At 39.2% G+C, this 72,089-nt stretch overlaps 1 protein-coding gene and 2 long non-coding RNA genes across 18 annotated transcripts; 1 reads left to right on the forward strand and 2 right to left on the reverse strand.

The window, feature by feature from the left end:
• Positions 1-5,746: 5,746 nt before the first annotated feature.
• Positions 5,747-35,939, reverse strand: LOC109240171. 6 transcript variants are annotated; one of them, XR_002070015.1, is made up of 11 exons: positions 35,770-35,939; positions 35,583-35,654; positions 35,346-35,426; positions 33,922-33,967; positions 33,390-33,838; positions 33,063-33,301; positions 32,783-32,986; positions 7,691-7,784; positions 7,474-7,590; positions 6,938-7,372; positions 5,747-6,008 (listed from the first exon to the last, which is right to left on the reverse strand). It is a non-coding gene; the product is annotated as an uncharacterized LOC109240171 (long non-coding RNA). The 6 variants fall into 6 exon arrangements; XR_002070017.1 differs by having other exon boundaries at positions 35,394-35,426; positions 35,583-35,659; XR_002070014.1 differs by having other exon boundaries at positions 35,583-35,659.
• LOC109240172 lies at positions 11,109-18,076 on the reverse strand. Of its 2 annotated transcripts, none has more exons than XR_002070020.1 (3): positions 18,031-18,076; positions 12,304-12,371; positions 11,109-11,235 (listed from the first exon to the last, which is right to left on the reverse strand). It is a non-coding gene; the product is annotated as an uncharacterized LOC109240172 (long non-coding RNA). The 2 variants fall into 2 exon arrangements; XR_002070021.1 differs by having other exon boundaries at positions 18,007-18,046.
• An 8,573-nt stretch (positions 35,940-44,512) lies between the features above and the next one.
• Positions 44,513-52,567, forward strand: LOC109240173 (soluble starch synthase 3, chloroplastic/amyloplastic-like). 10 transcript variants are annotated; one of them, XM_019406805.1, is made up of 6 exons: positions 44,518-44,757; positions 45,208-45,324; positions 46,270-46,333; positions 51,235-51,316; positions 52,043-52,170; positions 52,395-52,567. In XM_019406805.1, exons 3-6 carry the CDS (start codon positions 46,286-46,288, stop codon positions 52,440-52,442), a joined length of 306 nt encoding a protein of 101 aa, XP_019262350.1. In that variant the 5' UTR covers positions 44,518-44,757; positions 45,208-45,324; positions 46,270-46,285; the 3' UTR covers positions 52,443-52,567. The 10 variants fall into 10 exon arrangements, 6 of the variants coding, with proteins under 6 accessions (XP_019262354.1, XP_019262355.1, XP_019262350.1 ...); XM_019406807.1 differs by having other exon boundaries at positions 46,270-46,330; XM_019406809.1 differs by lacking the exons at positions 51,235-51,316; positions 52,043-52,170; positions 52,395-52,567 and adding exons at positions 46,597-46,720; positions 46,948-47,120 and having other exon boundaries at positions 44,513-44,757.
• Positions 52,568-72,089: the final 19,522 nt, after the last annotated feature.

The raw sequence follows: 72,089 nt of genomic DNA on the forward strand, positions 1-72,089 counted from the left end.
TAAATTTTATAATTTTTCGAGAAGTGGGCCCGGGGCTCGGGTTTTGCCAACTTCGTAAATTTTTGGTGTTTTTCGAGTCTTTTCGATTGGGTTACATTCCCTTAGCCTATTGTAATGTATTCCTTGTGGTTTTGATCAGATTTGACGCGCGAGGAGGTCAATTCGAGAGGAAAAGGCATAGCGAGCTAGATTTTGGGCCGGCTGGAGGTGAGTAATGGGTGTAAATGATGTACTGAGGGTTTGAGACACCGGAATTTCACATCGTACCGCTATATTGAGGCGAGGCACGCGCTGTATGATGAGTGCGGGGCTGTTGGTTATTGGGGATTGTGACTTGGTCCGTCCCGGTGATGTTTTACTGTATTTTTCTACTAGAACTTGTTGGAAATCATCGTTACTTGGATTTGATTGTTGTATTTGGGCTTCGTGCCAGTTATTTGGATCCTTCAGGGATTGCACTGATTTGCATACTTTGCACATTGTTTAACCTCATTCCAAGGTTTTAAGTACTATTTTTGCAAACTCAGCCCCTTTTTCTAAACTTGAAAATTCAAATGATATTATAAATGATATTTTGGGCTGTGGATTACTGATTTAAAAGTGCCCGAGGGGCTTATTGTGATTTCTGGATTTATGGATGGCTCGGGCTGCACGCCGCAACAGTACTATGTGATATTGAGGCCGAGGGCCTGGTTGGTGCCACGAGATGGCTTATTTGCGCTTGGGCTGTAGGAGCCCCTCCGGAGTCTGTACACACCCCCAGTGAGCGTCGTCGACGTAAAATATATGGTTGGCTCGGACTGCACGCCGCAGTGGGTACCTGAGTGTACCGGTATTTGCATTGCATTGCATCATTCCTTACCTGTTACCTGTCATGGTTCTTTCTGTACTATTACTTTATTAATTTGCCGGTCTTACTGTTAAAGGTTTGGTACTGCCCGTTATAGTTGCCTTGTGTTTTTCAGTGATTTCTTATCTTCAGTTATTATTTATGCTTATTACTCACTGAGTCGGAGTACTCACTTTACTCCCTGCACCTTGTGTGCAGATTTAGGTGCATCACAGTCTGAGGGAGGACCTGTCTAGCTGAGTAGCATTTCACCGGGAGCATCGAGGTAGCTGCATGGCGTTCGCAGCCTTGATCCTTCCCTCCTATCCCTATCTTTCATTATTCTGTTTCTTAGACAGTCTTGTTATAGGATGACACTGTATTAGAGGCTCGTGATCGTGACACCGGATCCTGTTTTGGGTTATGTTCCAGTATTTTTTGTTGGTTTTCAGTATACTACTCCGTACTTATAGTAGTTTGATAAGATGGTTTAGTAATTTAGTATCTGTGTTCGAATTCCTAAATTATCATAAGTTGAGATTTGTTGTTGAATGGTCGGGCTTGCTTAACAATGTGTTGGGCGCCATCACGACCGGGGTTTGGGTCGTGACAGAGCCTCAACTTGTCAGAGGTAAATCTATGGCCTTTGTCGGTGACTCTCTTGCAAGAAATCATATGCAATCATTGATATGTCTCGTCCAAGGTATGTATACGCTTTCATCACGGCCATCTTTCTCATTCAACAATTCTTCTTATTTCTTCTTCTTTAATTATTAGATCTAAGTCATGCACTTTCTTTCTAGTTTCAAATTTACATTTTCATATTTCGTAATTAATGATTTAGTATTTCTGTTGACCAGCGCATGAGCATTTGCAATTTGGGATAGCAAAAAGAACAGGCAAAAGAGAACACCCAGTTATGGAAAGCAAAATAACAAACCATATCAATATTCCAGTTTCTTTAAAAAAATTGTTTTGAATAGGAACATTAAAATAAATATTTAATCTAGATTTGTAATCAAGTACGCTAACCTTGTGTCGCCGCAACATTTTTCGAGTATAGGAGCATCTGAGCATCTAGAAAGCAGGCGCAAAAGTGAACGTAACTGCATTCAAAAAGAGCAACCAATACAGGATGTTAGAGTAATTTGTATAGTAAATTTTATCCAAGAAAACAACAACACACATGTTAGAGCGATAAAAGGAACGGAGAAGAGAAATTTTATATTCAGAGGAAAAGGAGAAGATGCAATGCATGTAAAGCATAAAAGTCTAGTTAAAGGGGGAAGGAGCTTAAATATAGATACATCTGTGATTACCCTAACACATATATCTGTGAATTTCATTCATACGAAAGCGTCTATTATACCTAAAGACTGATTGTATGGCAGAAGAAATAGATTGAATAATTGCTTTTAGCCATGCCCATTGGAAACAATTGACACTGTTGAAAGGAAAATAGTAGTGATGCTTATTTTGCAACCTAGGAATTGGTTTTCTTGAATATCCAAAGTTGTAAGAGTGAAGTCAATAATTTATTGCTCCTTAATCTGCGCTCTCTCTCTCTCCCCCCTTCCTCCGCCTCCCTCCTCCCTCCCTCCCTCCCCCCTCTCCCTCTCTTTGTTCTGTTCTGTTCTCACGTTTATCTCGCTATTTTTTCACTGGATTCATGAGTTGTGCTCACATGACATATAATTCAAAACACAAGCAACATTGTAAAACTTGGAAAAGTGTCAGCATCATGTACTATGTCTTTTTTTTCTTTCTTTTTGGTTTCTCATTCCTACATTTTTCCCAAATCAGTGTCATATCCAACAGGTTGACGTACCTATAAGTAGCGAATAAAGGGGCTAATGAAGATTAAGATACTTTTTACCTTAGTCCAATTTAATTTAATATATGTTTCTTAGTCCAAATTTCTTCTCCTATCTCCTTCTGTTTTACAGTTTTGTCCTATCTTCCTCCAAATTCCCTTCTTTGCTCGCTCTTGAATACGTACAGTATAGGTAAGAATTTTTTATTATTTTAAATAATTTATTGCTGGATTTGTTTTACATGCATGTCATTTGTTCTATCTGATCTTTTTCTTTGGGCTATCAAACTTAAACTCCCTCCCCCCCCCCCCCCCCCTTCATTTACTATAATTGCAACTGAATTTTCGTGAAGCTATCTAGCTCGATTATTTTTTGTATTTTTCTTTTATTAGTAGGTCCATCTGAAAGCAGTATAACTCTTCTCTTTTTGGATATTAATAAAAAAAACGCGAATTTTTCTTACACTATCTGTATACTGTGATTTTAGATGAGTTGCATCTATAACAGTTAGTGATTTATATATTTAAAATATAAAGTTGTTTAAGAGTAGGCAAAATTATTGTGCTCTTTTGTGTTTTTCAGTATGATCTCTGCATAGAAGTTGTATTGATGTAGAAATTTCTCTATTGTTGCATTTTTTTTTTGTTAACTTATTGATGTAAACGTATTTTATAATAGTATTGTCTCCCTTTCATGTCACTGTTCGAATTTAACTTTTAATATATCATCTTTATTTTCCGTATTGTTGTTATTACAAAACGGCATGAGAAACTAACCTTACATCATGAAATAACCACTGAGAAAAAATACTTGCAATAAAAAAGCAAAAACAAAGCGTGCTAAAATATGAAGAGTATGATGTGTAGACAGTATCACAATTTGGCATACTTTGAAGAAAAATGTTCCCGCTTTGGTTGGAACATTTTAAGTGAAAGTTACATAAACACAAAATTACGTCAAAACAGTTTGAGTTTCTGAATAAATTTTGTCATATTTGGCCAATGCTAGCATTCTCGTATACTCTTATTACTTCAACTCATTTGATTGAAATGTTTATCATAAGGCCGACTTCATACTTTTACAATCAACTGATTGCAAATTTTATTTTTTTAGCGTTTTGTTAATTGCAGCAAGATAAATAGTGACATATGAAACAAGGGCGTATTTCTTTTCAGGCAAGTTTCTGTTGTTATATACAATCCATATTTTCAAGATTTAAATTTTTTAAATATCTTTTGCCGTTACTATGATTACCGTCTTTCCACAGTTTCACCAATTGAGAAAGGACAAAAGAGAAAGAAATGAAAAAAAGAGAACAATACACGTTGAAATCCCTTCCTCTAGCAGGATGCAGAAACTTAAGTTACATTTCCATTTGCCATTGTTCTCTGCCATTCATTCACATATGAAATAAACTTTAACACACTCTTATCAAACAGAAGTTCTAACACCATCTCCTTTTCTTTAACCCACGAATGTTGCTTCTTACTTGTATTCACAAGATAATACTTAACCTTTATGTTCCTATTAATTACAGTATTAAATTTAATATTAATTGAATATTTATGAAGCACCCAAATATTGTATACAAGACTAGATGGCGATTCAGAGAAACATCACACAACTTCTCCCTGGCAGTTACTTTCTTGCACCAAATCAATAACGGCTATATCCTGTTTTATATACTTCGGACTTAATTTTATCTTTTTACCAATTCCCCAACGGTTATCTCCTATTATACTCTTCACATTTCCTTTACGAGACGAACTCGATACCTCCTTCTACTTTGGTTCAAACTCATGATAGCCATCTCTTCCTAATTCGCTAACCATTCAAACATCAATTCATTTTTTCCTACTAAAAATTGAAGAGGGACCACAACAACGAAGGAAAAGTTGAATTAGTATTTCAGAAAACATAAAGAAAAATCAAATAGCATCATTACTAACACTTCACTTTTGTTAACATCATACGCTTAGTGTGTTTTACTTTACTTTGGCTTCCGAAATTTTCATTTTTGTTCTATTTGAAATACATTTAGGTGTTAATATCATATTTTACGGCCTGTTAATAATAGCAGTTACAAATTGTTCAAGATTAAACGCTACACAATCCGTATTGTCAATATTCCATTGTGTTTTTTTGAATGAACAGTTTGATTTGCACTCCACATAACCATCTTTGCAACCTATTTGTTTTTAGTATCTGACTTCACCAAACATTTCAAATTTTAATATATTCAATTTTTTCAATACTTTATAACAGGTTTAATGGAACTGCTATCTGCTATTGTTAAACAATTTAATGTGTCAACGAATGTTCAGCCGGAAATTACACTGCTGCTGCAGCTTCTACCAGTTTTAGCTAGGCAAGAGAGGATGCTTAAAATTAAACTGAAGAGATATGCAACAACAGTGCAATGTAACCAGAAGAATGATGAATTGGTTGATATAAAAAAATGCAGATATCATTTTGCCAGATTGAAGTGAAAGGTCGTATTAATTCAAAAGAAATACGCCAATCAGCCGCAAAAGAAAATACTCCTGCTACTACAATTTGTGAAACGATTCACAAAATTGATGAAGTTACGACACTGCATAAGGAGACATGTGTTCACACAACAAAATGGTATGTTGTTACTCATCAAGCTATCTCTCACTACTAGAAATTGAACCTATGGCAACCCTTCGAAAATCGTTACAATAAATAAGCTAACCGTTCCTATAGGGCTAATGGGACGGATTTGGACCCGTTCCGGAATTCAGTGTTACAATAGGTCTATTGGAACGGTTATTTACGACGGTTTACAAACCGTCTCCACAGATAGGGTACTGGAACGGTTTGAACTGCTACCACTATTCTGTCTACAGGAACGGTTTCCTTTTCATTTGGGACAGTTATAAACCGTCCTGGTAAAATAATGCAGCTGATTTTTTTAAGTCTATTGCAGCGGTTTTCATGATATATTGCAACGGTTTGTGTGATATATTGGAACAATTATCAGTACCCCTATTGCAACGGATATTATAACATATTGGAACGGTTATTAGGGGCTGCTCTTATTATTTGCTAGGTCTATTGGAACGGTTATATTCTCTATTGCAACAAATTGTAATTTCTGATATTTATGGAAGCAAAATGAGAAGTAGTTTCCTATTCTATGAAATTGTTTACACCATATCCAACTAGCATTATCCATGTACAAAAAAAAAAAATATGGATGCATTGTTTGGTCAAACAATTCAAAAGTCCAAATAGATGAGTTTGCATACAAAAAGTTCTAAACTAAAATATCCTTAAACATAATAATAGAAAGTCTAACAACGATCAACAACACTCACTGCTTTCATCCGCAATCACTGCACCTACAAAACACAATGAGAAATAATTAAATAAAATTTTTAGGATAATTATATTGAATCACAAAGTAATTGAATGACCAATTTGATAACTTGAAAATTTTCAAACTATTTAAATTCTTAAATTTTCGGCAGAGTTTCCTTTGTAAATATGACTATCCCAAAATTTTCAACCTGCTCAAAACATCATTTGTAAATACAACTCTGTGACAGAACACTTAATGTGCACATAACAATGAAGAACTCCCACTGTCAGTCATGGAAATTGGAAACAGAACTACTGCTCAATGGTAATTTGCTTAGTTCAAACATCCCTGCAGAAACTAATATGGATGTTTCTCACTTCTCAATTTTTGAAGCAATGCAGAAACCATAGAAAATTAGAACAAATACTATATGCCGAACCATATGCAGAAACATGTAGAGGTAAATCCTATTATCCTAGAAAACATATAAAACATAGAACTGTTATATTTACTTATGTAGAAACTATAGAAAACAGAAAGTATAAACACTTAAGTTGACGGAAGAGAGTATTCTAATATAAATGATTCAGGTGCTTTCGAGTTTTCAACAAATATGCTGCAAGTAAGCTTTCTTTACGAATGTAACTTGCTCATCTCGCTTTCACATCCCAAACTGAATATCTTGATTTACTTTTAAGGATCAAGCTTCAACATCTTTGTCTATAACTTCTAAAGTTTTTTTTCTTTGTCTTTTCCATAACTTCTAAAGTATTTCTAAATTATGAAAAGTGAAAAATATCAACAGAAAAAAGAATTATAGTTCTTGGCATCAACAAGTATAATTCTAAATCGAATAACCTAAAAAAAACAGAAAGATAGTTGTTTATTTCTTAGCAAAAGAACAACCCCGCTTTATTTCATGCAATATTAAATCAGTACTTTTTCATTTTAAATAAGCAATATTAATACCTGGAATGAGTTGGCCTTCTTTGTTGCTATTAGTAGATGGACGACGGATTGGTTGCAAAGTTGCTTGTTGTGCAGAAGAAGCTTCTCATAGAGAATTATCACCCAATGCCGCTAGAATAATGTTAGCATCAATATCAATTCCTGAACGCTGAAGTCGTGCAAGGACATCTGCAACAACTTCTTGACGGATAGTTCCTTTTGTTCCTCAATTTTTTCCTCCATTGTTTGTATCTTCTCCTCCATTTTTTGTAGATAATTTGTAGTATTTGAAGAGGATTCAAAACATCCTACTTTCCCTCTCAAAGAAGTTATTGTAACCCCTCGTCCATACAATCTCAGACGTCCCAGATGTTCAGGCCCCATGACAGATGCAAATGCATCTACGGACTCATTGCCATTTTCATTTTGTTGTGCTTCAATTTCCTCCATTTCAGCCTTCAAAGAATATTCAAACAAATAGAACAAGTAAATAAAAAGTAAACTAATAAAAATAAATAATTCATCTCGATATAACATCAGCTAAATATAATTCGCACAATTTTACTAGTTGTATTTTCATCCGAGCACTTGTATGATCGCCCATCTTTCCTTTTTCTTGTAGCTACAAAGAGTTCCTTTGCTGATAAAGTATCCGAAGTTTCCTTATCGTTTTCCTAGTCGCATGAAAGTGAATTAGCATTCCTGGTGATCCACCATGTACTAAACAAGAGCAAAAATTGAGAAATTTTTTGCCATAATTTGCTAGTTACACACCAACTTAGAGCGAACTAAAGCAAAACTTCTCTTTCCAGCAGTGTGAGGATTCTTTAACTTTTTTCGGTTCTCAATATTAATTTTGGGACATTCTCTGCAAGAAGAAAGAAACATCAAATAACAACTTACAAAATCACTAAGCAGATTCATGCAGTAGCCAAAAGAGGGCAGGAATTAGCTATTAGAAACAGTTTGCAACTGCCCCGAAGAGCCTTCTAGAGTTCAAAAGTTAGGCTTGTAGCCAGCAGATTTGCTAGTTAAACAGTTTGCAACTGCCCGGCAGATTCATGCAGTAACCAAAAGAGGGTAGGAATTAGCCGTTAGAAACAGTTTGCTCTCCACCTTTTGCAACTGCCCAGCGGATTCTATACAGACTGTTGGAATCAAGAGTTTATGAATAAATTGTGTAAAAATTGAAGACTTTAAGTCTGTAGCACTAGTTTAAGTATATGACCATCTGTAGCACTAGTTTCTTCCATTTCATTTTGAGTGTGATAAAATCAATAGTCAATGAGGGGAGCAGTGACATCAGAGAACGTAGCATCCGACCGAAACCACATATTTTGGATCTGGCTTTTAAAAGGAATTGCTTGGACTTTGGATTTAAGGACTTACTGGATAAAAGGAATCAATCTGCTTTTTCTGCATCATTAGGTTTCATACTGCACCATTTGGAAACTAGGGAGAGCCAGTTTCATTACATTCAAATGCATTAAATGGATTACTATGATGCTTTAATTTTATAAAGTTTCAACAAAAGAGATTGTCACGACCCCAGTTCACCCACCGTGAACATGTCGTGATGGCGCATAGTCTCTACAACTAGGTAAGCCTAACAATGCGGAAACCATAACTAACTTGCGGAATAATAGTCAAAACTGAACAATTTAAAGGAGAAACAGTATATAAAATGTCGCTCGGCATATACAACTCCACATCACAGCATCCTACATTACTATCTCAAAACCCGGAAACTCACGGGAAGACAAGCTAAGAGGAATATAGTAAAGTGCTCTAATCCCCAGAAATGTCTACATCAATAGTACGATAGAAGGGCTAACACTACAGATAGAGTAAAGAAGGAGACTCTTCGGTCTGCAGACGTGGCAGATGTACCTCGAAGTCTCTGAAATGCTCCCTGCCTCCAGGGTGATACGCCTGGGTAGAAGTACCTGGATCTGCACATGAAAAAGATGCGCAGAAAGGGCATGAGTACACCACAGCGGTACTTAGTAAGTGTCAAGCCTAACCTCGGTTGGGTAGTGACGAGGAAGGTCAGGGCCCTACTGAGGTGAAAAGATACAGGTTTAACAGCGTGAAATGACAGTGTAATTAAATAACACATGATATAAAGGACAACAACAACTATTACAAAGGCAACCAAAACACAATAAAAGAATATAACTCAACTCCGAGATAACAACCGTGGATCTCCTAGGATACCGTCCTGTAGTCCCCAAATATAAATATCATGTCAAGTGGATCTCCCGGGTGCAGTCCCGTAGTCTAACTCATGAAGTGCAGGAGGATCTCCCGGAATGCCGTTCCGTAGTCCCAAAGTAAATACACAGCAACAACAAAATTCAACCCAATCAATTTCATATCAAAGTGAAGCAGGTAATCCTAATCTAGCATGGTTCACGTAGTACAATTAAGGCAGTTAAGACAGATAAAGCAATTTAGTCAAGTAGACATGCTTCTCTAAGCTACAGCAGGTTTAATACCCAAACAGTGTAAGCAAGGAAATGAGGAACACAATTCAAGGCTATTTTTAAAGAAAAATCGGATTTCCAAAAATTAGCACAAGTGCGCGCTCGTCACCTCACGCACGAGGCATTTCAATTACCACAATATCAATCCTAAGGGGAAAAGTCCCCCACACAAGGTTAGACAAGTCACTTACCTCGAACCGGCTCCAAAATCAACTCGAAACCACACGTTTGCCACGAGTATCCAACTCCGAATGGCCCAAATCTATTCAATTCAAGTACACATCGTAAATAACATCTCAAGCAACTGATTCTACGATTTAATTCAAAGCTAAGACGCGAAATTAGGTAAATTGACCAAAATACCCCTCAAGCCAACGTCTCGGAATCGGGTGAAATTAACATTTTCAGAACCCTCGTACTCTCACGAGTCTAACCATATAAAAATCTCTCAAATCGGATGCCAAAAACCCACTCAAAACTCAATAATTCGGTCAATGAAGTTTTATCAATTTTTCATTCAAAATCCGAAATTAAAGGAGGAATTTACGCTTAGATTAGTGGGTTACAAGCAAAAAGGAGTTTAGAATTGTTACCCAATCAATGTCTCTGAAAAACCCTCGAAATTTCGCTCAAATCCGAGCTCTTAAGCTTGAGTTTTTGGTAAAAATGGCTAAACCCTCGTTTTGAAATGTTTATATCTGCCCAGGTACTTAATACATCGCGAACGCGTAGGAGGTCTCGCGTTCGCGAAGAAGAAAAATGAAGGCTGCTCGAATTGCACTACGCCAACGCGTGGAAAAGCACGCGAACGCGAAGGCTGGGACTGGCAAAGCTACGCGAACGCGAGCTAGTGCATGCGAACGCGATGAAGGAAATAGGCACAACCCTCAGTGCCAAATAACACTACGCGTACGCGAGGGCTTAGACGCGAACGCGAAGATAGAAAATGGTAAAGCTTCGCGAACGGGGCTTTCCGTTCCGAGGCCATCTTCACACTGTTCTAACTATGGTCAGTTTCCAACACTTAAGCTCTCATTTAGGGACTAAGTGTCCCAAAACTCTCCGAAACTCAAAACCGAACCTCCCGGGAAATCAAAATAGCAGAAATAAAGTTGGGGAAAGCAGTTAATAGGGGATCGGGACGTAAATTCCAAAAACGACCTGCCGGGTCGTTACATCCTGCCACACTTAAACATTCGTTCGTCCTCGAATGAGCACAAAGACATACCTGAGGTAGTGAAAAGATGAGGGTACTGGCTGCGCATATCCTACTCGGTCTCCCAGGTCGCCTCCTCAACCGACTGACCCCGCTACTGAACCTTCACGGGCGCAATGTTCTTTGACCTCAGCTTCCTGACCTGCCTGTCCAATATTGCCACTGGCTCCTCAACATAAGATAGATCCTTCTCCAACTGAACTGAGCTAAAATCCAACTCGTGCGACAGATCACCGTAATACCTCCGGAGCATCGAAACTGTCACGACCCAAACCCCGATTCGGTCGTGATGGCGCCTTCATGAAGACAAGGCCAACCAACCAAACTAAATTGCCTTTTTCAAAATTAGATAAACGTGAATAATCAATTTTAAAGGTGATTCAATAACATTACTTAGCGATAATACAACCCTAACACAGCCCAAACCGGGGTGTCACAAGTCACGAGCATCTATAAGAGTGTAATTACATCAACAAAGTCTAAAAATACACTGAACAGGAATAATGAACAACAGGGAGAGAAACCGTGCTGCGAACGCTGGCAGTCACCTCGCTAAACTCCTACAGCTCTGCCTTCACACAGCCAAGACCCGCTATCGGGTGAATAAATACCTGCATCTGCACACAAGGTGCAGGGAGTAAAGTGAGTACTCCAACTTAGTGAGTAATAACAATAAATAATGGTTGAAAGCATGAAAACACATAAATGCACAAGGCAATTCTATATCAGGCAGTAAATTACTTAAAACAGTAAAACCGTAAAGAATCAAATGAAATCTCCTTTTAAAAACAGTTAAATCAGGTAAAACAACAAGTAAATAGTGAGTAGTAATCTGCCCCTCGGGCCCAGTATCAATCGCTCAGAATAGTATCAGCCTCAGTATCAATCACTCAGCACAGTACCAGCCCCTCGGGCTCACTCTTAGTCACTCAGCATAGTATCAGCCCCTCGGGCTCACTCTCAGTCACTCAGCATAGTATCAGGCCCTCGGGCTCACTCTCAGATCATATGGGTACCCACGCTCACTGTGGGCGTGCAGACTCCGGGGGCCCCTTACGGCCCAAGCGCTATATCAACATAAGGCTTGAAAGCCTTCTCACATCACTCGTAAGGCCTGAAAGCCTCCTCACATCACTCACAAGGCCAGAAAGCTTCCTCACGTAACTCAAGCCACCTCGTGGCATATAAATGTATCTCAGGCCCTCGGCCTCATATCACTCAGCATATCCTCACATATGGCCCTCGGCCTCACTCAGTCCAGATATCATCACAAGCCTCTCAGGCATCAGTAAAATAGTAGTGCTCAGCCCAAACAACATTGGAAATATCATTTAAATCTCAAAATTCAATTAAAAGTGGCTGAGTTTGTAAAACAGTATTAATCAACAGGACTGAGTTCAAGTAATATATCAAAATAGTGAGGAAAAGGTGATAAAAGTCCACGAAGGATCCAAGTAGTCGGCATGAAGCCCAAAATATGGCAATAAGCCCGAGTCATGTTGATAACAAACACATTTTAGTCAAATACGCGGTAAAAATATGAATCGGGACGGACCAAGTCACAATCCCCAGTAGTAAACAACCCCGCGCTCGTCATTAAGCGCGTGTTTCACCTCAATATAACACTACGTTGTGCAAATCCGGGGTTTCAAACCCTCAGGACATCATTTACTATCATTACTCACCTCAAGCCGGCCAATTCTCTAGCTCGCTGTGCCCTTGACTCTCAAGTCAGCCTCCTCGCGTGTCGAATCTGGCCAAAACCACAACGAATACGTCACAATAGGCTAAGGGAACATAACCCAATCAAAAAGAATCGAAAAATAGCAAAAATCTCGAAATTAGCAAAACCCGAGCCCCGGGTCCACTTCACGAAACTCAGAAAATTTCACATCAACGGGTTCCTTGTCTCGCCACGAGTCTACACATATCAAGAACTCCCAAATCCGAATTCAAATGACCCATCAAAACCAAATTTGAACTATCAAAACTCAAGCCCTAGTTCTTCCCCCTTTTTGATAAATTTTCATGAATTTCTAGGTTGATTCTACAATTAAATCATGTTTTTAGATCATAGGACTCGCCTCCAATCAATCACAGTCGAAACCCTCTTCAATTCCCGTCCAAAAGCTCTCAAGGATGCTCAACAATGGTGAAAATTAACTTAGACTCGCGAAGGAAATGTTGTTAAAACCCCTCTGCCCAGCTGACATTTTACCCTATGCGAACGCGAGGGCTCTCTCGCGTTCGCGATGAACAAAACTTGCCTCTGACCAAATTACCCTTCGCGAATGTGGTGCCTTACCCGCGAACGCGAAGAACAATGCCAACGGGGCCCAGGCCCCTCCTACGCGACCGCGAACGGGTTGACGCGAATGCGAAGCTCAACCCCTTTGCCTTCCGCGAACGCGAGCCTCTGACGCGAACTTCCAAATCCTTCTTCGCGAACGCGAGGCCCTTTACGCGAACGCGAAGAGATAAATCTCTGCAACACCTGAAATGAAAAAAATCTGCAACTCCTCAAAGCCAAAAATGATCTGATTGACCATCCGAAACTCACCCGAGGCCCCCGGGACCTCAACCAAAAGCACCAACGCATCCTAAAACATCATTGAAACTTGTTCCAATCATCAAAACACCTCGAACAACACTAAAACCATCAGTTCTCATCGATTCAAGCCTAAGTTCTTCTAAAACTTCCGAAACACGGATTCGATCAAAAACCCAACCAAATCACCTCCGAATGACCTGAAATTTTACACACACATCCCAAATCACATAACGAAGCTACAGCAACTCTCAAAATTCCATTCCGACCCTCGAATCAAAATCTCACCTATCAACCGGAATTCGCCAAAATACTAACTTCGCCAATTCAAGCCTAATTCTACACCGGACCTCCAAAATCACTTCCGATCACGCTCCTAAGTCACAAATCATCCCCCGAAGCTAACCAAATCAAAAAAACACCGATTCGAGCTCATATACAAATAAGTCAACTCTTGGTCAAACCTTTCAAATTCAAAACTTTCAACTGAGACTCTTCTTTCCAATTCGTTCCGATTTTTCCTAAAAACCAAAACCAACATTCTACATCAGTCATAACACATCATACGGGGCAAGTCATGCCCGAGAACTGGCAATCAAAGTGCAAAAGCTCAAAACGACCGGTCGGGTCGTTACATCCTCCCCCAATTAAACACACGTTCGTCCTCGAACGTTCCCAGAGTTGTTGTAAAAGCCAAACACTCGCTGAATAACCTTACCATGTATATACCCGGGGGTGATCCCACGTCACCCTATCTCATATAGGTTCGATAACACGACGTAGCTGAAATTTTCACAATCCATCCTAATCCATAAAACCTAGAACCACACTTTCACTTCTGAAACCATCAATACGATCAGAACCTCACAACTATACTCTGAATAGTCCCAAACCAGCTGTAATAGCCCATGCCTGCAACCTCAGGTGCAATTATATGATATACCACATAACTCAAACACATGCAGCGATAACTTCCATTCACAACAGCTGCCTACAATAACCAAATACCGATAGAAAACCTCTTATTAGCCAAAGCCTCATTTCCAACACTTTCATATACTGCCAACGATAAATGAAACATGCAATAAACCATAACCATTTCTTAGATCAACCATTCATGAAGCCATTTCTCCTCTGGCAATTACCATAACAAATTTTCGAGCCGAACCTCGTCATTAACCTTCCAACATGCTGAAATCGAATCCGTTCGTATTCATTAATGATCCCCACGATCTCCTCTAATCCAACACACCACTCTGGTGACATGACATGTCAATAGAGGCCTAAGCCACAACTAGCATAATACGCGCACCAATATGCAACGGTCCGAACACACTCAAATCATGAAAATGGTTCAAATGAAAGAGTTGTACCACAAGCTCACCAGTACCACCACAACACAAGGTTGAGAACCCATCTCACATCATAGAATAGAACATACGAATCTAACCCGCAAGGTCATATCTCCACATAGCCTCGCTGCAATGCACGATCCTATCCAAACACTGCTCCACATGAGACACCTCAAGTCACTATGCCCGAAATTGACAACCACGCACAATTTGATGCCTGAAACCAAAGCAAATCATTACACCCTCGGTGAAACAAGTAGCCTATACCACGCAAGCCCGATAGGACATAACTGATACGCCATTCACTGAGCAACACCCAATTATTCTCCCCGCTCGACTTCCACTATGAACCCCAATAGAACCGCACCATATGTGCCCATAACCAACAAATCGTAGCGTCTAACAACACAGAAAAGCAACCCATAGATCTCCCCAGATCACTAACAAGCTCAATAACGGTCGAATCAACCTATCCCTCACAATACCATTCGGGGCCAACCAAGCCGACTCAAGCTAGAACACACATCCACATTAGCCTGCCAACGAACTCATTATCAAGGAAGCCTGAAGCTGCTCCTTCCACTACTACAACTCCTACCGGAGCCATACGATACGGTGCCCGGCACCAAATCAATACCGAAATCCACAACCTCGCCCAGCGACATGCCCGGCCACAAGAAACGCATCCGAAAAGTCCCTCAACACCGGAACTGAGTCGATGGTAGAAACCCCTACATTGACATCCATCACAAAGGCCCAATTAAGAAAAACAATCCTTCCCAGCCGTCCGCTGGGTCTTTGAAATATAAACCACTCTGCTAGAACATAATCCGACGCACCTCGCCACTCAACCAGTTGCGTTTCCAGCATAGCCCATAGCGCAATAGTCCAGAATAACCCAACACTGAGACAACCAGTTTGAACTCCAACATCACATCCAATATCTAACAAACCAGCAAAGAAAGATCCACTCGAGCCTCCAAATCCCGATAGCCGCTAAACGGTGCCGATACATACGGTCCATAACCATAACATAGCCTGCGTATGAGAACTCCCAGTCCCCAACTCCATATAGCACACGAATCATCCCGATCCCAATTTTCCGTCCGAAAGCATATGACACCTTAAATACCCCATCAAATCACTTCCAATTAGAAATATCATTCCTTTAACTATCTGAGGCTACCCGCTGCTTAAGAGTTTTATGGACTCCCCTTCCAGAACTGAACTGTTACTTATCTAGCCAAGAACTTCCATTGATCCCATCTAGAAGAAAAATCATTACACATCCCATGTCTCTCACATCCGTGGAAAATGCACCCTTCCAACTACGGTAGAAATCAACCAGAACTCTCCCAATTCCATTTGCACAAACTAAACTGCCACAACTGAATCCTTCTAACTAGACCAAGCTAAGCAAGCCATCGGAACCCCAAAGCATTGCTACGAAAATACTTGTACGAACTCATTACCCCGACAAAGAATTAATCATATCCTTACCATGCCGATCCGATCTACTATCAAGCTACTCCATCTATCCAAATTTCTTCTGATTCGTCTTCAACTTGATATTTCCCCTTGATGTAGTACCACAATTCCTCAACCCAGGCATACCACATGAGACCCAAGCATAAAACCACACTATCTGAAACCCATAAACCGCTGAATACTCTCTGAGATATTCCCAGAAACACCACATCCCAGAATACCTTACTCTGAAGAACTTCCTGCGAATCTAACTTTGTTTCCTTTACTTTCCTGATACTGATACATAGAATCCCATAATTAACATAGAAATACCACAAGTCTTGACATCTTCCAATGGAACTCAGTTTCTAACCACATATGCAACTTTAGAACACTCAATTGATTTACGCAGACTCTTGGACACATTAGAACCATTCTCACAAGTCGTTCACTCTTATTCAAACTGCAATTTACCTAACCCAACGAACAGAACCACCCGTGCCTTATTGGCACTCCGACACCACAGAATGAAATCCTCATCCCAATACAACCAAGCAACTTCCTACTCTACGCACCGAGCATTCTTTACCAACAACAACTCTAGACATTCCGTGATTCTCATACCCTATGAAGCATAATATAACCTTTGTCAAAATTTTCCTTTAATCTAGCCATAGATAATTCACTCGCACGCCCCAAACTGGAACCAACATAGCACCTAACTGTGCAATCAACTACTCACAGCAGACTCCCCCACTTGGATCGAAGCCATAGATCAAGATACACTCAATAACTCATAACACTTTTACTCTATTAATGCCACAATACCATAGTGAGATAAACTCAAATCATTTATAAGCTTGTGAAAACACATATCATCTAATATTGTAAATCTTCTGCAATTCTCGCATTCATCGCCGCGACAGTTAAGCCCACTCTCTTAAGCGACCCAAAATTTCAAATTTCAACACGTACTTTTCAATTACACATGAGATCTTCTAACATACACATAAGGATCACACCACTTCAGAACACTCCGCAGGAGATAACCCACCTGCTCCGCCTCAATATAACACTTCTGTATACCTTCCACCGTCATACACATTACACCGTCACTTAGTCTTCCTGAGTCTGAACTCATCCCGCAACATGAAATTCACTTCACCATCAACTGGGAAACATGAAAAGATCCTTCATACGCCCATCACTCGGGGCTATACCTCAAATCAAGATGGAATTCCAGCACCTAATAATTTCTCTATCCTTCATCAGGCCTTTCTCGTCACTCCCACGTCACATAGATACATCTCGCAGTACTAACATACTCATCACCTAGCCACGGCCGTCACTTCCACTAACGGGGACACTAGCGAACATAAAAGTTCAAAATACTTGCTCACTCAATCAGCACCTCGGTGCTCAAGCCATAGGCAAAGATCCGACCTCAAGTCCTCCAGACTGGCCCAACATCAACTCACAGAGATCACATCTCGCCCCCGATAGGGAATCATAAGCCATCAAGGCACATCTGATACTGAGCGCTCATGCGCGCATACGAATGCGTGGAAGGAATTTCAAGAGTTACTTTTCAAGCTGAATCAAGGACGCACGATAAAAATTCAAGAATGTGAAGTTTTCCTAAAGGTTTTGCAGCCTCTCGAGGATAAATATAGACGTCTCCGTACCGGTCCGCGAGACTCTACTAAACCTGCTCATGACTCGTGACACCTAGTAACCTAGGCTCTGATACCAACTTGTCACGACCCAAACCCCGCTCCAGTCGTGATGGCGCCTCTCGTGAAGACAAGGCCAGCCAACCAACCTAAATTGCCTTTTTCAAAATTAGATAAACGTGAATAATCAATTTTAAAGGTGATTCAATAACATTACTTAGCGGAAGTACAACCCAAACACAGCCCAAACCGGGGTGTCACAAGTCACGAGCATCTATAAGAGTGTAATTACATCTACAAAGTCTAAAAATACACTGAACAGGAATAATGAACAACAGGGAGAGAAACCGTGGTGCGAACGCTGGCAGTCACCTCGCTAAACTCCTACAGCTCTGCCTTCATACAGCCAATACCCGCTACCGGGTGAATAAATACCTGCATCTGCACACAAGGTGCAGGGAGTAAAGTGAGTACTCCAACTCAGTGAGTAATAACAATAAATAATGGCTGAAAGCATGAAAACACATAAATGCACAAGGCAATTCTATATCAGGCAGTAAATTACTTAAAACAGTAAAACCGTAAAGAATCAAATGAAATCTCCTTTTACAAATAGGTAAATCAGGTAAAACAATCCGCTCCCACTTCCACTCCGGAATCTCTATCTACTGAAGCAATCCACCCGGTATCTGGTGCTCATACTTCACATGCTGACAATTAAGGCACCGAGCTACGAACCCAACTATATCCTTCTTCATCCGCTTCCACCAGTAGTGCTGCCTTAAATCCTGATACATCTTCGCGGCACCCGGATGAATGGAATACCGCAAACTGTGGGCCTCCTCTAGAATCAACTCCTGAAGCCCATCGATATTGGGTACACAAACTCGACCCTGTATCCTCAATACTCTGTCATCACCAATGGTCACATCTCGAGGATCGCCATGTAACACCTTGTCCTTGAGGACAAGCAAATGAGGGTCATCATACTGCCGCTCCCTGATATGATCAAATAAGGAAGACCGAGAGACCACACAAGCTAGAACCCGGATGGGCTCCGAAAGATCCAATCTCACAAACTGGCTGGCTAGGGCCTGAACATCCATCGCCATAGGCCTCTCTGCTGCTGGTAAATAAGCCAAACTCCCCAAACTCTCTGCTCGGCGGCTCAAGGCATCGGCCACCACATTGGCCTTGCCCGGGTGATACAAGATAGTGATGTCATAATCCTTCAGCAACTCTAGCCATCTCCTCTGACGCAAATTAAGATCCTTCTGCTTGAACAGATGCTGCAAACTCCGGTGATCAGTATATATCTCACAAGGCACACCGTACAAGTAATGACGCCAAATCTTTAAGGCATGAACAATGGCAGCTAACTCAAGATCATGGACAGGATAATTCTTCTCATGTATCTTCAACTGTCTGGACGCGTAGGCAATCACCCTACCGTCCTACATCAATACCGCTCCAAGGCCAACTCTCGAGGCATCACAATAGACAGAATAAGACCCCGAAGCAGTAGGCAATATTAAAACTGGGGCTGTAGTCAGGGCTATCTTGAGCTTCTGAAAGCTCGCCTCACACTCCTCCGTCCACTGAAATAGAGCACCCTTATGGGTCAATCTAGTCATAGGGGCTGCAATCGATGAAAAACCCTCCACAAATCGACGGTAATAGCCTGCCAAGCCAAGGAAACTGCAAATCTCTATAGCCAAAGATGGTCTGGGCCAACTCTGCACTGCTTCTACCTTCTTCGGATCCACCCGAATGCCCTCACTCGATACCACGTGACCCAGAAATGGCACGAAATCCAACCAAAACTCACATTTTGAAAACTTTGCATATAATCTCTTTTCCCTCAGAGTCTGAAGCGCTGTCCTCAGGTGTTGCTCGTGATCTTCCCGACTCCGGGAATACACCAGAATATCATCAATAAAGACAATGACAAAAGAGTCAAGATATGGCCGGAATACACTGTGCATCAGATGCATGAAGGCTGCTGGGGCATTGGTCAGCCCAAAAGACATAACAAGGAACTCGTAATGACCATACCGAGTCCCGAAGGGAGTCTTCGGGATATCTGGCTCCCGAATCTTCAACTGATGGTAACCTGAGCGCAAATCAATCTTAGAAAACACTCGTGCGCCCTGAAGCTGGTCAAACAGATCATCAATACGAGGTAAAGGATAACGGTTCTTCACTGTAACCTTGTTGAACTGGCGATAATCAATACACATGCGCATAGAACCATCCTTCTTCTTCACAAATAACACAGGAGCACCCCAAGGCGATACACTGGGCCGTATAAAACCTTTATCAAGTAATTCCTGCAATTGCTCCTTCGACTCTTTCAACTCAGGAGGAGCCATACGGTACGGAGGGATAGAGATGGGCTGAGTGCCTGGCCAAAGATCAATGCCAAAATCCATGTCCCTATTAGGTGGCATGCCCGGAAGGTCAGCCGGAAACACATCGGGGAAATCATGTACTACTGGGACTGAATCAACAGAAGGAGTATCCATACTGACATCTCTTACATAAGCTAAGTACGCATCACAACCTTTCTCAACCATACGCTGAGCCTTAAGGAAAGAAATAACTCTACTGGGAGTTTGACATAAGGCACCCCTCCACTCAATACGCGGTACACCTAGCATGGCCAGCATCACGGTTTTGGCGTGACAATCAAGAATAGCATAATGGGGCGACAACCAGTCCATGCCCAAAATAATATCAAAATCAACCATGCTGAGTAATAATAAGTTAGCCCTGGTCCCAAAACCGCCAAGAATAACCAAACATGACCAGTAAACGCGGTCCACAACAAGAGAATCTCCCACAGAAGTAGAAACATAAACTGGGAAACTCAAAGAATCCCGAGGTACCCCCAAATACGGAGCAAAATAAGAAGACACATAAGAGTAAGTGGAGCCTGGATCGAATAGAACCGATGCCTCTCTGTGACAAACCAAGATAGTACCTGTGATGACAGAATCGGAGGCGGCAGCCTCAGTACGGCCTGGAAAAGCGTAATATCTGGACTGGCCTCCCCCTCGAGGGCGACATCTACCTCCCCGACCTCCACCTCTGGCTGGCTGTGCCGGTGGAGTGGCAGCTGGTGCTGGAACCATAGCCTGAGAGCTCTGTGAGGCCTGTTGTGGCTGAGGGGTCTGCGAAGGTGCACCCCTCCTGAGTCTGGGGCAATCTCTCACCATGTGGCGTGTGTCACCACACTCAAAACAAGCCCTGGGAGGACGTGGCGGATGTGACTGGCTCGGGCCAGGTCTGCTGGGTTGTCCGCTGGAAGCACCCCGTGCAGGAGGCGCACTAGAGACTGGAGGTGCATAATAAGGCTCCTGAGGCCTAGGTGGAGCTGGAATATCACTGGCTGCTGGAAGAGCTGAATGAACGGGGCGACCCATATGACCCCTACCATGATGACCTGCAGCTGGGGCACGGGCACCAGAAAAATGGCCAGACTCTCGAGACCTCTTGGCCTCCCTCTCCTCCCTATCCCTAGCATACACACCCTCAATCTTCCTAGCAATGCTCACCGCTTGCTGATAAGACACATCCGTCCCTAAATCACGAGCCATGCTAGATCTGATGTTGGGAATAAACCCCTCAATGAACCGGCGAACCTTCTCGCGGACCGTGGAAACCAAAGTTGGGGCATGTCTAGCCAAGTCAATGTAGCGGACAACATACTCCGAGACAGTCATAGTACCCTGGCGCAACCGCTCAAACTCCGTGCGCCAGGCGTCCTTAAGACTCTGGGGAACATACTCCCTCGTGAACATGTCTGAAAATCGAGCCCAAGTCAGGGAAGCTGCCTCGTCCGGACTGTCTAACTCATAAGCACGCCACCACTGATAGGCGGCTCCTCGAAGCTGAAAAGTAGTGAAGGAAACCCCGCTCGATCCTGATATGCCCATAGTGCGGAGAATACGGTAGCACTCCTCCAGAAATCCAAGGCATCCTCTGATGCTAACCCACTGAATACCGGAGGATCATATTTCTTGAACCTCTCAAGTCTCCGCTGCTCATCCTCTGAAGTCGCGGCCCTATCCTCGGGCTGAACTGGTACTGCAGGCGGTGCAGGTATAACCTCTAGGGCCTGTTCAACATGCACTTGCTGCTCAGGAGTGCGGGCGGCGGGAGTCTGTACTCCTCCCCGGCCTGGGATGTGGCTGCAGCAAGGGGAAGCAACCCTGCCTGAGCCAGAGTGGTGTACATACTCATAAACTGTGCCAAAGTCTCCTGGAGTGCTGGAGTAGTAGCGGCAGACGTATCGGGTGTTTGGACTCCGGCTGGTACTGCTGGTGGTGCCTCAATGGCAGCTCGCGCGGGTGCTCTAGCTGCACCACGAGCGCGTCCTCGGCCTCTACCCTGGCCCCGGCCTCTAACAGCTGCAGTAGGGGGCACGGGTGCCTGATCCTCTCGGGTAGTGCGTGTCCTCACCATCTGTGAGAGAATAGAAAGACAGAAGTTTAGTTGTGACATCAAAATCTTGCACGACAAGGAAATCAAATGAAGTGGAATTTTTCCTAACAGTTACATAGCCTCTCATAGATAAGTACAGACATCTCCGTACCGATCAGCGAGACTCTAATAAACTGGCCTGTGTTCCGTGACTCCTATGAACCTAGAGCTCTGATACCAACTTGTCACGACCCCAGTTCAGCCACCGTGAACATGTCGTGATGGCGCCTAGTCTATACAACTAGGTAAGCCTAACAATGCGGAAAACATAACTAATTTGCGGAATAATAGTCAAAACTGAAAAAATTAAAGGAGAAACAGTATATAAAATACTGCTCGGCATTTACAACTCCACATCATAACATCCTACATTACTATCCCAAAACCCGAAAACTCACGGGAACACAAGCTAAGAGGAATACAGTAAAGTGCTCTAATCCCCAGAAATGTCTACATCAATAGTACGATAGAAGGGCTAACACTACAGATAGAGTAAAGAAGGAGACTCTTCGGTCTGCGGACGCGGCAGATGTACCTCGAAGTCTCCGAAATGCTCCCTGCCTCAAGGGTGATACGCCTGGGTAGAAGTACCTAGATCTGCACATGAAAAACATGCGTAGAAAGGGCATGAGTACACCATATCGGTACTCAGTAAGTGCCAAGCCTAACCTCGGTTGGGTAGTGACGAGGAAGGTCAGGGCCCTACTGAGGTTAAATAAGATATAGGTTTAATAGTGTGAAATGACAGTGTATTTAAATAACACATATATAAAGGACAACAACAACTATTGCAAAGGTAAGCAAAACACAGTAATAGAACATAACTCAACTCCGAGATAACAACCGGGGATCTCCCAGGATACCGTCCTGTAGTCCCCAAATATAAGTATCATGTCCAGTGGATCTCCTGGGTGCAGTCCCGTAGTCCAACTCATAAAGTGCAGAGGGATCTCCCGGAATGTCGTTCCGTAGTCCCAAAGTAAATACACAGCAACAACAAAATTCAACCCAATCAATTTCATATCAAAGTGAAGCAGGTAATCCTAACCTAGCATGGTTCACGTAGTACAATTAAGGCAGTTAAGACAGATAAAGCAATTTAGTCAAGTAGACATGCTTCTCTAAGCTAGAGAATAGAAGTTCTACAAATATTCAAGGAACTAGGCTTAACTATATTTCTGAGGCAATTAGTGACGTTGTAAAAGAAACGTAGTGTAGGGAGAATCATTAAAATTCCCAAACATAGAGAGTTAGCCTCACATACCTTAACTTCCTGCTCTTGAGTGTAATACAACCTTCGCCAACCCTTTCAACTTTAATCTATATCAATACAAGTCAAAGGGATTCCATATTAGCATAAATTCTCATGTTTTAGTCACTTAAACATTTTCTCAAACACTTGGTGACATAAAGCTTCATGATCCTTATTAATGGTGTTTCTACACCCAACAAGCCATTCCCTTGATCCTAGATAAATTCTAAAGTCTCAAATGATTATAATAAACATTATTCTTCATCACCCATAAGGTAAACAACACTCTTAACCAATAATCAACACTCAACACCCCAACCCTATAATCTTTCATGCTTTTCTATCAAAACCATCAACTCATATCTCATGCACTAAGGTTTATAATCATCAAACCAATGCTGGAATCAATTAGAGGGTTACCTTTTTGACGTTCAATCTCCTTGAATTCGAGTTCTAGGGTTCCTTCTCTCAACAACGATGTCCCAATCGAATATCTAATGATATGGAGGGTTTGCCCATGTTAATAAGATGTTGGGAAATTGAAATTAACTTAGAATCACCATTAGAACTTACCTTGGATGGTGGAAGGACCCTTAAGGAGTTAGGTTTTTGAGAGTTCCCCTTTCTAGAGCAAGTTTTTATGTTTTGGGGCTGTGGGGGACGAAATATAGCTTTAAAACAACCCCCCACTAGCGGGTTCGCGCACCTGGAGGCTTGTTCGCGCTAAACGGCAGTAACACTGCCTCCCACTAGTGCGATCGCGCACCTGGAGGCTTGTTCGCGCTAGTGTTCGCGCTACCGGGCCCGCATACGCGTACTGTTCTGAAAATGCACATAACTTTTTGTACAGAGATCTATTCGGGCTTCATAATATATCGTTGGAAAGCTATTTCAATGGCCTACAACTTTCATGCTTTGCATTTTCCCCAATTCCTTGCATATTTCACTAAAACTTGATGGAAGATAGACCTTCTGCAAACTTAGTCGATTTTGTCAAATCTTATGCACCTCACTTTCCATCTTAATTTTGAAACAACTATTTTACCCATAATCATCCCGATGGGACTTCACATGTCCAAAATATAACCTTACTACCCCTTTAACTCATTCATACCTAAGTCGAATTTACGGGGTGTTACATTATCTCTCCCTTGGGATCATTCGTCCTCGAATGATTGTCTTGACTGTAACTTCTGCTAACTCCGGACCTTAAACGAGTCTGGTGCAAACATGAACTTTCATTAACACTTGTATACTAAACTGAATGAATACATAATTACTGAACTATTGTGATATTGAACTGAATGACTACTGTATTGACTGAATATTGGTCTGCCATGGATACGTGAATACTGAACTAACATGGATATATGAATATTGAACTGGCATGAATTTTTGAGTAATCTTAGTACTAAGCTGGCGTGAATGTCTAAGCATTGAACTAACATGAGTAGCTGAGTATTGAGCTGACATTAGTATCTGAGTACTGAACTGACATGAGTATCTGAGTGCTGAACTGACATGAGTATCTGAGTATTGAACTGACATGAGTATCTGAGTAGTGAACTGACATGAGTATCTGAGTACTGAACTGACATGAGTATCTGAGTACTGAACTGACATGAGTATCTGAGTACTGGAAACTTGAATGTTATAACATGATACGTGAAATACTGGTTGTACCACGGCTAATTCTGGTGGCAACTCCAACTCATAAGCTATTTGACCGATTTTTTTGTAGGATCATATACGACGTGATATATTTGGGAACCGAGCTTTTCCTTCTTCCCAAATCTCATAACGCCTTTCGTAGGCGAAACTTTCAGAAACACCCAATCACCAACTTGAACCAACCAATTGGCGATCTACACCTTCTCCCATACAGAGTTTCTCGCAGTGCTATCTTGATACTAGAATGGTAGGTGTTATTATTAGCAAGGTCAATGAGAGGTATGTGATCATCCCAATTACTCTTAACATCAAGGACATATCCTCAACTGTTTAAATAAAATGCTCTGCCTGGCCATAAAGTTTACGACGTTCTTTTTCATGTCGTACAACCAATAAATCTCTTGGTCATGATGCATATTTGGGAAACTGGATGGAAAGAATACCTAGAATTATGGGCTTCTAACATGATCTTCCCTCTTTAAGTCCATCTACTGGGACACACAATCTGTCCTAGTACCTCAAAGTCCCGTCATCTCCCCCTTATTCAAAAGCCATCGTCTTATACTTGTGAATCTCCTCTTTCAATTGCAACACGTAGGGATCATCAAATTGTTTCTCCTTCTCAACGGCTACTAAGGGGGAAGAAGTCCTGTTCTAGACAACAACTCCGTCATCTTTAGAGTCCGAAGTCGAACTCCTATCTTGGCTGGTGAACTTCTTTTACCAGAGTTCTCTTATCCACCTCAATCATGAGTTATACTTCCCACACTTTATCTTTTTAAGAATTTCCTGAAAGCACTTATAGAATTGTTTTGAGCTAAGTCTTTAACCAGTACTCCGAAGACTAGAGTCTCGTGCAATGGCACTACCCTCGTGATACATAACTGGGCATGATTTTATAGCTTTCTGTGATCACTTTATCATCAATAACTAAACTCGGTGATCATTCTACTCACTTTGTTTTTCTTACACATGCTAGACATAATCCTTGTGGTAATTATACAATTTTCCCTCATTACCGAACTGATTTTCTTTTCCATATCCCCTGCTACTATTCGAGTTTTCAGATCACTAACTGCACTACTGATGGTTTTCACATCACCCCCTTAGACCAAAGGTCTTATACATGTGGATCCTTCTCTTTTTGTTGGATCCAAATAACTCTCCTTATTTTCTGCAATTCTTTGCACTCTACGTCAATGACGACTCATCTTCCAACTTACTTCTGAGAGATCTTTCTTACTAGGAAAAACTAAATTATTCACATAACGGAAAGCTAATGTATTCACAACTATCATACACACTCTTAATAATTTAACTTTGCTCACACTGTCAAACTTGGGGAAACCCCATTTCGATAATTCCTAAAGGCTATTCTTCTGTAGTTGGCTCTCTTACTGCTGATTTTTTTTCCACTATCGCTGTACTTCGGGTTTAACTTACACTCTTTGGGTTCTAACACATACATTCGGTATTTCAAACTGCCATCCACACACTAGAGATAACCTGGCTAAGTGGATCAAATCTTACCTCTACTAGCTCTGCTAAAATTGCTAATTCACTGTATCTACTCAAAACTTACTTACTATCCTTTCACTAACCATCTGCTAGCATCATATTTTCTTCTCCTGCTTTGAATAACTAAAGTGAAGCATAAGGTTACTCCTAACTTCCCTCACCATCTGATCATATTCTTTTGTCGCACGCTATCATTCTTTTTGAACTATGCACATGAATCGCACTTAGGGAAAGTTCATTTGTCTTAACAAAATTGGAATTTCTAACCCCAAGCTTTCTATGCACTTCAAAATCACTTCAGACTATAAACCTCCAACCTAAACACATAGTCATATCAAGGGTAACTGTCATATCTTTTATCTCACAATAATAGCCACTTCGTATATAAATTCACTAACATGGTACTTTCTAGGTCTGATTTGAATAAATCTAAACAACATAAAATCACTCCCTAAAATTCAATGTTGCCTGCTCTTGGTTCTCATTTCGTACATCATATTATTCTTAGCTATATTTCCTGTAGGCTCTTTTCTGTCCAAAACTATACTGACTAATTTTAGGGTCTGACATCTGAACTATCATCATACAACTTGTGACTCCATTTCCAAAAATTAAAAGAAATTGTTCTTTGAGGTAAAACACATACGACTACCATTCACAAACTTATCCTTCAGAGTATACGATAAATCACTTACTGTACCATCCGGCGATTCTCGGGTTTAATCCTGACCTAAAATATGCGAAGGTTTCGCTATAGTCACTGTTACTTACCTTTTCTTTGAGAACCCCTATGCATCACTGTATACTCACAAGTTACCAGAAATTTTAATACACTGAAAATTGGAGATCTGGTAACTGAATAACTGATAACTGGCATCCTGAATAACCATAAACTTGCTAACTGAAAGATTGTATAACTGGTAATTGAGGTAAACTGATAACCATAAGACATCATAACTGCTTTTGTACTTTCTGATAAGGTTATGCTCTAATGTGTGCTAGTATCCATTGCATCCCACTTTTAACATCCTCTCAAGTCTCATATTTACCAAGCCGTACTCCATAATTATACCCCAATGGGCAATTATCCTCTCTAGGACCTTAGGTTTCTCATGCGCGTCGCTTGGGCATATAATACGTTTAGAATTCGATAGGAAAAGAAGATTACCTATTGCTCTAAGTTTCATGGCACGATCTAGAGTAGAAAGAAGTGAGACAATCCTGAATGTCTTGGTAGTTAACCATTTATATGAGTGGCCGGCACACACATATAAAGGAAACTCCACTGGACACGGCTTCATAGACTCCCTAGGACACTTGAACCTAGTGCTCTGATACCAAGCTTTATCACGCCCCGAACCTGGGCCTGGACGTAATACGACACTCGGTGCCTGACTACATGTGACCGAGCGAACCAACTGGCTGGCTGAATCAACATGTGGTATCATAACATACTGAATGCGGAAGATAATCTAACACATGCTGATATACTGAAAGTTTGGATGATATAAATCAAAGTGCGGAAATACTAATGCAATTCTGAAATATATTTGTAGCCAATATGGCTTAACATGAAAAGCCTGAGACTCTGTCTAACTGTTACTCTAGTCTATGAAGCCTCTAATGAAGTACTGAAAACACTGACTGTCTGTAAATACTGAAAGACTGTAAAGTAATGATAATGCCCCGAAAGAACTGGGGATCACCAAACAGCTGGTACGAGAATCCTAGCGCTCTGAATCTTCAACCTGTAAGTCATTACCTGCATCGTGAGATGCAGGCCCCGGGCAAAAGGGACGTCAGTACAGTTGAATTGTACTAGTATGTAAAGCAACTGAAAGAAAGAATTATAAATGCTGAAACTGAAACTAAGCTGATAACTGAAATGATGACTATTGAAACTGAAATTGAAGTGAGAACGGGTAACTGAACTGATAACTGAAAAGATAACTGATAACTGATAACTGATAACTGAACTGATAACTGAAAAGATAACTGATAACTGATAACTGAACTGATAACTGAAAAGATAACTGATAACTGATAACTGAATTGAATAAAGGAAGTAAGGATATGAATACTCCCTCTTCTGAATGATGAACAACCTGTTTATATGAATAAGCTACAGCCTCGGGCCCAATATATATGTGCACAAGCTACGGCCTCAGGCCCAAGTATACGTATACATAACTGCGACCTCAGGTCCAAAATGCAAAAAACATAAACTGCGGCATCAGGCCCAAAGATGCATAAAGCATAAACTGCGGCCTCAGGCCCAAAGATGCATAAAGCATAAACTGCGGCCTCAGGCCCAAAGATGCATAATGCATAAACTGCGGCCTCAGGCCCAAATACAGGTGTTCAACATTCAGGAACTGAGAATCAAATTGCAATCCATGATAATGAAATACTGAATCACACTGAGTTACATAATACTGAAATACTAGATCACACTGAGTTACATAATACTGGAATACTGGGTCACACTGAGTTACATAATACTGGAATACTGGCTGGGACTAGACCGAGACATGTATTCTTGAACTGATTATGAACACTAAAACTTCAACTGTTTATGGCATACTGAGTAATCTATACTAAGACTCGGGGGCATCAAACCCAAGTCTATATTGAATACGCACTGAGCTCACAACGTTCAGAATGGAAGTCATGAACGAGTATGAAGCTAGAGAATAGAAGTTCTACAAATATTCAAGGAACTAGGCTTAACTATATTTCTGAGGCAATTAGTGACGTCGTAAAAGAAACGTAGTGTAGGGAGAATCATTAAAATTCCCAAACATAGAGAGTTAGCCTCACATACCTTAACTTCCTGCTCTTGAGTGTAATACAACCTTCGCCAACCCTTTCAACTTTAATCTATATCAATACAAGTCAAAGGGATTCCATATTAGCATAAATTCTCATGTTTTAGTCACTTAAACATTTTCTCAAACACTTGGTGACATAAAGCTTCATGATCCTTATTAATGGTGTTTCTACACCCAACAAGCCATTCCCTTGATCCTAGATAAATTCTAAAGTCTCAAATGATTATAATAAACATTATTCTTCATCACCCATAAGGTAAACAACACTCTTAACCAATAATCAACACTCAACACCCCAACCCTATAATCTTTCATGCTTTTCTATCAAAACCATCAACTCATATCTCATGCACTAAGGTTTATTCAAACCAATGCTGGAATCAATTAGAGGGTGAAGATATTACCTTTTTGACGTTCAATCTCCTTGAATTCGAGTTCTAGGGTTTCTTCTCTCAACAACGATGTCCCAATCGAATATCTAATGATATGGAGGGTTTTCCCATGTTAATAAGATGTTGGGAATTTGAAAATTAACTTAGAATCACCATTAGAACTTACCTTGTATGGTGGAAGGACCCTTAAGGAGTTAGGTTTTTGAGAGTTCCCCTTTCTAGAGCAAGTTTTTATGTTTTGGGGCTGTGGGGGACGAAATATAGCTTTAAAACGACCCCCCACTAGCGCGTTCGCGCACCTGGAGGCTTGTTCGCGCTAGCGTTCGCGCTAAACGGCAGTAACACTGCCTCCCACTAGCGCGATCGCGCACCTGGAGGCTTGTTCGCGCTACCGGGCGCGCATACGCGTACTGTTCTGAAAATGCACATAACTTTTTGCACAGAGATCCGTTCAGGCTCTATAATATATCGTTGGAAAGCTATTTCAAAGGACTACAACTTTCATGCTTTGAGTTTTCCCCAATTACTTACACATTTTCACTAAAACTTGATGGAAGACAGACCTTCTGCAAACTTAGTCGATTTTGTCAAATCTTATGCACCTCACTTTCCATCTAAATTTTGAACTATTTTACCCATAATCATCCCGATGGGACTTCACATGTCCAAAATATAACCTTACTACTCCTTTAACTCATTCATACCTAAGTCGAATTTACGGGGTGTTACAGTAAGCAAGGAAAGGAGGAACACAATACAAGGCTATTATTAAAGAAAAATCGGATTTCCAACAATTAGCACAAGTGTGCGCTCGTCACCTCACGCACGAGGCATTTCAATTACCACAATATCAATCCTAAGGGGAAAAGTCCCCCACACAAGGTTAGACAAGCCACTTACCTCGAACCGGCTCCAAAATCAACTCGAAACCACACGTTTGCCACGAGTATCCAACTCCAAATGGCCCAAATTTATTCAATTCAATTACATATCGTAAATAACATCTCAAGCAACAGATTCTACGATTTAATTCAAAGCTAAGACGCGAAATTAGGTAAAATGACCAAAAGGCCTCTCAGGCCAATGTCTCGGAATCGGGTGATATTAACATTTTCAGAACCCTCGTACTCTCACGAGTCTCACCATATAAAAATCTCTCAAATCGGATGCCAAAAACCCACTCAAAACTCAATAATTCGGTCTATGAAGTTTTATCAATTTTTCATTCAAAGTCTGAAATTAAAGGAGGAATTTACGCTTAGATTAGTGGGTTACAAGCAAAAAGGAGTTTAGAATCGTTACCCAATCAATGTCTCTAAAAAACCCTCGAAATTTCTCTCAAATCCGAGCTCTCAAGCTTGAGTTTTTGGTAAAAATGATTAAACCCTCATTTTGAAATGTTTATATTGCCCAGGTACTTAATACATCGCGAACGCATAGGAGGTCTCGCGTTCGCGAAGAAGAAAAATGAAGGCTACTCGAATTGCTCTACACCAACGTGTGGAAAAGCACGCGAACGCGAAGGCTGGGACTGGCAAAGCTACGCGAACGCGAGCTAGTGCATGCGAACGCGATGAAGGAAATAGGCACAACCCTCAGTGCCAAATAACACTATACGAACGCGAGGGCTTAGACGCGAACGCGAAGATAGAAAATGGTAAAGCTTCGCGAACGCGGGAGTACTGAACAAGAATGCGAAGAGGTAACTGGTCCTCCTCCAAAATTTACTCTACGCGAACACGTGCAGGAGGACGCGATCGCGAAGAAGAAAACAGGTCTGTAACAGCTTAAGCAAAATCTGCAAATTTTAAACAACTCAAAATGCCCCGTTGAGCATCCGAAACACACCCGAGGCCCCCGAAAGCTCAACCAAACCTACGGACATATCCCATAACATCATTCAAACTTGTACCAATCCTTAAACCACCTAATACAACGTCGGAAACTCGAATTAATCAAGGATTTAAGCCTAAGAACTTCAAATTCCCTCAAAATACGCTTTCGATCAAAAACCTAACCAAAACACGTCCGAATGACCTGAAATTTTGCACACACATCCCAAATGACATGACGGAGCTACTGCAACTTCCGGAATTTCATTCCGACCCTCGGATCAAAATCTCACTATCGGAACGGAAACTTCAAAATTCCAACTTTCGCATTTCAAGCCTAAATTAGCTACGGACCTCCAAAACACATTCCGAGCACGCTCCCAACCCCAAAATCACCTAACGAAGCTAACAGAACCATCGGATTTCCGTTCCGAGTCCGTCTTCACACTGTTTTGACTATGGTCAGTTTTCCAACACTTAAGCTCTCATTTAGGGACTAAGTGTCCCATAACTCTCCGAAACTCAAAACCGAACCTCCCGGCAAATTAAAATAGCAAAAATAAACTTGGGGAAAGTAGTTAATAGGGGATCGGGGCGTAAATTCCAAAAACGACCGGCCGGGTTGTTACGGTGATATATGCATACTTCTAGCTTTTTCACCTTTCTGATATGTACACCTTTCTGATATGTACACCAGCTTTTGGGATTAGTAAGCTCAAGGCCCTATGGTTATGCATTTAGGTAGCTTTTTCAACTGAGAAATTGTGCCTTTTCCACCCCAGTTCATCTTGCAGCCCTTTACTAGTTAGTAATGAATAGTGCCTTTTCCACCCCAGTTCACCCCCAGAAAATAATAACTTAATAGATACATATCATCAGTGGGAAACACTTAGAAAACTGCTCCTAACCATCAATTTCGCTAACATGGAATTCCTAGATGTCACAACCTATTCCAGTGGATCTACTTCAATAGAAAACAGAACAAAGGTGACGTTTGGGCGCGAAAAACCAGCAGCAGTTAAGCAGAGAAAGGAGGAGGAAACATCCCTAGGAACTTTAAGAAGAAGTTCAAGAAGAAAGAAAAGAACTTTAAGAAGAAGTTCAAGAAGAAGAAGACGAAGAAGTAGAAAGAAGTACACATACCTGGAGTTTCTCTGAGTTCCAATACCTAAGGAGTTCCTTAAACTGAGAAGCTGGAACATCTTCAGGGATATTTGGCAATCGAGTTTCATCATTGTGATAGGCATCAAAATGATCTTTTTTCAATCTACTCTTGTGCTTTCTCCAGGTAGCTTGCACTGATTCCAATGTAAATTTTTTTCCAACTTCAGGAATATCATATTTATCCTACAATTGATGTCAAATCTGTTAGTGCAGAAGATATGAGATTTTCAACCAAAAATTGAAAATAAGAAGTTCAGACCTTGGTATATTCCCATGTATCCTCTTTTGTGCCCATCTTCCTCTAATCCAAAATATCAAGAGGACATAGAGTCGCATTCCTTGCCAATGTGCCGAGGAAGCTTCCAAACTCTACCACAACTTTATCACTAGGACCAACAGGTTGATTTAAGTAGTAACGTAAAATCACTCTACGCTCTTGGCATCCATGTACATTTTTCATCTTTGTTCTACCTCTTTTTCTTGGTTGAATAGAAGGGCCTACAATTATATGAACCAAAAAAAATACCAAATCAGTATTGTTGATACGTTATTTATGACTGCAATAGGATGTAAATAAAGTTCTTACCTTGTTCTTCACATTGTTCATCTACGGTAGGAGTTGTAGAATCCAACTGAACTTGTTCCTCCACTTGTTCATCTATTACTTGTGTGGCAGGAGTGGTTGATCTAGTTTGTACATGGGCTGCTACTCCTGAATATTGTGGCAGTAGCAAATTCTCTTCAATGATATTCGGACGCTAGCTCTTTGTTTGATTGTTTAGCAGGAACAACATATTTTGCAGAAGTGGTTGATCTAGTTTGTACATGGGCTACTACTCCTGGATATTGTGGCAGATTCTCTTCAATAATATTCGAAAGCTCTTTCTTTGATTGTCTAGCGGGAACACCATATTTTTGGCTAAACGAACTCCTTATTTGATTTGCCAAAGATTCCATTGTTCCAGGTTTTGCGTATGTTGCACTAGTCTTTCTTTTGGGCTTTGAAGGCCTTTCTTGACTCATGTCTATCAGTATCTGATGAAGAATACAAAAACAAATTATCTCTAATAGGTTTTATATAAAAGAAAACAATAGGATTTAAAGGATCAGGCTATTACCTCCACAATAGACCTCCTTTTATGAGTTTCCTCTTTTGCTATTCACCTGCCAAAGATAAATAAGATAGAATACTTATGAGACTACAGAAGAATCACATAAAAACAAGAATAAATAACAAGTCCAGAGGATACAAAGTCGACTGCAGCATTAATATAAGGTATTATAATAGGTACCTCCAACATCTACAGCAGTCTTGGTTAAATTAGTATTCAATACTTGACTTTGTAGCATGCAACTAGAAAAGAAGCTATATATAAACATGTAATTCAAGCATAAACTCTGCAAACTGTAAAGAAGCTAAATTATCATTTAAACTTAACAAACTAATACTGATAGAGCATTATATTCTGTGATCTCCCTAAGGAAGAAGTTGAAAGTGTCATTTGTTTATTTTTTTTCACCGAAAGTCCCTTATCAACCAGTCAATTAAATGAAGATTGTATTTTGTGGGAGTAATAGCTAATCTGACACAGTCAATGTATTGTATTCCACCTAGGTATTTGTTGATAAACGATGAACTTGTATTTAATTTTGAGTACGGACAATATAAAAAAACCTGACATAGTGAATGTGCATAATGGAGAAAAAGAACTGCAAGCCTTGAAATAGAATTTCATCGTTAAGCATTAGCATGAATTTTATATACATGCACGTTTTGGGAGGGATGGGAAAGAAAAGAAGCAAAATGCAGGCAAGCAGTCCAATCCAAAGTTCTCACACAGGTCACTTACAATCCCTAGACCTATGCTTCATAGTTATATTTACCAGTAACATTATCCTTACAATTTTAATTAAATACGTGAAAACAATGTGCGCAACTGATGAAAGCACCCGTCAAACAAAGATAAAGAATTATTTTTTGGCTTAATAGAGTTGTCATGCGAGTCTTACTATGACCACAATTCTATATACACAAGCTGGTGCGTAATTACACAAATTTGGTAATTCCTTTATCATTCCTAAGACTCCTATTCAGAGAATGCGCAGATACGTCTACGTCGCTAATTTGCAATAACAGTCTTGATAGACAGACTTAAGAAATTGGCAACAATTTGCACATATATAGAGGCTTCAATTTGCAAATATATGACCGTTGCACCAAAAGATGCAAAGTTCAGTGCTACTACAACTAAAAATCGGACAGAAATCAAGAATAGTGTATACAGAGATAATTGAATACCAACCAAACATGAAAAAAATTACAATTTCCAAAACCAGAAAGAGGAGAAAGAAGAGGAAGTCGACCTTAAAGACTAAAGTCAAGTAATAATCAGTAATTCAATACAGAGATACAGTGAGAAAACAAAATATGAGAGATAAAAAATTAATAAAATCAGAAAGAGGGTTACCTCTGACGAATAGGAGAAAGAAACGAAGCAGAAATCAAATTAAAAAATACTGAAGAGGAAAAGAAGAATTTTACCTTTGTGATGGGAAGGGAGAATAGGAAAGCAAGGCGTTGGAGATTTACCTCCAAAGGAAAAGGAGCAGTGAAACCATTTTTCTGAATAACCAAGAAAGCGAACATCAATAGCAAACATCGAATAAAGAAAATCTCATGGTTTCAAATAGAAAATCAATATCTAACAAATAAACCCCCAATTTTGCAAACTAGAATCACAAATGTATCATGTAATACAAACAAAGCAGAAGCAAAGACCTTCAAACAACAACAACAACAACGGCGCCATTGGAGTCGAAAACGACGATGCAGCTGAGGCCAAAAGCGCTCCTATTCTTAAGGAGAAGAAATCCAAACGCCAAATTAAATAAAACATAAGGGAAAAAAGAAAGAGAAAATCGAATAGTTATACAAACATCAAACAGGGGAAAAATCGATAGCCTACCTCGGAGATTGCTCGTATGTTAGCCGAAACTGGTCGTCAATCACCGGCAGTTGTCGTCCGTCACCGGAGCTGGCCGACAGAGTCCGTCGATGGTGAGGTCGATGGTTCTAGGTTGAGGCTGAGAGAGACGGTCTTCAAGGTTTAATTTTGAGACAGAGAGTTTAGAGAGAGTGACGGAACCTTCTATGTCAAATATTGAAGAGTTATTAAAATATTAGTGGGGTCAATTTTTTTATTTTTCTAATAAAAATATTGGAGGGAAAGTAAGGAGGGAAAAGCAAACCGTTCCAATATACTTTTATTTTATAAAACCGTTCCCACGGGTAACTCTATTGGAACGTTTGTTCTTCAGAAGTGTTCCAAAAACCTTTTGACTCTATTAGGATGGTTTAAACTGTTCTAATATATGATCTATTGTAACAGTTACAAAACCGTTGCACAATAACCATTCCAATAAACTCATTTTCTAGTAGTGTCTCTTAACGATAATGCCAAAGTGGTTATTTATACTCTTAAATTGATGTGTGAATATAGCAAACTAGAATAGTGGTGTTCGTAAGATTAGCAGGACCTTATGATGCTTCAATCCAGTAGAACCTGTGAACTAATTTTGTCTCTTATTTGGTTTGTACATAATGTAATACCATCCGGATCCTTTCACCATGAATCTAAAATTGTGGTACTGTTGTACATGTAAATATTATACGCATATTTGCTTTTCCAAAGCGACATCTCTTGCAGTTCGCTTCTTACTTTATATACTAAAGAATATTTGTAACTACATTGCAGGAGACCTATGTAACCTGCGACATCTTACACCCAGTGATGAAGCAAATGAAGGATCACTTATTATGTGTTCTCAAAGCAGTAGAACTATACAAAACAATCTTCAACATACAGGTACATATTATTAGGTACAATATAGGTACATATTTTTTGTTTGTTACGAATTTTTCAAACATAACAAAAGCAGGAGTTAAAGGGTAAAAGGCACATTATTATCTGTGCATAACATGTTCAAAGATAGCAACAACGGACTTCAGTTTGAATGTCCAGTGTTCTTCGCAATTAAAAAAATTGTCCTTGGAACATGAAAACACTTGCTGGTGTGGCTATATAAATCCTCATTATCCATTTCACTCATATCGGACCTGTTTCAATCCAATACTCAATAACATGAAGGTCTTTAACATTAGAGGTTCTCTGCACTTTCTACTGATATACAAATCTTAAATGACTACAAAGACAGCTCGCAAACTCCTAATATATCTGCAACACATGTCAATAACATTAGACTTGAAAGCCACTTCATATTGATATTGAAATTTCTATTTGGCAGGTCATAATACAACAACTTGGAATTTTGGCCCTCCTACAATTCTACCAATATTGTGGGTCCATTTTATGGTATGAAGAACAGACAAAAAGAACTAAACAGACAAGACGGCCAAATTTCTCATTTTGTTGTATGGAAGGCCGTGTAAGACTACCGTTAATGAGCCAACCCCCCGCCCTATCTCAAATATCTTTCGAGCACAGAATCTGGACAACTTGGTATCAGTTTTAGAAAAAGTATCAGAGTTTATAACTCTATGTTCGCATTTACACCAATGGGAGGCCGAGTTGACAGAAGCATCAATCGTTCAAAGGGCCCATATGTTTTCAGGATGTGTAATGACCCGAACGGTCGTTTTGAGCTTTAGCGCGTCGTTCAACAGTTTGATACCAAGAGCAGTTTTACTTCAGGTATTATGACTTGTACGCGTGGTTGGAATTGAATTCCGGGAAATTCGGAGTTGATTTGGAGAAAGAATTCTCATTTCGGAAGCTTTAAGTTAAAAGAATTGACTAAGATTGAATTTTTGAGTGAACGACCTCGGAATCAGGATTCGAAGGTTCCAGCAGGTTCGTATGATGATTTTGGACTTGGGCATATGTCCGGATCGGGTTTTGGAAGACCCGGGGAACGTTTCGGCACCTATTGTGGAAGTTGGCATTTTTGAAAGAATTTCATAAGTTTGGGTTGAAGTGCATATCAGTGTTATCGATGTCCGTTTGGGATTCTGAGTCTGGGAATAGCTCCGTATGGTGATTTTGGTGTTGGGAGCGCGAACGGAAGTGAATTCGGAGGTCCGTGGGTCATTTTGGAGTCATTTGGCTAAAGTTAGGAATTTGAAGGTTTTTGAGAAGTTTGACCGAGAGTTGACTTTTTGATATCGGGGTCGGATTCTGATTCCGAAAGTTGGAGTAGGTCCATAATACCGAATGTGACTTGCGTGCAAAATTTGAAGTCATTCCGGAATGATTTTGGTAAGGTTTGAGACACTTAGTCTCTTTTAAGGAAGCTTAAGTTGGAAAAGTCAATCGGATGTTGACTTATGTGTTAGAGGGCTCGGATGTGAGTTCCGATGGTTCGGTTAGCTTCGGGAGGTGATTTATGATTTAGGAGCATGATCGGAAGGAGTTTTGGAGGATCGTAGTAGATTTAGGCTTGAATTGACAAAGTTGATATTTTTGGCGTTTTCCGGTTGATAGGTGAGATTTTGATATAGGGGTCGGGATGGAATTCCGTGAGTTGCAGTAGTTCATTTGTGTCATTTAGGATGTGTGTGCAAAATTTCATGTCATTCGGATGTGGTTTGGTTGGGTTTTTGATCAAAAAAGTAATTTAGAAGATTTTGAAACTCTTAGGCTTGAATCCGATGCGAATTCGGTGTTGTGATGTTGTTTTGAGCGTTCCGAAGGTTGGAATAAGTTTGAATGATGTTATGGGATATGTTGGCATGTTTGGTTGAGGTCCCAGTGGCCTCGGGTGAGTTTTGGGTGGTTAAACGGACTATTTCATCTTTAGAAAAATTGCAGATTTTTTTTTTTAGCTTCAGCTGTGCACCAGAAATTTCTGGTGTGAGGAGTCCAGTTTGGAAGCTCATATCTTGCAATCTATAAGTAATTCGAAAAATAGCAAAACATGAAAGTTGTAGCCCTTTCTTTCTAGTTTCCAAAAAGTTAAACCATTTATGATTTGGATATTCTATCAGAAAGTTATGATGGATCGAAGATGGCTGGTGGAGCAATTTGGACAGAATTTTCTGATGCACTTTAGAAGCTCATATCTCGGAATATATAAAGAGTTATATGGTGTACAACCTATCAAATGAAAGATCTTTGAGTCTACTTTCTAAATCTTCAAACCGTTTGTCATTTGGATATTTCCACAAGGAGTTATGGGCGTTTTAACAGAAGGTGTATAGACGGGGAAAATAGTAAGAGGATGTACAACCTGCACAGGGCAAGGTACAACTCGATGAAGCCTGGGCAGATTGTTTTAAACATGAGTTTTAGCCCATTTGTTTCATTCCTTTCATTTGGCTTGGACGATTTTGGTGAGCTCAAGGAGGGATTTTCACCAAGCAACACTAGGTAAGTGATTTCTTCCTATTTTTTGAGTTAAATATTTGATCCTACATGGATTTAGACATGAAAATCAGTAGAAAAAGGTGGAGTTAGGGCTTGAGATTATGAGACCTTCTAGGGATGATTTGAGGTGTCAAACGAACTCCGATTTTCGAGTTCTTTATATGTACGGACTCGTGAGATGATGAAGAACATTTTGGTATAAAGTTTTCCAGTTTCGAGATGTGGGTCCGGGGCTCGGGTTTTGGTAATTTCGGGATTTGTGTCCGTTATTGATTGTTTTCGCTTGGGCTTTGTTCCCTTAGCATATTGTGATGTATTCGCTCTGATTGTGGATAGATTCGATGTGCGTGGAGGCCGATTTGAGGGGCAAAAGCGTCGCGAGCTAGAGATGTCGCCGGTTCAAGGTGAGTAATGATTGTAAATGATATCCTGAGGGTTTGAAACCCCGGATTTGCACATCGTAGTGCTATATTGAGGTGACTTGCACGCTGGATAGCGAGCGTGGGGTAGAGCACCGTTGGGGATTGTGACTTGGTCCGTCCCGAAGGATGAATTTACTGCGTATTTGACTGAAATTTACTTGTTATCATCATAATTTGGGCTGATTGCCATATTTGGGCTTCGTGCCAGCTATTTGAACCCTTTGGGGATTGTTGTTGATATTTCCTCACTGTTTTGATTTTTTTTATACTTGAACTCAGTCATGTATTTTCCACTATTTTTTTTAGACTCAGCCAAGTTTATTTTGCTTTAACACTTGAAATCATATTTCCAACAATATTTGGGCTGAGCATCATGTTTTACTGTTGCCCTAGTGGCTTATGTGATTTTTGACTGAGTAAGGCCGAGGGCCTGTATTGTGAGGATGCTTTCGGGTTGGGCTGCACGCCGCAGCAGTGAGATACTGATTTGATATGAGGCTGAGGGCATAGATTTGATGCCACGAGATGGCTTGATATTGCGCTTGGGCCGTAAGGGGCCCCTCCCGGAGTCTGCACACCCACAGTGAGCGCCGTCAACGATAAATATGGATCGGGCTGCACGCCGCAGCGATATATGGATCGGGCTGCAAGCCGCAGCGGTACTGGTACTGTTCTATGTGTTTACTTTATTTCATTGTCTGCCATTATCTGTTGTTTGTGCTACTTCATGTGATATCTACCGAATTGGCTGTCATTATCTGTTAATTGAGTGTGGTGCCCGAGGGGCGGACTTCTGTGCTTATCTGCACTATTTATTTTGCAATCATTTGCATAACTGTTGAAAAGGTCATTTTTCCAAAGAGGTTTTCAACTGAGCTAAGATATTTCTAAAGATTTCAGTTCACTGCTTTTCTCAAAGGGTTTTACACTGCTTCTATACAGCATGATGGTTTGTTTTACGTGATTTCTTACTGCTCAGTTGTTATTTATCTTTGTTACTCACTGAGTTGGAGTACTCACTTTACTCCCTGCACCTCGTGTGCAGATACAGGTATTTGTTCACCCGATAGCGGGTTTTGAGCTGGTCGGAGGCTAAGTTATCGGAGTTCAGCGAGGTGACTGTCAGCGTTCGCAGCACCGCATTTCTTCCTTTTGTTTATCAGTTTTATTTTGAATGTTTCAAGCCTTGTAGTTGTAGTTATACTCTAATAGATGCTCGTGACTTGTGACACCCTGTTTTGGGCTGTGTCGGGTTTTACTTCCGCTAATTATTATCACTAAATCATATTTAAACTGCTTATGAACTGTTCAACTGTCTTAAAAGGATGAATTGGATTTAGTTGGCTGGTCTTGTCCCCACGAGAGGCGCCATCACGACCGGGTCTGGGTTTGGGTCGTGACAGGATGAGTGGTCAAAATTATCATCACATTGGCTCTATGTTGCCGGAAAGTGGAAAACAACCACAGTTTGCCCAGCTCTATATATATGATACTGAAAATGAGATACATAACAGAATGAATAGTCTGCTCCATGAAGAAGTTGATCCTAAAATTGTTCAGGGCTTATGAAATGATGGACGAGCATAATATTTTGGCAAAAACATTTCGAATGGCAAGGGATAAATATAAACAACATCCAGAATCTGTTTTCCGTCTACGACCACTATCCGATAGGACAAGAGATGGCCGACAATACAATATACCCACAGCTTCTGAAGTTGCAGGACTAATAAATCTTACTGATGAAAATTTCTAGCTAGATGTTATAGTAGAACATCGGAAAAACGGACTTCAAGAATCACAGATTTACACCCAAGTTTCATGTCTATGACTTACTCATTAATACACCCATATGGTGAAGATGGATATAGGCTTGGAATTCTTTTGACAGATGTAATCAACAAAACTTTCGCGAGAGAAAAATTGACAATGAGACAGTTCTACTGCTTCAGGATACAACAAAGACTCAACGAAGCGCACACTCTTCTACAAGCTGGTAGACTATTGCAGCAATACGCCGTGGATGGTTACATGGAAATTGAAGAAGAAAGATTTCGTTATATCCGGAACAATCAAAAAAAACTCAGGGCTGATCTATTTTCTGGATTGATGGATGCTATTGTCCGAGGTGATTCTGATTGTTCAATGATAGGGAAACCATTATCTTGCCTTCTTCACACACTGGGGGACCTCGATATACACAATTATCAAGATACAATGGCAATTTGTAGATGGGCGGGATATCCAGATTTCTTCCTTACTTTCACTTGCAACCCAAAGTGGCCAGAAATAAATGGAATGCTCCGTTTAATTTGACAAGAGAGCGATGACAACCGGGTTGATATCATATGTAGAGTTTTCCAAATAAAACTGTTCCAGCTAATGCAAGATCTAAAAAAAACCAGCCTTTTGGAAAAATAATTGCATGTAAGTTAACTCATTCAGTACATAATGCACACATTACTAATAATATAAATATGCATGAAACAAGTGTTAGTAACAGGTCTTTTGAATGTTAGTAATTCTCATTGTTATGAAAACTATAATTTCTTAGTTTATCCTAATGGCTTTATGTTTTAAGAAGTTCGTCATAATCCAACAACTTAGTCGTACATAATTTCAATATACATGGAATTCACATCAATGTGCTTATCTGACTTTTGGTAACAATATAATGCATCATACATATGTGTGGGATAGTAAAGGATCTTGAAAAACTAAGCAACAAAATTATTTTGAACTGTTAACGATGCTACTTGATGCTACTTTCACTAAATTGAATTAGACGATCTTACATAATTCTATTATGAAATGTATTTATATGCATGTATACAAGTTCTATTAGACTTATATATTTGATAACTTCAAAAGAAAGACATAGATGGCAAGTTCAAGAAAAAAAAAACAAAAGAATAACTTCTAAGAAGGAAGTTACATAGCTCTTAAGGAGCGATGATTTTGGCCGGTAAATAATCGAGTTGGCGAGCACACAACTATACCAAACTATCCCAGTCTGAATAGCAAACCTAGCTATAGATCCAAGCTTCAAAAATAATTTCACCCATAATACATAACTATAGGACTTAATACCAAAACAGAGTAGATATAAATTGTACGTTCGTATACAATCTTTACCCATAAGCACACCATTCACCAGGATTGGCAATGGAGTAATTGTCATGAGCCTCTAAACGTCCTGCCAATGTCCATATAAGAATCATTGACATCTCATACGTTTGTTTATATTACTTTTTTTTTGCACAAATGCACATAGACAGCAGTTGTTATTGATATCACCAAATCCTTTTTGTCATATCAGATTAAATCTCAATCTTAATCCACGAAAATTTTTACCGCCGAAAAACAGAGAATAATTACATAGTATAGCTTCTGCATATGTTGGTAAAAGAATGTGTACTGCATGTCTTTTGTACCTGCATCCTAACCATAACCTTATACTATTCATTTACAGGTTTATATACAATTGAGTTTCAGAAAAGAGGTTTACCTCATGCGCATATATTGCTCTTCCTGCATCCCACATTAAAAAGACCCTCCACAGATCATATTGACAGAATAATAGCAGCAGAAATACCTGATTTGGAAGTTGATCCTGACGGTTATAATGCTGTTAAGAACTTTATGATGCATGACCTTGCGGAGAACTAAATCCACATTGCCCATGTAATGAAGAATGGCAGATTGCTCCTCCTCTTAATATCAGGACTTCACCAGTAAAACAATTTGGCAAGTTGGGTAGAAAAATTGGTGATGTTTCCATTACATAAAGTTTTACATATAGCATACTTTTCTCAATTTATCCACTTGAGTACTATAGATTTCTCTGTACTTTGGTCTTATATATTGATTCTGTAATTAGAGCTGAAAGTATATGTAAATGTTTAAAAGTGGAGACTTTCGCATTCACAGCTTAATACTGAATCAGAGCTAGTTGAACTATGACATTAGAAAATTTCTGGCTGAAGTAGTTTGACAATGCAAATTAAGCTCCATTTCTCCCTTTTAGCACAGTATTTAAACTTTTCGATGAACTTTATCAAAAGAAAGTGGCAAATGTGGTCCTCCACTTTATCTTGTCATAGTTGTTTTTTTACCCAAGGTGCTGGGATAAGAAATAACTCAGCGTTTGATTTACTTTTTGATTTTAAATTGCATCAGATATCGATGGGATAATGAGAGGAAATTATTTTCAGGCACTCGTATTTATATTAAACTAAATAATTTAATCATAATAGTCAAAATTAAAATAAAAATATATATCACCTTAATCATGATTAAGTGATAAAAGTATATGTAGAAAATATGTGTCTTGCATTCAATTGTTTATGGGTGCTTTTTACACCTTGCATTTCGTCACTCCCTACCACCAACCATTAATACCTAAAGCCATACATTATGGGTGCTTTTTACACCTTGCATTTTTACACCTTGCTTTTTACACAGAAGCTTGCTGGAGGATCTTTAAATTTGACATACATTATAGAAAGCCAGCAGTTGAGCGTCTGCCTTTTCATTTAGAGGGACAAAACACAATAAGATTCGAAGAAGAATGGTTTGAGGCGAACGAAATTCACAGAATGGTTTGAGGCGAACCACTACAACATATTTTCCCTAAGACCACACTAATTTTAGACAACGCTTAGAAAGCGTAGCCAAAAGTGTCTATAGGAACGCTTTATAAGTGTAGCCTTTATTTAGAGCTTATGGCCACGAAAGTTTAAGCTACGTTTCTAAAGTTTATTTTATAAATATAAAGATAACGCATTTTAAGTGTTGCCAAATCATAAAATATTTGGCAATACTTATTCATCTATATACAATGCTTTTAAAGCGTGCTTTCTTTTTAATAATAAAAGCAACACTTAACAAGTGTGCTCTAAAATAAAAATAAAAAATTCCCTCCATTATTTCATTGAGCGAAAGTTTCCCCCTATTTTCAAAGGCAAAAGAAATTAATACTTTCTCAAATTTTCATTCAACCCCTCTACTTAGTATTGACCCATAAATCTCCATCTAGCCACCACCACGCCGCTGGTTCCACTCCTACCAAATCTAGCACCGACTGGAATTTTCTTCTCCATTGACCCAATACCTACATCTAAGAAAGAGAAATTTCAGCATTCAAAAGGTATGATTTCTTAATTAAAATTATTTTATTTCTTTACATATTTATCTACAGCTTAAACCCCTTTGATTCTTCTGGGTATTTTGTTGCTGTGTCGTTATTGCTTGGACTGGACTTCAAGTCTACGCCTAATTAAGAACTGATTTGATTAGTTTCTATTGAAAATTAAATAGAGTTATTGATACTCAATAAAACTGCCAAAACAAGGAAATCGTACTATTTGTTTGTTGGAATTGTTTATTGATAGTGGTCTTCGATTGATTTGCCAAAATTCCTCTTCATTAGGCTTTGTGGCTTTGATTGTTCTTTGTATTAGGGTTTTCAAGTGTTAAATCAACCGATTATTTTATGGGTGTTTTTTTAATTCACATCAATGGCATCATAGGATAGGGTTTTCCGTTGTTCCCTTGAGCTCAAAGCTTTTTATAAATCAGTTTGAATCAACACATGCAGGGAAGTGCCAGACAACTGTTTCAGCGTTTGCAGGGGCCAATGGAAGAGGATACGCTCAAATCTCATTTTGAGAAGATCATCTTGATTGGGAAGAAATATCTTTTACGGAGGATTTAGGTATGTTCTTGCACTAGCATTTATCTATAAATTGTGTCTTGGCTATTATAGGTAAATTAACAGTTCTAGCCTGCCAGTTTAGCCTTTTTAGCAACCATTGGTCAGCGTTGTAGGGTTGCAAAATGTGATTCGTTATAATTTAGTCAAGTCTCTGCCATAGTTTAGGTTTTTAATGATCCAAATATGCACAATATGTTCTGTTGGTTGCCGGAAGTCTAATAAATTCAGCTCCTGGTTTAACTTTTGTTATGAAGGTTAAATTGTTTTTTTAATTATAAAATTAAGCCCCCACTTGTGGGATTATACTGGGTGGTTGTTGTTGTTGTTAATTAGAAAATTAAGAAATGAAGTGTTAGCAAAATCGTCTTAGTTCGGAGAAGTGGCATAACATTTTATAACGTGCAAAGTGACCTAAGATTTCATAACATGCAAACTGGCCTACAATTTTATATCATTTGCGAAGGTTAGTTCGGGATATTCTTCCTTGAAAACTTGTTGCGTTATATGCTTTCAATTATTATGCTATAGGTCAACTCATCAATGGTAATTTTTGTATTTCTGCACAACGTTTTTGCGTTTCTGCACAATTTTTCTGCATTTTCTGCAGAGCGTTTCAGCAATTTCTGCGATTCTGCTCGCTGTTTTTGTGATTCTGCACAGTGTTTTTACATTTTCTACATAGTATTTCTGCATTTTTGAACAGTGTATTTTCTGCATATTATTTCTGGGTTTCTGCACTACGTTTCATAAATTTCTGCATTTCTAAACTGTATTTTTTGCGTTTCTGCACAGGTTTTCCTGCATTTTCTGCATTTCTGCAACATTTTGCCAATTTTTTCATTTCTACACAGTTTTTCTGCATTTCTGCACAGCGTTTCGGCAATTTTTGCAATTCTACATAGTGTTTCTACATTTTCACATAGCATTCCGGCAACTTCTGCACAGGAAGAAGTTGGCAAGGATGACTGTGTTAGAGACAAAGCTATGGATGTTGATTCTGCTACAGGTGGTATGTCTTAAACCTTGCAATTTTGTGTGTTTATTGTATTCTTTTCCTTATGTCTTGGTTGTTACATAAATATAGGGAATTCACTTGATGTATATTGGATTCACAGGAGCATATTGCATTTTCTTGAATTAAGTGCGAGAATAAATATTTGTCTGCACACGCTAGAATTTTCTTTTGATGCCATTGACTTGATTATTATTTTAGCAGATCCCAATTTATTTGCTTCTGAATTAGTGTATTAACCTCTGCATTCTATATAATAGGACTTTATGATACTGTATGTGCCGTTGACCATGACAAAGAGAGAGCACAACAGTGTGGTCTTGAACCAAATGGATTCAGCTTTGATGGAGCTGATGCTGTCGGAGTTGATTATGCTCTGAATAGGCAAGTATATTTTCTTTTTTCATTTAAGGTCTTTTAGTCTTTGCATTTTTAGCTATGTTGCTCCGACATGCAATTCATGTATTGCATGGTTACTCATTATTCATTTTTTTTATGTGACTGAAAAATATATAAAACATGGTGCTACTAAATGTTATCCTAGTATTTGTTCTTCTTGACAAAAGATCAAAGTTTAATTTCTATCTAAGTATAATTTTTTTTATGTGTAGGATAATATGGGTGATGCTACTGGAAATGGTGGCGGAATGTCAATTTGATCTTAATGTGAATGCGAAGAATTATTGGATAATTAGGATGTCTAATATTCATGGTACTATATGAATATACTCACTTTTGTAAAGTTTATTGTTAATGGGCATTTTGATTCATTGTTTTGTTAGTATGTGTATTCATTTGAATTATTATTTTTTGGTACTTATTAGCTAATTTAGTTCTTTATATCATCAAATATGTGATAATAATGCATATGCTTGAAATAATTGTAATTACAGGATATTATGCAAAATGTAAATTTATAAAAAGGATTTAAAATATAAATTGTATACTCTAGCCAATTTGCCACGCTTTAAAAGTGTTACCATATGTTTGTACGCCATGTTTTGTAAGTGTTCCTTTAGAGCCACGCTTAACAAGTGTGGCCTATAAGATAACAAATGCCACACTTTCCGAGTGTAGCTGTAAGATATAAAAGCGTTCTCATATGGGGTGTAATAAGCGTTGTCTTTGATATCTAATAGCCCACGCTTTTAAGCGTGGCTGGTAAGGCAACAATTGAAAAGCGTGCCCTTAGGTCAAAGGTTACGCTTGTTTTGGCCACCCCAACTAAAGCATTGCCTAAAGTCGAAAAGTGTGGCCTTTANACAAAACTGCCAAAACAGGAAATAGTACTATTTGTTTGTTGGAATTGTTTATTGATAGTGGTCTTCGATTGATTTGCCAAAATTCCTCTTCATTAGGCTTTGTGGCTTTGATTGTTCTTTGTATTAGGGTTTTCAAGTGTTAAATCAATCGATTATTTCATGGGTGTTTTTTTAATTCACATCAATGGCATCATAGGATGGGGTTTTCCGTTGTTCCCTTGAGCTCAAAGCTTTTTATAAATCAGTTTGAATCAACACATGCAGGGAAGTGCCAGATAGCTATTTCAGCGTTTGCAGGGGCCAATGGAAGAGGATACGCTCAAATCTCATTTTGAGAAGATCATCTTGATTGGGAAGAAATATCTTTTACGGAGGATTTAGGTATGTTCTTGCACTAGCATTTATCTATAAATTGTGTCTTGGCTATTATAGGTAAATTAACAGTTCTAGCCTGCCAGTTTAGCCTTTTTAGCAACCATTGGTCAGCGTTGTAGGGTTGCAAAATGTGATTCGTTATAATTTAGTCAAGTCTCTGCCATAGTTTAGGTTTTTAATGATCCAAATATGCACAATATGTTCTGTTGGTCGCTGGAAGTCTAATAAATTCATCTCCTGGTTTAACTTTTGTTACGAAGATTAAATTATTTTTCTAATTATGAAATTAATCCCCCACTTGTGGGATTATACTGGGTGGTTGTTGTTGTCATTAATTAGGAAATTAAGAAATGAAGTGTTAGCAAAATCGTCTTAGTTCGGAGAAGTGGCATAACATTTTATAACGTGCAAAGTGACCTGAGATTTCATAACATGCAAACTGGCCTACAATTTTATATCATTTGCGAAGGTTAGTTCGGGATATTCTTCCTTGAAAACTTGTTGCGTTATATGCTTTCAATTATTATGCTATAGGTCAACTCATCAATGGTAATTTTTGTATTTCTGCACAACGTTTTTGCGTTTCTGCACAATTTTTCTGCATTTCTGCAGAGCGTTTCGGCAATTTCTGCGATTCTGCTCACTGTTTTTGTGATTTTGCAGTGTTTTTACATTTTCTGCATAGTATTTCTGCATTTTTGAACAGTGTATTTTCTGCATATTATTTCTGGGTTTCTGCACTATGTTTCAGAAATTTTTTCATTTCTAAACTGTATTTTTTGCGTTTCTGCACAGGTTTTCCTGCATTTTCTGCATTTCTGCGCAACATTTTGGCAATTTTTTTATTTCTACACAGTTTTTCTGCATTTCTGCACAGCGTTTCGGCAATTTTTGCAATTCTACATAGTGTTTCTACATTTTCACATAGCATTCCGGCAATTTCTGCACAGGAAGAAGTTGGCAAGGATGACTGTGTTAGAGACAAAGCTATGGATGTTGATTCTGCTACAGGTGGTATGTCTTAAACCTTGCAATTTTGTGTGTTTATTGTATTCTTTTCCTTATGTCTTGGTTGTTACATAAATATAGGGACATCAGATAAGAAGAAAGTTCAAGGGCAAACAAATTAGTTTAAGATTTAGATAAACTCTATTAGAGAAGTTCCAATTTGTATTAAAAAACAAATTAGTTGGTATTGGAATTGAATGGACCTAAATAGAGCGTGATGCTTAAGAGGTTGTAGTGCATTTTAACTGTTTATGTTCTTGATTAGTGGCTGAATGTAATGAAATCAAGCTTTCAAGAGCTGCAAGTCCATGCCCTTGCTCTTTACTTAAAATTTCTCATTCCCTTTTTGATTATATGTTCCTTAATTCTTTTGCCTATTCATGGAAACATTGGAAATAATGAAAGGATATAGGGCTAATGTAGAAGTCTTTCCTCTATAAGCTGAAAATCAGTGGTGGTAGCAGAAAGGATAACATATTTAGAGTAGGGTGGAGATGGACAAAAATGTCTTTAGATAGATGAAGATTTGAGTTTTAAAGATCTTAATCTTAGCCAAGGCAAAATTAAGATTATGAGACAACAGGTGAAGCTACGTTGACATGGCTATTAACAACAACGACAACTATGCCTCAATCCCAAGCTAGTTGGGGTCGGCTATGTAAATCCTCAATATCATAAATGCTTTGTTTGGGTCCATAATATTGCAAAAGTTTGTACTTAAGGATTAGCTAACACTTGGGGTTCTCTCATATACTCTAGTAGTTATATCTCTAATATACTAAGGGTCTCCTAGTAAGCTAAAATTTGTATTGTGAATGTTGTATTCTTCATCAGAATTTTTTGGTCCTTGTACTCTATCAAAGTAGTTAGATTTATATATTAGGTGAAACAGGCTGTGGCTTCTTATGTTATATGCAGCCTTATGGAAGTTTTGTTTCAAGTTACGTTTGCTATCTCCCACATTTTCTCCCCTTGCTCCATGTCTGAAAAAAGAAAGCTATAGAGGGAAAAAAGAACTTTTGAAGTGCAGGACTAGAAAGATTTACGAGAAGGGAAAAGTATTGCAACTTTGTAGATAACATCTTGGTGTTTAGGTGTAATATCTCCATCCATTCCTCGTCCTGAATGGACCGATCAGCGATTCAGTGTTGACTCTCACAAGATCAAGAGAAAAGAGCGTGAACAGGTTCCTATATGTTGTTCCTAGAGTTATATTGAAATAATACTCCTAGTAGGAAGATGTGAAAAGAGTAGAGAAATGTGATATTATCCATTCATACTCAAAATCATGCGAAGAGATTTTGGTGGCGTTCCGTTTAAAGAGAATATGTCAATCTTTTCTGGCAGACCAAAGTTGGTAGCAGGGTAAATAAAATATAGGAGAGCTTAATGCAAGCTTAGGTTTCAAGTTCTGATACTTTTTCCGGAAGCATTCTTGTTGAGTTGAAAGGAGAATGTGTTTTTATAATTTCCTATTATTGTCTCTATCTGGTTTCTATCTGCAATTTTTTCGCTTCGTGATTACCCATTATATACTGAATCAAAGATCTTAATTTGATGCCAAGTGATAAGATCTCATTACTATGACTTGCTGAAGAGAATCTCTATCTATGGGTTAAGGTTGCCGGAATTGGGTTCAGAATTCTGAATGACCAGATGAGCCATTAGTAAATTCTGATGGACTAGGTAACGAGTCTAATGAGAAGGATAAGATGAAACAAATTCGTATTCGGCAAAGCGCATGTGATAATGCTAAGTGAAAACCTTCATTCGATATCATTCAAATATAAATCTTCGATGAGAGTGCTATGTTTATGTTTCCTTGGCGTCTGTGATTGCTTGTTTTCCAGATGATTGCTCATGTGCTGTTAGAGGTCAATATTATTGCCATCGTTATATATTGCATTTACTACTTCTATATGATTAAGCTCTCTTTTACGGTTTTAAATGTAAAATTATATTAACTCTGATGTTCCAAAATTCATGTTTCCACGCCTGTTCGTGAGAATTATCTGGCCATTTAGGATATCCTCTGTGAGATGGCTATGTCACATTTTTGTTTCCCACAATATCCATCTCTCTCATGGATTGTTGTTCTTTATTATTTTTTGTGAAGTAGCTGGTTTTTTTTATTTTTTATTTTTTAGCATCCAACTAGGGAAAGACAAATCAAGCTTGGGTTTCAGGTGCATTTCAAGGCAGCCTCCAGGAACTGGTCAGATTTGATACAGTGAGAGTCATCTTTCTCTGCAGGTTTGCGTGACTGCTGTAGTTGTGCGAAAGCAGGCAAGTCATTCAATTATTTTTACCACCTCCATTCCAGCAGGAAAGCAAAGTGAGAATCTGCCATCTACTTATGTTTCTAATTTTTCACAGCATAAGCATATGCTTAGTTGATATAATTGCTGCACATTTGAGTAAAGTTGCTGCAAGAGTTCCAAACAGCGCCAGATTTCTAGGAAATAGGGGTGGATATTCTTTAAATGTGACATTATGCTGCCAGGAAACATCTAAGAACCCTGCCTTCATATTATTTATATTGAACCATCGTGAAGAAGAATTTCATCACCCCTATAAGGATGCTACTTTTAGATTTTCAGAGGTGTTTAAATTGAAGTAGTGGGGGAAAATACCTTGGTGTAGAGGTTTTGGTTTAGTTGACTAAAATTGAATGTAATTTCCTTTAAGTCAACGTGAGAATGAATATCTGGCAGCCTTGATCATTTAAGGTCGAGATATTGTTAGAGGCAACTTGTGGCATTGCAGCTGCAGATGTTCACATATGGTATGCAAGCCACCAATAAATCAACTACTACTATGTCTGTGTAATGCTACCGATCAGAATTTTCAACTGTAGTTTTCTCTTTTAGTAGGGAATTCACTTGATGTATATTGGATTCACAAGAGCATATTGCATTTTCTTGAATTAAGTGCGGGAATAAATATTTGTCTGCACACGCTAGAATTTTCTTTTGATGCCATTGACTTGATTATTATTTTAGCAGATCCCAATTCATTTGCTTCTGAATTAGTGTATTAACCTCTGCATTCTATATAATAGGACTTTATGATACTGTATTTGATGTTGACCATGACAAAGAGAGAGCACAACAGTGTGGTCTTGAACTAAATGGATTCAGCTTTGATGGAGCTGATGCTGTCGGAGTTGATTATGCTCTGAATGGGGAAGTATATTTTCTTTTTTCATTTAAGGTCTTTTAGTCTTTGCATTTTTAGCTATGTTGCTCCGACATGGCAATTCATGTATTGCATGGTTACTCATTATTCATTTTTTTTATGTGACTGAAAAATATATAAAACATGGTGCTACTATATGTTATCCTAGTATTTGTTCTTCTTGACAAAAGATCAAAGTTTAATTTCTATCTAAGTATAATTTTTTTTATGTGTAGGATAATATGGGTGATGCTACTGGAAATGGTGGCGGAATGTCAATTTGATCTTAATGTGAATGCGAAGAATTATTGGATAATTAGGATGTCTAATATTCATGATACTATATGAATATACTCACTTTTGTAAAGTTTATTGTTAATGGGCATTTTGATTCATTGTTTTGTTAGTATGTGTATTCATTTGAATTATTATTTTTTGGTACTTATTAGCTAATTTAGTTCTTTATATCATCAAAATATGTGATAATAATGCATATGCTTGAAATAATTGTAATTACAGGATATTATGCAAAATGTAAATTTATAAAAAGAATTAAAATATAAATTGTATACTCTAGCCAATTTGCCACGCTTTAAAAGTGTTGCCATATGTTTGTACGCCATGTTTTGTAAGTGTTCCTTTAGAGCCACGCTTAACAAGTGTGGCCTATAAGATAACAAATGCCACACTTTCCGAGTGTAGCTGTAAGATATAAAAGCGTTCTCATATGGGGTGTAATAAGCGTTGTCTTTGATATCTAATAGCCCACGCTTTTAAGCGTGGCTGGTAAGGCAACAATTGAAAAGCGTGCCCTTAGGTCAAAGGTTACGCTTGTTTTGGCCACCTCCAATAAAGCGTTGCCTAAAGTCGAAAAGTGTGGCCTTTAATCAAAGGCCACACTTTTTGCTAGTTTAGGCCACACTTGTTCGGGGCGGTCGTAGGCCTAAAATGTTGTAGTGAACAAAAGATATGACGATGCACGAGAGCTGACATATTTAGACTTTCCTACGCGTTGGGTCTAGAATGCAAAGGACAAAACTTGGAATAGAAGGCAAAGTGGGAAGGCAGTTGGTAGAATTTACTTCGCACATCCTGCAAGGGGAGAACGTTTTTATATGAGAATGCTGCTTAACTTTGTGAAAGGAAGCACTTCCTATGAAAGCATCAGAACAATAAACGGAGTGGAGTATAAAAATTATAGAGATGCATGCTACGCGTTAGGATTATTAGATGATGATAAAGAGTGGAATGACTGCTTAGCCGAGGCTGCACTTTGGGCGACAGGAAATGAGTTGAGACATCTATTTGTAACGATACTTATTCACCGTCAAGTATCTGATTCAAGCAAATTTTGGAAGAACAACTGTGGAATTTTATCAGAAGATATAACATCATTACAGAGGAAGAGATTTCAATTGAAAAATTTACAGTTATACATTATTTGAGATTGAAACCATCCTATTAAAGATGAGAAAAAGTTTGTAAGACATAGATGGAATGCCACTACCGGATTCTGTGTTACTGCGAAATGTGGGAAACCGTCTGCTCATTAATGAGGAGCTAGACTATGACAAAGAGGAGCTAAAAATACTGCACGACAAATCATTCGCTCTCTTAAATGATTGCCAAAAGTTAGCTTATGATGCAATAATAACATCAATTGAGAATGAACAAGGGCGATTATTTTTTATAAATGGACATGGTGGTACTGGCAAGACATTTTTATGGAATACAATAATTTCCAATCTCAGATCACTATCAAAAATAGTTCTTCCCGTTGCTACTTCTGGAATTGCAGCTTTGTTATTGCCAAATGGTAGGACCGCTCATTCGCGCTTCCATATTCCTTTGGACGTTACTGTAGAATCCACTTGTGAAATAAAACAAGGCACCCAGTTAGCTGAACTTCTCAACAGAACTTCTTTAATCATTTGGGATGAAGCGCCCATGGCAAATAAGTTATGTTTTGAAGCATTAGATAAGACGTTGAGAGATATCCTACGAGTGAGGTATGATAATATAGCTCTGACAAACATTTTGGAGGCCTTACAGTTGTATGTGGTGGTGATTTTCGCCAAATATTACCGGTTATTCCAAAGGGTCCCGAGCTGATATTTTTGATACACCACTAAACTCCTCTTATTTGTGGCTATTTTTCACAATATATGAATTGAAGCAAAATATGAGACTATGCAATGGAAAAGTAAGCGATTGCGAGGCTGACCAAATTGCTACTTTTGACAAATGGTTGCTACAGGTTGGAAATGGATCATTTTACGATGATATTAACAAGGAGCTCATCAAATTGCCTTCTGATGTATGCATGAAATCATCTAACGACCCAATCGGATCGATTATTGAGGCAGTTTATCCATGTCTCCTACAAAATTACAGTGAGCCAACATATCTGAAAGAAAGAGCAATAGTAACGCCAAAAAATGATATGGTACATGAGTTGAACGATAGAATTCTGAAAATGATACCAGGTGAAGGAAGAACATATTTCAGCTCTGACACTGTATGCAAAGTGAGCATGAACACTAACGATGAACGACTGTTGTACCCAACCGAATTTCTAAATAGCTTAACATTCCCTAGCATCCCTAATCATGACATACACTTAAAATGTGACGACCTGGCCCGTCGTCATGTGAGTTACCGCCCCGTTTTCCCCGTTTTATGCTTCCTTATATTTTATTTTAAGAGTCTTGGGTGAATGAGTTGATTGGGATTGGTTTTAGAAGGAAATGAGACACTTAGTCTCTTTAAGGAAGGTTTGTTTTGGAAAAGTCAATCGAACGTTGACTTATGAGTTAGAGGGCTCGGATGTGATTTTCGGTGATTCGGTTAGCTTCGGGGGATGATTTGTGACTTAGGAGTGTGATCGGAATTGATTTTGGAGGTCCGGTGTAGAATTAGGCTTGAATTGGCGAAGTTAGTATTTTGGCGAATTCCGGTTGATAGGTGAGATTTTGATTCGAGGGTTGGAATGGAATTCCGAGAGTTGCTGTAGCTTCCTTAGGTGATTTGGGATGTGTGTGCAAAATTTCAGGTCATTCGGAGGTGTTTTGGTCGGGTTTTTGATCAAATACGTAATTCGGAAGTTTTAGAAGAACTTAGGCTTGAATTCGATGTAATTTGATGGTTTTGCTGTTGTTTGTGGTGTTTTGATGGTTGGAGCAAGTTTGAATGATGTTTTAGGATGGGTTGGCACTTTTGGTTGAGGCCCCGGGGGCCTCGGGATGATTTTGGACTTGGTGATTGCTGAAGAATTGCTGATATTTGGTATTTCCGCATCTGCGGAAGAGGGGCCGCAGATGCGGTTCCGCAGATGCGAAGATTAGGGGCGCAGATGCAAGAGTTGGCCAATGGGAGGATTTTTGCAGAAGCGGATTAATTCCGCAGGTGCGGTGTCCGCAGGTGCGGACATTGACCGCAGAAGTGTTCCGCACGCTTTAGAGAAGTTCCGCAGGAGCGGATGGTTGACCGCATAAGCGGTGTCTGCAGAAGCGGGACTTGACAGCAGAAGCGGTCCTGGACGTTATAGTTATTTCCGCAGAAGCGGAGGATGAACGCAAAAGCGGTAGTCGCATATGCGGTAAGGTAACTGCAGATGCGAAAATACCTGTTCAGAGAAGGATGTTAAAAGCTCATTTTGTTCCGCAAGCTAAGGGTTATTACCCCCATTTTTGATCGACCTTGAGAGCTTTTAGGCAGAAATTGAAGGGGGTTTCGACTAGGTGTGATTGGAGGTGAGTTCCTTGACCTTAATACATGATTTAATGGTAGAATTAACATAAAAATTTGTGGAAATTCATCAAAAGAGGGTAAAGCTAGGGCTTGAAAATTTGGTATTTCAAAGTAGGATTTGATGAGTCATTTGGGCTCGGATTTTGGAGTTTTTGGTATGTATAGACTCGTGGCGAGATAAGGAATCCGATGATGTTAATTTTCTGATTTTTCGAGAAGTGGGCCCGGGGCTCGGATTTTTGCAAATTTCGTGAATTTCGATATTTTTCGAGTCTTTTCGATTGGGTTGTGTTCCCTTAGCCTATTGTAACGTATTCGTTGTGATTTTGACCAGATTCGACGCGCGAGGTTGTGTTCCCTTAGCCTAGGACTTTGGTCGGCTTGAGGTGAATAATGATAGTAAATGATATCCTGAGGGTTTGAAACCTCGGATTTGCACAACGTAGTGCTGTATTGAGGTGAAACACGCGCTTAATGGCGAGCGCGGGGTTGTTTACTACTGGGGATTGTGACTTGGTCTGTCCCGTTTGATATTTTACCGCGTATTTGACTGAGCTGTTTTGTTTATCATCATGATTTGGGCTAGTTGCCATGTTTAGGGCCTCGTGCCGACTTGTAGAACCCTTAGGGGCATTATGACTGATTTTTCCTCACTTTACTTATTGAAAATCACATCCTCAGTCATGTTTCTATTTGTTTAAACAATGTGAATCGGTTTTATAAGTGTTAATCCTAAATGAGGGAAATATGTGGGCTGAGATCCCTACCTTATACTATTGTGTCCTAAAATGACTGAGAGGGGTTGAGAACCCAACAGTGAGGATGTCATATATATGCTGCACGCCGCAGTAAATACTTATATGGATCGGGCTGCACGCCGCAGCAAATGTTTATGTGGATCGGGCTGCGCGCGGCAGCAATATTGCGCTTGGGCTGCAGTAGCCCCTCCGGAGTCTGCACACCCCCAGTGAGCGCCATCGACGATATGTGGATCGGGCTGCACGCCGCAGCGTTTATTATGTGATACTATTCTGAGTGTAATCTAAGAGTAAGCCCGAGGGGCTGTTACTGTACTGAGCGGTTGATACTGGGCCCGAGGGGCAGTTTTACTATTTACTACTTATTAGCCGTTTTACCTGATTTACCTGCCTTCAAAACTGAGATTTCATTTGATTTTTTGTACGGATTTTACTACTTTAAGTGATTTACTGCCTGATATAGAATTGCCTTGTGCTGTTTTGAGTTTTCTTACCTTCGGTTATTATTTATTATTATTACTCACTGGGTCGTAGTACTCACATTACTCTCTGCACCATGTGTGTAGATTCAGGCATAGCCGAGTCTGTTCCTGAACACTGATATCCTTTTCCAGATCAGGCAGCGAGATCGGAGCATCGAGGTAGCTGTTGGCGTCCGCAGCCCCTTGACTCCCCTATTTTATGCTATTTCAGTCATTCCAGACTTCTGTATCAGATATTCTGTTTAGTAGACTTATAGCAACTCTGTAGTAGCTCATGACTTATGATACCTCGGTTTGGGCTGTGTCGGGATGGTTTTCCGTATTCTTATCGTTGTTTCCGCTTTATTGACTATATTGAAAGTGTGTTAGAATTTTATTAATATTAATTAATTGCTATGAAAAAGGTGTTAGCTTTGTTCTGGCTGGCCTTGTCTTCACGAGAGGCGTCATCACGACCGGGTTGGGATTTGGGTTGTGACATAAAAGTAGGTACCCCAGTTATGCTTCTCAGAAATCTAAACCAAACTGAAGGCCTATGCAACAGAACAAGAATAATTGTCAGGCATCTTGGAAATTGGGCTGTCAGCGCAAACATCATGTCCGGAAAGAACATTGGTTCGAGCGTCACAATTCCAAGAATCATAATGTCTCCCAACGATTCAAAGTGGCCATTCAAGCTTAACAGAAGGCAGCTCCCTTTGGAGCCATGTTTCGCCATGACAATCAATAAAAGTCAAGGACCGTCCCTTAACCATGTCGACTTGTATCTTCCGAAGCAAGTACTCACCCATGATCAATTATATGTGGCCGTCTCTGTAACGACCCAGCCGGTCGTTTTGAGAATCTAAGCTCCATTCAGCAACGTAGGGTCTGGAACAGCTTCATAATACGAGTGTCGACTTGCGTGCATGGTTGAATTCAGTTAACGGATAATTTAGAGTCAAATTGAAAGAAGGAATCTAGTTTTGGGATTTTAAGCGGTGAGAATTTGACCGAAATTGGACTTTTGAGTAAATGACCCCGAAATGAAGTTTTGATGATTCCAACAGCTTCGTATGGTGATTATGGACTTAGGCGTGCGTTCGGATTGTGTTTTGGAGGTCCGTAGTTAATTTAGGCTTGAAATGCCGAAGGTTGAATTTTTGAAGTTTCCGGATCAATAGTGAAATTTTGATGTCGGGATCGGAATGCGATTCTGAGAGTTGGAGCAGCTCCGTTATGTCATTTTGGACTTGCCTGCAAGATTTGACGTTATTCCGAGTTGAATTGATAGGTTTCAGCATGAGATTTGATATTTGAAGATTTGGATATTCATAAGTTTGATTTTTGGTTTGATTCATTGTTTTGGTGTTGTTTTATGCGATTTGAAACACGAGCGAGTCCGTGTTAGGTTATTGGCTTGTTTGTGTGATTAGACGGGGTCCCGGGGGCCTCGGGTGTGTTCCGGGTGGGCTACGGGTATTTTTTCCCATTTTTGGAACTGCTGTTTTGCTGTTTCTGGTATCCTTCTACGCGATCGCGAACAGCCTCTCGCGTTCGCCATGCCTTGTTGCTGACCATCTCGAAATCCTTCTTCGCATTCACGTCCTTCCTTTCGCGTTCGCGAAGCCCTGCATTTTCCTTCTTCGCGTTCGCGACATACCCTCCGCGTTCGCGTAGGTCCCTGCTCTTCTTCTCCGCATTCGCGAGCTCATCATCGCGTTCGCGATGGGCAACCTTAATTTTTCTTCTTCGCGAACGCGTCCCTCTCTTCCCGTTCGCGATGCACAAAAACCTGGGCAGACAGAATATATTCTAAAATCGAGGGTTTCACCATTTTTATCACATTTTGACTTCTAGAGCTCGGTTCTTGGCAATTTTTGGTGGGTTTTTCACGAGATTTGATTGGATAAGTGTTCTTGAACTAGAATTAACCATGAATTTGTCTTTATTTTTATCATTTAAATTGTGTTTTGGGTTGGGGAAAGAGTTGGTTTTTGAAGAAAAATTTCAAAATGAAAAATCATGATTTGAGGGACCAAATGGTATCGAAATTTGATAAATTTTGTATGGTTGAACTCGTATCGGAATGGGTATTTGGTTTTTGTAAAATTTGTTGGGTTCCGAGGTGCGGGCCCGGGGGTCGACTTTTGGACCGATTTTTAGATTTTGTTAAAGATTGAAACTTTATGATCCGGAATAGTTCCTTATGCGTTTTATTTGTGCTTTGAAGTTAATTTGGTTAGATTTGAGCCGTCCGGAGGTCTTTTCACCCGAGAAGTGCATTTTTGAGTATCGGTTTGTCGTCTTTGAGGTAAGTATCTTGCCTAACCTTGTGTGGGGGACTTCCCCTTAGGATTGAGTCTTCTATGTTGATTGTAGTTCGTGTACGCGAGGTGACGAGTGCGTGCTTGGACTTATTTGTGGGTAATTGGCCTTTTAGGGTTCTCAGGTCTCTATATGCACCGTGTAGGAATGTGTTCTTGACATGACTGAATTTCCTATTTACTTGTTTCACTTCTACATGATTAATTGGAATTAATTGCTTCATGATTTACTCTTATTGCCTAATCGACTCCGAGTTGGCTTAACAGAAGAATTTTGTTTCTCCTATTGTCATGCTATCTTTTCATAGTTGGTTGTCTTATTTGAGAATCATTATTATCCTTCCTGAAATTTTGTTTAGTCTTAAGTGAAGCTAAAGATCATCTTTTTCCCTAATTGTATTGTGGAATATCCTTGAAATTGTCCAACCTTAAAAGAAGTTAGATAACCTATATCTTTGTTGACTCGCATTTATTTGGGACTATCTGAGTCGCGTTGATTTCCTTGTTATTTACTTGTATATTGTGGGATCGTCGCTATTCGTTAATTTTCCTGTGTTGAACTGTTCCCTTTATGCCAGCATTCTTTTCTATGGTTATTCCTTGTGAGCTGGTTCTATCGTTTCCTTGTGATTTACGGTCCTTGAGTTGACTAATTGTCTTACCTTGAATTATTGTCATTTTTGTTGTTGTTATATGTATCGTGGTGATGTACGAGCTTTCTGTTGTACTGTGACTGTTATTTCTGTTGTTGCGTTGTGTATTTACTTTGGGACTACGGGACGATATCCTGGGAGATCCCCTGTTATTATCACTGTGTTCTGAGTTGTTGTTTTCATTGATTCTATCCCTGTGTAAATGATATATGTGCTGTCCGTTCTTGTCCTTATGCTTACTAGCTGGTATGAATAAACAATCATGAGTTAACTAAGAGAAATAAAAAGCTTTCTTTCATCGATAGAAGATTGCAACTCTGAATCATATTGCAAATTATATGTATAATAAACTCATGTGTGGTGCAGCTTTTTGTGAAAGAACTGCATGAACTGGAGTTGCGCAGTTGCTGGTCAAACAGGCTGTGAGCAGTGACTGCATATATTTTTATGATCTTTCACCTTTGTATCTAATAGTAGTACAACTAAGGTAAAAATGTATTGGTTGTACAACTAAGGGGGTGGGAAAATTAGTATATTTAAGCTAGAACATCACGTCAACTCATAATAGTTCCATATTCCGAAATGCAACAGAAAGACTTATTTCTTGCTGAATTTAATTCAGTATGAAGTTCAGTGGTCATATGAACATGTTAACATAACAAGTGAGCAAATGCTAGCTAGAAGAGTTTAGTAGGTAAACTTTTGTTTTACCCAAACCTTGGGTGTCAATTTTTTAGTATAAATTTGGGCAAAGCTGCCATAGTGCCATGTATGACTTTGAACTGGATATGGGTAATTGTCAAAACTCCGATAGCTAGTAAATAGGTCATGCATTGAAGTAAGACACAACATTGCCTTTAGCTATCTCAGACAAAATCCCTACCAGACTAGTCTCACAGCTATATTAGTAAGGCAAGGCTACCTCCTAACCTACAACCATGATGATCGACCTCCACAACTTCCTATCTGTAAGCGTTACTGTGTTAAAACACAAAATCAGGAAAACAAAACTGTTAGAAGAATTAAAGAAATCTGGAAAAATAGTAGAGTTTAAGAAATATTCCGAGTCCACAATTTGCTTGTGTGTCCTTAAGGAATTTTAACCCCCCCACACGTTGCCAAGGTAATGGATTAAATCCTCCCAGGATAAAACGGAATAAACCTTCCTACAACAGTGGCAATACAAACTGCAGGATACCAACGAACTTAAAGAACGGAGCAAAATCACACTTACGAATTTGGGAGAGAGAGACTGCGAATTAGAATGCAGTATATTCAGAAAGAAAGAAGTTCTTGAGTGTTTTTCGTGTATAGAAAATGGAGCCTTGCCTCAGAATTTATAGGCAATTATCAGAAGAGGTGTCTGGAAAAGGTGACTTTTCAGAAGAATACGCTGCCTGCCGCGGTTCTGCCGCGGTCGCGGCAGAACCGCGGTCAGAGAGGCTTTCTGAACCTTCAGCAAGGTTCTGGCGTATTTTCAGCAGTGATTTGGCATTTAATTAATTATTAAATAATTAAATAAATTTTGTCCAAAAATAATCTTATCGATCGTTTGACAAATCCAAATCCAAATCCAAAATCCAAATCCAAAGCCAAAGCCAAAGCCGAGCCGAGCGAGGGACGACGACGCCGCGAGGGTTCATTCTCTTCAACCCTTTTAAGAGCTTTAAGAAGTGATTCTATATATAAGCACACAAATATGGTTGTCCCTCACCAATGAGGGACAAAGTGCAAGACAAAAGTTCACTTCTTCAAATTTTCAATTTCCCTCCATTTTCAATTCACACTTCTTCTACTTTAAAGCCCAATGGCTTTAAGTCTAACAATCCCCCACATGAATGGGAATGGCTGTATCAAGAAAGATCATAGATGAAAGCTATGTGATTTTGCAAGTAAGGATCAATTGCATCTAGATAAGTAGGTTTCCCTTTGAACTTTCCGTAGTGAACATATGTCGGATATACTCGGTCAATCGGTAGATTTGATATCTTTGAACCGTCGAACTTTAGTGTATACCTAGACAACCATATGTCACACAATCAACCCTTAACCGTCTTTTAGTTCTCATTGTTGTGTTCATTTCAGCCATGAACACCGCCTGGTCTCATAAGTGCGTAGAGAATTGGCCTTACAGAATTCTCATTGAAGCGGCTTCCACTTCACACTTACATAGGTGATTCCTAAACGTGTAATCCTTTAGATTGACACTATTTGATAAATACCTCATCAAACTTAGGTAATCATTAAAGAACGTGTAAATTTCTATCCTTGTTACTGAACATTGTCTTCATCACGAGAATGGACCAAAGATTTTATTTTGACAATGTTGAACCGGTCAATCACAACTTTGTTTGAGCTCCTTGAACCTAGATCTCGGAACATCCAAAATTCTAGGTAGAGTTACCGCCATGTTGACTTGTCCTCGGCCATAGTCCCATTCCCTTAGATGATTTCTCAACTCCCTCTCTAGTTAAGCCTTTTGTAAGCGGATCCGCCACATTATCCTTTGATCTTACATAATCAATAGTGATAATTCCACTAGAAAGTAGTTGTCTAACGGTGTTATGTCTTCGTCGTATATGACGAGACTTTCCGTTATACATAACGCTCCCTGCCCGTCCTATTGCAGCCTCACTATCGCAATGTATGCAAATAGGAGCCAATGGTTTTGGCCAGAACGGAATGTCTTCTAAAAAATTCCGAAGCCATTCAGCTTCTTCACCGGCTTTATCCAAAGCTATAAACTCTGATTCCATTGTAGAGCGAGCAATGCACGTTTGTTTGGAAGACTTCCAAGATACTGCTCCTCCACCAACAGTAAAAACATATCCACTTGTGGACTTTGTTTCTGTTGAGCCGGTTATCCAATTTGCATCACTATATCCTTCGATAACCGCAGGATATTTATTGTAGTGCAAAGCGTAGTCTTGGGTATATTCCAAATATCCCAGAACTCGTTTCATTGCTACCCAGTGATGTTTGTTGGGATTACTTGTGAATCGACTAAGTTTACTTATAGCACAAGATATATCAGGTCGTGTACAGTTCATGATGTACATTAAGCTTCCCAACACACGAGCATACTCCAATTGAGACGTACTTTCACCTTTATTCTTTATAAGATGATGATTTAAGTCAATTGGAGTTATCTTCACTTCCTAACATTCCAAATGTTTGAATTTTTCAGTACCATTTTCACGTAATGTGATTGAGAGCAAAGCTAGACCCTGAAGGAGTCCTCTGATTTTAATTCCTAATAAAAAACAAAAGAAAAAGTAAAAATAACTCATACTGCAATCAAGTCCTTTCATATCAAACTTACTAGCAAGCATGCGCTTAGTAGCTTTGAATGTCGGCAATGTCTTTGCTCATTATTAGCATATCATCAAACATATAAGCAAACAATGACTATATGATTTGGAACGTTCTTAATGTAAACACATTTTATCAACATTCATTAATCTTAAAACCATTTGACAACATTGTTTGGTCAAATTTCGCATGCCATTGTTTGGGTGCTTGTTTTAGTCCATAAAGAGACTTAACAAGTCTACACACCTTCTTTCTTTTCCGGAACCAACAAACCCTTCCAGGTTGGTTCATGTAAATTTCTTCCTCAAGATCACCATTTAAGAGGCTGTTTTTACATCCATTTGATGGATTTGAAGACCATACAAGGCGGCTAACGCTAATTAGCATCCGAATGGATGTAATTCTTGTTACCGGCGAGTATGTGTCAAAATATAGTCAAGACCTTCTCGTTGTCTAAATCCTTTGACAACAAGTCTTGCCCTTGTATTTGTCAATAGTACCATCGTCTTTCATTTTCTTCTTGAAAATCCATTTAGAACCCAACGTTTTTGTTACCTGGAGGAAGATCAACCAATTCCAAGTATTGGTTGCTCAATATGGATTCTATTTCACTATTGACAGCTTTCTTTCCAATATGTTGCCTCTGAGGAAGACATTGCTTCCTTGAAGGTACGAGGCTCATTTTCTAACAGAAAAGTCAGAAAATCTAGACCGAATGAAGTAGATGTCCTTTGACGTTTACTTCTTCTCGATTTTCTTCATTAGGCATATCATTATTTATTTTCCTCCCAAAGTCGTTTTGACTTTTGGCAGGTCACTTCACTTTCCTTTTTATATGGAAAAATAGTTTCAAAGAATTCAGCATTATCTGATTCTATTATCGTATCAATGTGAATCTCAGGATTTTCTGATTTATGAACCAGAAAAACGATATGCCTTGCTATTGGTTACATATATCCAATAAACACATCAATCAACCGTTTTTGGACCTATCTTAACCCTTTTAGGTTTAGGAACTTGTACCTTAGCTAAACACCCCCACACTTTAAAGTATTTCAAGCTAGGCTTCCTTCCTTTCCACTTCTCATAAGGAATGGATTGTATTTTACTATGAGGTACACGGTTGATTATTCGGTTAGCTGTAAGTATAGCTTCCCCCCACAAGTTCTGTGGTAAGCCAGAACTTATTAGCAATGCATTCATCATCTCCTTCAACGTTCGATTCTTCCTCTCCGCAATTCCATTAGATTGTGGAGAGTAAGGGGCAGTTTTTTGGTGAATAATGCCATTTTCCAAACATATTTCTTCAAAAGGAGATTCATATTCGCCACCCCTATCACTTCTTATCATTTTGATCTTTTTGTTTAGTTGCGTTTCAACTTCACTCTTGTATTGCTTGAAAGCATCAATTGCCTCATCTTTACTATTAAGTAAATAAACATAGCAGTATCTCGTGCTATCGTCAATAAAAGTAATAAAATACTTTTTCCCACCGCGAGATGGTGTTGACTTCATGTCGCAAATATCTGTGTGAATTAAGTCTAAAGGACTTGAATTCCTTTCAACGGACTTATAAGGATGCTTAGCATACTTTGATTCCACACATATTTGACATTTGGAATTAATGCAATCAAATTTTGGCAATACTTCTAGATTTATCATCTTTCGCAATATTTTGAAGTTTACGTGACCTAAACGCGAATGCCATAAAGTGTTTGACTCAAGCAAGTAAGAAGAAGCATTCACTTTATTGATAGGAACTGCTATTACATTTAGCTTAAAAAGGCCCTCATTTAGGTAACCTTTTCCTACATACAAATCGTTCTTACTTAGTACAACACTATTAGAAACAAAAATACATTTGAATCCATTCTTGACAAGAAGTGAGGTAGACACAAGATTCTTGCGAATTTCTGGAACATGGAGGACTTGGTTTAGAGTCACTATTTTTCCCGACGTCATCTTCAACGCAATCTTGCCAACTCCTTCAATTTTGGCCGTAGATGAATTTCCCATGAAGATTGTCTCGTCGGGACCTGCGGGGGCATAAGAAGAAAATAACTCCTTGTTAGCAAAAACATGGCGGGTGGCTCCAGAATCTATCCACCATTCTTTCGGATTTCCTACCAAGTTGCATTCAGACAACATGGCACACAAGTCTTCCATTTCATCTTCAACCATGTTGGTTTGATTCTTTTTCTTCTTATCATTCTTTGGCGCACGACAATCCACTGCCCTATGCCCAGTTTTTCCACAGTTGTGGCAATTACCCTTGAACTTCTTCTTGCTTGGGTAATTCTTTGGTCCAGAAGCTTTCTTCCTCTTCTTATTTTGTGGTGCCTCCTCAACAATGTTTGCCCCTATTATTGTCGAGTGTCCACGTGACTTCTTTTCAGCATTTTTGTTGTCCTCTTCTATCCTTAAACGAACAATCTCTTCTAGTGTCATTTCCTTCTGTTTGTGTTTAAGATAGTTCTTAAAATCCTTCCACAGCGGAGGTAACTTCTCAATGAAAGCAGCGACTTGAAAGGCCTCATTTATGACCATACCTTCAATAACAAATTCATTATTAATAATAAGATAAGTCTTATTAATAAAATTATTGATTTGGGTCATACCTTCAGCAAGGAGGTCATGTACAATGACTTGTAGTTCTTGGACTTGAGTTATGACCGACCTAGTGTCAATCATCTTGAAATCCAAGAACCTTGCAGCCACGAACTTCTTAAGTCCGGCATCCTCAGTCTTGTACTTCTTCTCAAGCGCATTCCATAATGCTTTTGAAGTTTCCATGACACTATAGACATTGTACAAGCTATCTTCCAAACAACTCAAAATGTAATTTTTGCACAGGAAATCAGAATGTTTCCATGCTTCAGTTACAACAAGTCGTTCATCATCCGGAGTATTTTCAGCCATGACCGGAGGATCCTTCTTGAGGAAACGTTGCAAACTCAACGTAGTAAGATAGAAGAGCATCTTCATTTGCCAGCGTTTGAAGTCAATACCGAAAAACTTTCCGGGTTTTTCTGCCGGTGCCATAGCATGAGCAGGAGTAGAAAGGCTTGACGAGGCAGCAACACTCGTAACAGTAGCTCCCGTTCCCACAGCATTTCCATTAGTTTGGTTTTCGTTCGTCATCTTTTCTGTAGAGTTGGAAACACAACAGAACTTTGTTAAATCAGCGAAGTTTTGATATCTTCAAACTGAATATCAAACAAAACATACAACACGTAACAATGGTGAAGTTTTTATATACTTCAAACCCGTACGTTTATTATTCCGGTAAAGTTTTTATATACTTTAAACCGGACAGAACAATTATTGGAGTAGAAAGCACGAAGGCTTTAGTCTCCAAAACAGTATACAAAATATGAATAACAGTTTAATATATGTTTCAACACAGAAATGTTAGTTTATAAAATTCCTTAAGCTTGTAAGCGTTACTGTGTTAAAACACAAAATCAGGAAAACAAAACTGTTAGAAGAATTAAAGAAATCTGGAAAAATAGTAGAGTTTAAGAAATATTCCGAGTCCACAATTTGCTTGTGTGTCCTTAAGGAATTTTAACCCCCCCACACGTTGCCAAGGTAATGGATTAAATCCTCCCAGGATAAAACAGAATAAACCTTCCTACAACAGTGGCAATACAAACTGCAGGATACCAACGAACTTAAAGAACGGAGCAAAATCACACTTACGAATTTGAGAGAGAGAGACTGCGAATTAGAATGCAGTATATTCAGAAAGAAAGAAGTTCTTGAGTGTTTTTCGTGTATAGAAAATGGAGCCTTGCCTCAGAATTTATAGGCAATTATCAGAAGAGGTGTCTGGAAAAGGTGACTTTTCAGAAGAATACGCTGCCTGCCGCGGTTCTGCCGCGGTCGCGGCAGAACCGCGATCAGAGAGGCTTTCTGAACCTGCCTGCCGCGGTTCTACCGCGGTCGCGGCAGAACCGCGGTCAGAGAGGCCCTCTGAACCTTCAGCAAGGTTCTGGCGTATTTTCAGGAGTGATTTGGCATTTAATTAATTATTAAATAATTAAATAAATTTTGTCCAAAAATAATCTTATCGATCGTTTGACAAATCCAAATCCAAATCCAAAGCCAAAGCCAAAGCCAAAGCCAAAGCCGAGCCGAGCGAGCGACGACGACGGCGCGAGGGTTCATTCTCTTCAACTCCTTTTAAGAGCTTTAAGAAGTGATTCTATATATAAGCACACAAATGTGGTTGTCCCTCACCAATGAGGGACAAAGTGCAAGACAAAAGTTCACTTCTTTAAATTTTCAATTTCCCTCCATTTCCAATTCACACTTCTTCTACTTTAAAGCCCAATGGCTTAAAGTCTAACACTATCAAGTGTCATGTCCTCGAAAATCTGAAGCCTCGCCATGTCATGTCTGATCACCTCTCCCCAATACTTCTTAGGCCGCCCTTTACCTCTTCTCGTTCCTTCCACAACTAGCCACTCACACCTCCTCACCAGAGCATCTGGGATTCTCCTCTAAACATGCCCGAACCATCTGAGTCTCGCTTCCCGCATCTTGTCATCAATGGGAGCTACGTGCACCATCTCCCGAATGTCATCATTCCTATATCTTATCCATCCTAGTGTGCCCGCACATCCACCTCAACATCCTCATTCTTTTCAATGAAGCTTGAGGGCACTCCAGTCATTTCTCATTAGCTCTATACGTGTGCATTTTTGGCTACTCCCACATGTATGCTTTTCTTCTCTTTCAATATATCCCTTAGCAAAGCAGACACAAGAAATATCAGCAGAGAAACAATCCATCACAAGACCTATTCGAAATCAAGTAAAAATTTCTTCCTGAAGTTCAGATTTGAGTTTGATTCATAGTTATTTTGCTCGATTATTGCTCTGTATCAGCTTTACTCCTTAGTTTCTAGCTTGTAATCCATTCTCTTTGGTTTTGGCATTTGTTGGCCTGTGAGTTGTGTTTGTACCTGTGATTTGTGCTGAATTTTGCTACTTCCTCTCTCAAATCTCTTGAACTAAATCTCTTGCTCTTTAACATCAATTAACCCACACAAGAATCAAAATTTTTCGAGTTAGGATTTTGATGGATGAAATTGGGGGAATATTTTTTTTTTGTTGGTAGTGTTGTAGAATGATTAGGAGAAAAGAGAACAAATTCTAGGAAAAAAATTAAAAGAAGAAATCGTTTGGAGAAGTTAATTATTTTTGAAACTTCAACAAATTCCTGGTCATTTTTATAGATGGCAATCTCAACGCTTATATTTGTTGAGACGAACACGGAAAATTACATGTGTTTTCGTCTGTTATATGTATGAGATATAACTGCTATATAACTGATTTGTTATAGTGGAGTATACTATACTATTTCACCTTTCTCTTTTTCCTTTTTAGTTCTCTAACTTTGTTCAACTGCTAATTATTTGAAATATCAGTAACAAGACTTACAGTATAAGTGCACATAATATAAACTTAAAATATTATATTATATTGTACTATAAAAAGGAGTTGGAGTTAAGTGGGTCAACTGCCTTGAAATGAAAGAGCAGCGAGTATTTAAAAACCAAATAGTCAAGGTTAATCAAATTCAAATGGAGGAGAACTCAATTTTTGAAGTTGTTATCCACACAGAAAGTTCCAGTAAAGCATGAGAATCATGTAAATATTAAGCAACAACTCTAAAGTGAGCTACTGTTTATTCTTTTAAACATAATTAAGTAGTATTTCTTATCTTTTCTCTCTCCTTGTTTTGAAGCTTCTCTCTTTTTGTATTGTTCCTTATTTTGAGTTTTCTAAGTTGTGAAGAGTGGGGTAAGTTAGGCAGCTTGTTTGTGAAGAAAATAAAGCAACATTTGCCTATTGCGTGTTTCAAAAGAGTAATAATAAAAAGTACTCATTCTGGAATAACAACAAAAAGAGACTATAATAAAGAAGCCATAAAATTGAAATTAGGACGCCAAACTTGAATTTTCCTTTATTTCAAAAAAAGAAACACTGCTAATAAACAGAAAAGAAAAAAAAGAATTCTTTATATTCCTATCAAGGACTCAATCTTTATGAATGAAAATAATGCACAGTTCTGGAACATAACTGCTATAGAAATATGAGATTTAACTTTGTCATCCGGAAATAAGTGTAGATCTTTGATGTATTCAGAATAGCAAGAATCATGCCATAAGCTTAAGAAACTTTTTAATAAACGGATACATGTGGATGACATTTTCATGTGGCTATATGCAAGACTGTGTTACCCTTCGTGTCGCGCTCAATGAATATTGAGTTGTCACTATTCAGTATTTCCTCCTCGATCAAAGAAGTATCTTGACCAATAGTCATATGTAGAGCAGTTAGATGTTTTTTATCTTTATGGATATTGTATCTGGATCTTGCTCCTTTAGTGCATTTACAATATATAAGCAAATACTTGACAGTTGTGTTTAATGCGGTCTTTCCATTCTTCATAACAATTCTTAGGGAGCTCACATCTGCATCTAAAATGGATTCACCATATCTGCATGTCCAACTACAATATGTAAGAAAATACTTGGAGCTGCATACTTTGCAAAGTCTAGGCCACATGGCCAACTTGGTATACAAATTAAGTCAAACATAGTAGAATCACGTGGTTGCAAGTGATGATTTGGAATTTTATCATCTTACATGGCACCTAATGATAAATTTTGATTTTTAACATTTTTTTCCGAATATTTTAATGTGTTGTATTGATTTTTATGATTAATTCAATTAATTGAGCTCTCCATTATTTTAATTGTTTGTTATACTTGCTCCTTTAGATATTTTGGGAACTATTGAGCTTAGGTTCTATTAAATTCAAATCCATAAGGATTTTAGTGATTCTGTAGAAGTGTATAGTGAAACTGCATAAGGTATTTGGGAAAACTTAAAGCATGAAAGTTGTAGGACTTTGAAATAGCTTTTCAAAGATATATTGTGGAGCCCAAGCGGAGCGCTGTGCAAAAAGTTATGTCCATTTTACAGAATGGTGCATAACCATTGCGTTCGGCCGCGTTTGACAGCGACCGCGGTTGTGAGACAGTGCTCCAGCGATTAACCGCGGTCGTGAGGCAGGCCCAGGTTCGGGGCGTGACATAGAGTCCAATAGGTTAATTCCTAATGCCACTATGTACTCTGTTGATGAGTTGAAAAGTTATGATAACTCTTTACATGAAAATGTTAGCAACTTGAGAAACAGAATCAGCAAGAAGGCCAACCTAATTAAGCTTATCATTTGAACCATATGGAACTTCACTAAAAAATAGTTTAGCAATCTGGTAGAAATTCATAACAAAGAATTAGAATCTCTTAAGTTCCCCTATACAGGTGAGCTGTTAATTATTGCACAGGCAGCAAGTTGATGGCTAATTGATGGAGCTTTGTTTGCTTGTGCTCGCACGAGCCTCTTTTGATCAGATTGCATCATTCTATATAATTTTCGTGAGCCTTTTGTCAGCATGTTGATGGAATTGGATATAATAAAAGTTGAACATCAGGTAGGCAACTCTACGTGCTAACTGCTGGCTATTATGTACATATTTGGTGCAGGCAACTCTACGTGCTAGCTGCTGGCTATTATGTGCATATTTGCATATTCAGATCAAAATATACGTTGTTTACATTCATGGGCAGTAAACAACCGGGCAATATCTGTAGCATTTACATAATATATGGTATAGCTATAAATTAGCTAACATTGTTGACATAGGTATTTACATATTAGGTAACAGTGCTGCATGAAACTGTGGTGTTTATTCTTCTTGGCCTTCTTCCGAGCATGTATTGACAATAAAGGGCCTGTAAATGTCACGACCCAAACCCCGCTCCGGTCGTGATGGCGCCTCTCGTGAAGACAAGACCAGCCAACCAATATATTTCGCCTTTTCAGAATAATTAATGTTAATAAACAGTTTTTGCGCAATTAAATAACCACAGTCTAAACAAAAGTTTTCTTTATTAAGTGCGGAATACAACCCAAACACAGCCCAAACCAGGGTGTCACAAGTCACGAGCATCTATCAGAGTATAAGTACAACTACAAGGCCTAAAATATACAAGAGAGGACTGATAAACATAAGGAAGAAATGCGGTGCTGTGAACGCTAGCATCACCTCGCTAAACTCCGATAAACTTAGCCTCCGATCAGCTTAAAACCCGCTACCGGGTGAACAAATACCTGCATCACTCAGTGAGTAATAAAGGTAAATAATAACTGAGCAGTAAGAAATCACGTAGAACAAACCATCATGCTGTATAGAGCAGTGTAAAACCCTTGAGAAAAGCAGTGAAGCAGTGAAATCTTTAGAAAAACATCTTAGCTCAGTTTAAACCTCTTTTGGAAATGACTTTTTCAGCGGTTACGCAAATGAATGCAAAACAAACAGTGCGGATAAGCACAAAATATCCGCCCCTCGGGCACAACACTCAGTTATCAGGTAATGCCAGGCAATCAGGTAGATATTGCATGAAGTAGCACAGCAACAGACAATGGCAGACAAATGAAATAAGGTAAACACATAGAACAGTACCAGTACCGCTGCGGCGTGTAGCCCGATCCACATATCGCTGCGGCGTGCAGCCCGATCCATTTATCGTCGACGGCGCTCACTGGGGGTGGGCAGACTCCGGGAGGGGCCCCTTACGGCCCAAGCGCAAT

Source organism: Nicotiana attenuata, unplaced genomic scaffold, assembly GCF_001879085.1.
Source record: "Nicotiana attenuata strain UT unplaced genomic scaffold, NIATTr2, whole genome shotgun sequence".
In the NCBI taxonomy this organism is placed as follows: Eukaryota; Viridiplantae; Streptophyta; class Magnoliopsida; order Solanales; family Solanaceae; genus Nicotiana; species Nicotiana attenuata.

What these genes read in the sequence shown, in the direction of transcription:
- LOC109240173 (XM_019406805.1), top strand. Translation starts at nt 46,286, where the DNA reads ATGACTGTGTTAGAGACAAAGCTATGGATGTTGATTCTGCTACAGGTG. An exon ending in CATTCCAGCAGGAAAGCAAA is followed by an intron (nt 51,317 to 52,042) that starts GTGAGAATCTGC and finishes TCTATATAATAG; the next exon opens with GACTTTATGATACTGTATTT. An exon ending in ATTATGCTCTGAATGGGGAA is followed by an intron (nt 52,171 to 52,394) that starts GTATATTTTCTT and finishes TTTTATGTGTAG; the next exon opens with GATAATATGGGTGATGCTAC.